Raw genomic sequence first — 72,089 nt, forward strand, 5'->3', positions numbered from 1 at the left:
TACGCATGCGCACTAGACACCTACGTGCGCACGAAGAAAATACGTCGTGCGCGCGTGCGCACGAAGGGGATCCTCCCATTAGGTGTGCCCGCAGCCCAGCAATGACGTCAGACGCTGCTGGGCTGGAGACACGAGTTTAAATTCGCGGCTCCCGGTCAGTGCTATCCAAGCTAGCATTGGGAGCGGACACGTGGAGCCACCAAACGGATGGAGGAAACTCCTAAAACTTTACCGAATAGACCACGTTGCTTCATTTAACAGGTAAGACAAATATGTCTTTACTAGACTAATTGGACATGCCTGCAGTCCTAATTTTAGGGCCATGCATTTTTTACTCTCATTTTTGGGATGGCTATAATGAAGACTTGGTCTCTTCGTTTATTTTTCCTGTTTCAGAGATCAATATAGAGAATTTTCTCGTGTTCAGAAACATATCTTATCCAACTTTTATCTGACAATATATGGTACACGTGGATACCGGGCTGTGTGAACTGGTTTCATTTCTTCATTGTCATATTACTACCAGGTATGTTAGAAATTTGGACTGCGCCATTTGATAAATATAATCCAATGGCTAAGATATATTTTACACATATTTCTCGTGCCTCTGCAGATCCTTTTGGGGACAGAAATGGGGGATCCCTAAATGGGGGCTTTTGCCGCGGTCCGCTGGCTTGACAAGTAAAGGAGGAAGAGATTATCTGTCCTCATTTCAATGTTAATTGATATATCCAATATACGATATTAACGATAAATAATACAAGCAACTTGCCTGATTATATGGGGTAAGACTTTAGTTCTATATATATCTTTATATATTTATTTACATATTTTTTTAATTTTAGTTTCATTTTTTTGTTGAAAAGTATATATACCTTATAGTCCAGTTGCTGTTTTTTTTTTTTTTTTTTTTCTTTGCTCTACAACCCAATCTGCATTCTCCTTGGTAGGAGAATTACACCATTTATGGTGGTGTAGTAGCACTAAATATGTTAATAAATTTGGGGACGGCATTCTTGGAAATGGTTTAGTTGCCCCCCCTTTTTTGACAATCAATTTGTGGATTTACTATTGATATGTAGACTATGTCCTTGTGTTTAAAAAATATTTCTCTGGTGATGGTTTCGCTGCAGTTAGGGCCGTTCTTGTTAGACTGGAGTGAAACCATCACTAGACTAATGTAATTATGATATGTCAAACCATATAGGTGGACATTTCCTATGCCTGTGTTCCGGGCTTACTGTATGTACAAAAATGTTGTATATGTGTATTAAAATAAATTTTCTTATATAATTTCAGTATCTTTGTTTGCTGCAATTGTCCTGAGGAAGCTCTGAAGAGCGAAACATGTAGGAAAGAAACAATGCAGTTTAAATCACATAAGAATGTGGTAATGGATGGAGCTATATAAGCCCACATACCAACTCTTTTTTTATGCACTCTGTCATTTTGTATGTTTAATGGATGTAGTTGTCTATTTTGTTCATAAAATGTCTTTTGTACATCAAATAAAAATTTCAATGATTTTATATATGGTTTAAGTATATTTAGTGCCGTCATAAAAGTCCCGGGGGTTGGTTGCCCTCCAGTCCCTCTTGTTTCTCATCCCCCTTCTTTGTATTATAAAAATTCTGAACTACTCATTTTTAGAACACTTTGTCATCAAACTTCTGAAAATAGTTTTATTTGTTTATAGAATTATCTAAAGTGAAAGAGGCCTAACCTGATACTACAAAGTATTGAGGGATTTGGCAAATCTATATAGATTGATTATATTCGTTTTTTCACTTGCTACAGGAGGATTACAAGGATATTGTTTTTTTTTTTGTTAATGTTTCTTTTTGATAAATTAATTGAGGTAATTCTAAAAAATTATATTTTTTATAAAAACGAAGTTGTTGTGAACTTATGTCATATTCCATTGGGGTTGGATTTCAAACCATGGAATCAGTTAATGATTTCAAATTTTATAGGACAGGCAGTGAAGGACATGTATGCAATTTTAGGTTTAGTAAAGTTTTTGTTTCTTATCATCTCAAGTACTCAGGTATTGTAGAACGTATGAATAGTATTGGGTAAGATGATTCAAGAATAAGGTGTTAACTTTTTGAGTTAATGACAGTCTTTTGAGATTGGCATACTTAGTTTTTTATATTATCTGTTGTATAGAAAGTAATGTGGATGCAAATTTTGCAAACAACAAGAATAGGTATTTCAGAAGTTTGTTCACAAAACATGGCTAGGCCTTTGCTAAATTTTAAAAAGAAATGATGTCTTGAATGAGATTTCTACTTCTAATGAGTATGTTTAGTAATTTATTCCAGTAGCTAAAAGTTATGGTTAAGAATTATAGAGCTGAAGGTACCAAGGATGTCAACAGAGATGTCAACTGGGATATCAGTTGGGAAGATTATTTTGTTATTTTTAAGGTACATTGGGATTATAGTTTTTTTTCAAAAGTATTGGTAAAAATAAAAATAATTGGTAAAAATAAGAATAAAATGGGTAAACACAGAAAGGATTATCATTTTAAAATGGTTTACATTGATTAATGAAAATTATTTAGGAAAACATAATTTTTAAAAGAATTTGATACTTGTTTTCATTTTCTTTTATAGATATATCTTTCGTTTCTAAATGTAAAGAAAACGATTTTATTTTATTTTTTTTATTTAGTTTTTTGAAATTTTTCCATGACAATGCAACAAGCACAACTAAATTTCTATTTGTTACTATTTTTTGTTTTTTCAAAAATTATTATTTTTTGATTATGTTATCAAGGACTATCAATTTTTGGTGAACTTGCATCAAAAGCGACATATTGATCGGTTGATCATTATGTGAGGGGGAGTTAGGATGTGATTCTCATAATAATTTTTTTATGAATTATATGAATAATGATGATAGTAATAAGATAATAGGAAAGACAAAAAGGTATAATTAGAGTATATGAAGAAAAGGATTTCAATGTGTCTAAACAAAGTTATTGTTGAATTTAAAGGGGTTGTAAAGGTAATTTTTTTATTTTCTACATAGGTTCCTTTAAGCTAGTGCATTGTTGGTTCACTTATCTTTTCCTTCGATTTCCCTTCTAAATGTTTTTTTTCTTTGTTTTCTTTGTCTGAATTTCTCACTTCCTGTTCCTCCCCAGTAAGCTGTTCAGTAAGCTGTTCTGGCTGACTAACCACCAGCTCGGATGATGGTGAGAAGTTTACTGAGGAGAAACAGGAAGTGAGATATTCAGACAAAGAAAAAAAACATTTAGAAGGGAAATCAAAGGAAAAGGTAAGTGAACCAACAATGCACTAGCTTAAAGGAACCTATGTAGCAAATAAAAAATTTACCTTTACAACCCCTTTAAATAATTTTGGAATGTTTAAAAAAAACAAAACAATAAATAGAAAAAGTTGCTTGCTGGTCATGGATAGATAGATAAATAAATCGAAAAATAAATAGAATGATAGATAGAATATATAAAATATGACTATCAACTAATGGGAAAGTTTTTATGTATTTTGTTTCAAGTCTGTATTAAGGTTAGAATGAAACAATTTTATAAATTGATTAAGGAAGAAATGAAAAAAAAAAGATGAAAAAAATTATGACAAGTATTTCTAGTCGGAAAATTACTTCTGGTTTATCTGATCCAGTGATTAGCTGTGGTACATCTGGAGCAATTGATTCAAAATGTGTATGAAAGGGCGCCATAAATGAAGTGTGAGTGATTTAGCTAATATTCAAGTTGTGTGAATGTCATTTTGGTACCAGTTGTTCTTTATGACCAGAGTTTATGACTAAAGGTCAGTAGGTCAGTGGTTTCACAGATAAGAATATAAGAATACACATAGAGAGTGTGTCATATAATGGAACAATATACTTGAAAAGAAGATCATTTTTAAAGTAAGATCATAGATTATCCATAAAATATTTATATGATATGTTTAAAGTTATAAGAGTTTCACAAGAAGTTAAATACATTTATAAAGTTGAAAGAAGAAAATATTTAATATTACATGATTTAGATGGAGAAGTGGTTAAAATTAAATATAATAGTTTATACTTTCTCAATGGAATGAAATATTTAAATATTTTTCATAGAAACATCTCAGAATTTTTGAAAATGTTTATGTACAATATCTGACTCACTAAAATGTATTAATGAGTATTGTATTAATGTTTATTGTATTGTTTGTATTGGAAAAAAGAGAATCAGAGACATTTATTATTTAAGATGAATGCACTTATTATTGTTATATTCTTAATATCTAAATTTTAATTGGCTTTATTATACTTTATTCAGAATATAATATTTTTCATACTGTATGAAAGAGAACTTTGAGACAATAATTTCTATGTTATGACTTGCGATAATTGAAGAAGTAAATATTTAAAATCTGTCAGGATTTTGAGGAATATTGTATATTTTATATAAGCTTTTCTTAAGTGTAAATGAAGGTTTGCATAGAGACTTAAATTCTCCCTTCCCCCTTATATCCGGTCATGGTAGACTGTGGAGCTGCGCTTTAAGTGGTAACACATGTCAGCTCTGTTGTAACAACCACTCTCAGCCCTCCCACCTTTGGAAAGGAGGAGTTATCTTTCGGGCGGGAGATTTGAGCCTGTTAATATAGTAGGAAGTTTCAGGAGATGGGCTCTTGGAGAGGCAGCAGCCTAGAGGAAAGACCTCAGAAACATTTCAGCTGCATTCAGCATACAAAGGGTTATTCCGCCATTTTAGTTAGGCCACACAGCAATAACCTTAGACAATTTTTAAAGATACAAATGATATATTGAATAAGAAAGAAAGATACTAAGTAAGATATTATTGTACTATTTTTGTAAGCATCCTTTTGTATTTAAATGTGTACAAATAAATACACATTTTTGAATTACGCTGACTCAGAACCAATTAAGGAAATTTGTCACACAAGAATTGATTGATTTCAACATATATTTAAGACTTTGAAATATCGTAATTATTTCATATTTCATATATTACAATTATTTGTTGAATATCGTGCATTGAGGGGGAATATGTTAGAAGTTTTTGAGGTAATTAATATCTTAAAAGATAAAAGTTTCTGAAAATATATGTAAGTTATATGTTTGGTGGTGAGTGATGGTTTCTGAAGGTCACACAACAGCAGATCATATAGGGAGGAGGCAGTGGCGGAACTACCGCCATAGCGAGCCACGCGGGCGCTATGGGGCCCGCAGCCATTCTAGGGCCCGGTGAGTGGCGTTGCTAAGCGTGTGCGGGCCGCACCGGGTGACACCCGCCAGCGGGGTGACATCCTTGGGTAGCGGCAGCCGCACCACTAACACCTGTGCCTGTGCTCGAGCGCAGGCTGAGGGACACAGCGTCGCAGACCTAAGCCACCTCCCTCCTCTCTGTTTACATCCACAGAGGAGGAGGAGCCTGCGTTCGAGCCTCGAGGAACACACCGCTGTATGGGGAGAATGTCAGCGCTGTTGTGAGGTATGTAAGGGAGGGTAGGGGGGTCTGCACTACTGAGGGGGTTCTACACTGAGGGGGGGTTTGCACTGCTGGGGGGGTCTGCACTACTGAGGGGGGTCTGCACTACTGAGGGGGGCTGCACTGAGGGGGGTCTGCACTACTGAGGGAGGGTCTGTACTGAGGAGGATTCTGCACCACTGAGGGGGAGTCTGCACCACTGAGGGGGAGTCTGCACTACTGAGGGGGAGTCTGCACTACTGAGGGGGAGTCTGCACTACTGAGGGGAGTCTGCACTACTGAGGGGGTTCTACACTGAGGGGGGGTTTGCACTGCTGGGGGGGGCTGCACTACTGAGGGGGAGTCTGCACTACTGAGGGGGAGTCTGCACTACTAAGGGAGGGTCTGCACTACTGAGGGGGTCTTGCACTGAGGGGGAGTCTGCACTACTGAGGGGGGGGTCTGCACTACTGAGGGGGGGGTCTGCACTACTGAGGGGGGGGGTCTGTGCTGAGGGGGAGTCTGCACTACTGAAGGGGGAGTCTGCACTACTGAGGGGGGAGTCTGCACTACTGAGGGGAAGTCTGCACTGCTGAGGGGTCTGCACTACTGAGGGAGGGTCTGCACTACTGAGGGGGGTCTGCACTACTGAGGGCGAGTCTGTACTGAGGGGGTCCTGCACTGAGGGGGTTGTCTGCAAAGCTGGGGGGGTCTGTACTGCTGGGGGGTCCTGCACTGAGGGGGGTCTGTAATGGGGGGTGTGGGTACTAAGGGGGATGTCTGCATTGCTGGGGGGTATCTGTACTGATGGGGGTCTGCACTGAGGTGGGGGGTGTCTGTACTGATGGGGGTCTGTACTGATGGGGGGTGTCTGCACTGAGGAGGGTCTGTAATGGGGGGTGTCTGTACTGCTGGGGGTCTGCACTGAGGTGGGGGGTGTCTGTACTGCTGGGGGGGTCTGCACTGAGGTGGGGGGTGTCTGTACTGATGGGGGGGTCTGTAATGCTCGGGGGGTCTGCACTAAGTGGGGTGTATGTACTAAGGGGGGTGTCTGCACTGCTGGGGGGTCAGTACTACTGAGGGGGTCTGCACTGAGAGGGTTGGGTTTGCACTGCTGGGGGGGGTGTCCTGCACTGCTGGGGGTGTCCTGCACTGAGGGGGGGCCTGTACTGAGGGGGATATGCTTGTGTATCCTTCAGGGGCTGCATACAGTATACTGCATACTTTGTTGGTTGAAATTAATATAAGCTGTTGCCTGGGTACTGTGCTACATGAGTGTGGTAATCTGTTGTTCAATGGCATTAGTTCATTTTTTTGGGGGGGGGGGGGGGCCCATGCAACATTTTGCTATGGGGCCCTGTGATTTCTAGTTACGCCCCTGGGAGGAGGGGATTTGCTGAGTAGGTATCTATTTTTGAGTTACTATGTCAGAACAATGGGTGGAGTTATGCTACTTATCTATAGACTGAACCATATTGGGTATATATGCAAATGTGGGTGTTATTAGGATATGCTGACATAACATCTTGAAACAGTATAAGAATGGTCTAGGGTTATAGGAAAGGAGGATCGTTGGGAAGAGAAAGGATTCTACACTTTGGAGAATGTAGATCAGATGACCCATTCCTCCTTCTGAAGCCATCACCATGCCATATGTTACCAGATGTCAATCTTGTCTTTCTGTAAAATAAACCAACTATTGAACGGACGAAGGATTCTTCAATTTCTACTCCTGAAAGTACATTTGAAATGCCTTGGATGAGAAATACATATCTATGCTATACACACCCTTATATGGAGAAGGGATACTGATTCACATATTACACAAAGACTTTGCTATTCATTAAGAAACGCCCCTGTGAGTGAGTATGTAGAGTTTCTTTTACACTAAATTTGTATTTACTCTCTACATTCACTTTTAACACCAATACAGTGATTAATGCTACACAAAGTGTCAAAAGTGTCTGTCCACTGTAATATCGCAGTCTTATTATAAGTCGCTGATCGCCACCATTACTAGTATAAAAAAAAGAAAAAAATATTCTAGTTTGTATATATACCATAGTTTATAGACATTATAACTTTTGCATAAACCAATCAATATAAGTTTATTGGGATTTTTGTTTACCAAAAATATGCAGAATACACATTGGCCTAAATTTATGAAATCAATTTATTTAAATTTTTTTTAATGGATATGTTTTGAAAAAAACAAACAAAAAAATATATTTTTTTACTTTCTGCTATAAAATTGTCAGTCTTTTTTTTGTTTATAGCACAAAAATAAAAAAATACCCAGTGGTGACCAAATACCACCAAAAGAAAGCTCTATTTGTGGGAAAAAATGACATTCATTTGGGTACAGGGTTGCACGACCGCACAATTGTCAGTTAAAATAACACAGTGCCGTATCGCAAAAAATGGCCTGGTCATGAAGAAGGGTAAATCTTTCCTAGAATCAAGTATTGAAGTTTTATTTACATTTTTGGATGGAGCAAGACAGAGTTTGATCCTAGGTTAGTTCTTTTGCTGTCCAAGGCCAAAGCAGTTCCTCTATTACATTCTGAGACCTAGTTATAAAACATATCACTGCACAAGTGTCTCAAGCATTCACTCAGCCGTCACGCATAATCCCTGTAATTTGTCTAATATTTTTACTTCATATGACCTTTAGTTCCATCTAGTGGCTATAATTTGGTATTTTCCTGAAATACATCAATGCTGTATTATGGCCACTAGATGGAGCTGATCACAGGAAATAAAAGGTATTGGGCCAATTACAAGGATCATTTGTGGCAGTTGTGCGAATGCTTGAGACATTTTCACAGCGATTTATTTATTTCTTTTCAAAAACAGACTTAAAAGAGCCTTCCATATACAGCATATCTATAATGAATTCACTACAGGACCAGTGACACTATAAAATTATATTGAATTTTTTTTAATTCACAATTTTCATTGTAGAAACATGTTTGTGCATCAGCTTGACATAAGTAAATATACAGTAAAGTATCAATTATGATGTATACAGTGTGAGTACGGTAAGCTAAATTACATTCCATAGCCTCTTAATTGAACAGTAAATCATTTCACAGTAAAGGCACAAACATTGTTCTATATCATTACATGACCCGGGAATGCAGTATTGGCACGAGGTATAACAATTACAATGTTTAGAATGAATTCAGTTTATAGCGCACAATAAAATTTTATATCAGCGGGTAAATCGAATCTTATGTATACAGCTGGCTTAGCCATGTAAGTTTTTAATGGTTCTTGTAAATCATCAGCTCCATGTTATAATGCCCGTCAGTACCTCCAGGGCATAGAATGTTATACAGTGGCAGTGCATCCATAAGGGCACAGGGGCACCTCCCCCTCTCTCCAGCCACCCCCATATGGCCAATGCATTTGATGGGCACAGTGGCGACGTTTGGGCACAGGGGCTGTTTGGGGACAGTAGCTGCGTTTTGATGGCACAGTGAGGCTGTAATTGAGGGTTTTTGGATTGGGTTTTTTTTTCTGAATTTTTCAGTTTGCGCCCCCCCAAAAATTCTACCTGCTGACATGTTACTTTAACCACTTGACCTCAAAAGATTTACCCCTCTCTATGACCAGGGAATTTTTTCTAAAAAAATTTTTTTAAAATTTGTTCTTTTTTTTTTTTTCCCCACAAATAGAGCTTTTTTTTCTTTGGTGTTTTTTTTTTCTTTTTTTCAAAATGATCAGTGTTTTTTTTGTTTATAGCGCAAAAAAAAAATCTTTTTTACTTTTTGCTATAAAACATACCCAATAAAAACATTTAAAAAATCTAATTTCTTCATAAATTTAGGTCAATAGGTATTCTGCTACGTATTTGTGGTAGAAATAAATCCTAATAAGCGTATATTGAATGGTTTGCACAAACGTTTTATAGCGTCTACAAACTCTGGGATATTTTTATTTATATATTACTATTAATGGCAGCGATCAGCGGGACTGCGATATTGTGGCAGCCGATCGGACACTAGCTGACATTTTTTTGGGAGTCAGTGACACTAATACAGTGATCAGTGCTAAAAATATGCATTGTTACTGTACTGACACTGGCTGGGAAGGAGTTAACATCAGGGGCGATCAAAGGGTTAAATGTGTGCCTAGCTGGTGTTTGGAAGGTTCTTGTATTAGGGGAAGACATGGTTCATGCTGTGCAGGAACACAGGATCTATGCCTTCCCTCCTGATAGAACAATAATCTGTCTTGTTTACATAGGTGGACTGCCATTATGCCTGTGTACTGAGTGATCAGTGGGTGCCATTGCTGACAAAACACGTTGAAGGGGGCATTCCCAGACACGTCACTTCTGGTGGATGGGAAAGGCCCAGTGCTTTAGCATGGAACAGGTGAGTGTGACAGGAAGTTCAGGAAAAAGGTGAATTGGGGATTGTGCCTCTCTAGACATTTCCGGTCAGGACAAGTACTGTCAGTGAGTAACGTGGTGATGTAGCAGCCTTTTTTGGGGGCATCGGATCAGCCTTGGGGGTGGGTGGAAGTGTCAGTTTCATTCCGGTACACTGTATTGTCCTGGATTGAAGGTGCCCGGGACAGACCTGCAAAATGCGGGACGTGTGGTCACCCTACTGATGGGCACAAGTGGAGGCTCCTTGTTACATTACTATGTACATGCAAGCTGTGCAAGGATTTTACACTGTGTGTGCATTACTATTGCTTTTTATAATAACATGTACGGTAACATTACAGCATGCCAGCGCGTGCTTTCCTGTTTTCTTATACTCTCCAGGATATAAAAGCATATACTGAGCCAAATGGCTTAATACTGATTTCTTCTTTCTTTGGGCATTGATGCCTTCAACACCTTCATCTGGCAGAGAGCATTGAGTTTATGGGCAGAACAGATCCTGCAGTAAAAAATATATGATATATGGTAATAAATAAAATTGTGAACCTTTCCCTTTCCTCTTCTGGACATTCTAAGGTGTTCCCCAGAATTTAACTGCTTTGTGACCGCACATATACTGCGGCAGGGTGGCCTTTCTGCCCCAGATGACGTACCTAGTACATGAGCTGACACTTTGGGGTCTGGGGCACGCACACGCTGCCGGTGACCCATTCCCGCTGTCATCGTACACAGAGAGAGCCCAGCGGACATCGAAGCACCTGCCAATTGTTTAGTACACAGGCAGACCATCATTCTGTCAGCGGGGAAGACATTGATCCTGTGTTTCTGCTAAGCAGGGACACAGACCTTTGCCTTCACTTAGTAGAAGCACTTACCACACGTTAACCACCCACTGACTAGCAACACTTTCTTAACCCTTTGATCGCCCCTGCTGTTAACCCCTTCTTAGCCAGTGTCATTAATACAGTGACAGTGCATTTTTTTTTTAGCACTGATCACTGTATTGGTGTCCCCAAGAGGTGTCAAAAGTGAAAGGCTCCTTTTACACTGAGACAGTTTTCAGGCGTTTTAGCGCTAGAAACAGTGCCTGAAAACTGCCTCCCATGCCGCCTGAGTGCTTTCACACTGGGGCGGAGCGCTTGCAGGATATTACAAAAAAATCCTGCAAGCAGCATCTTTGGGGTGGTTTGGAAGCGCTGTATATAGCGCTCCCAAAACACCCTGCCCATTGAAATGAATGGGCAGCACTTCCGAAGCGCCGTAACACAGTCAGATTTTAACCCCTTCTTCAGCCAATAGCGGGAGTTAAAAACGCCCCACTAGCGGGGGAAAAGCTCCGCTTAGACAGCGCTAAAGCGAGCAGTATTTTAGTGATAACGTAGCCGAATTCCCTGTACACACGCTTTTGGTTGGAAATTCCGACCGTGTGTACGCTCCATTGGACTTTTACTGGCGGAATTCCCGTCAGCAAAAGATTGAGAGAAGGTTCTCAATTTTTTCGGTCGGAAAAAGTTCAGATCGGAAATTCCGATCGTCTGTACAAATTCAGATGCGGAAAATTCCTGCGCATGCTTGGAAACAATTCAACGCATACTTGGAAGCATTGAACCTCAGTTTGTCTCCTTGTCGTAGTGTTGTACGTCACCGCGTTCCTGGTGGTCGAAAGTTTAGAGAACTTTTATATGACGTTGTGTATGCAAGCCGAGCTTGAGCAGAATTCCGTTGGAAAAACCATCCAAGTTTTGAGAAGTGAATAAGGTTATGGAGGACAATATTTTCAATATGGAGCTAAGCTCATGAACACAAGGACATAAGAGGAGGAGGAATGTTCAAAACTAAACTTACAAAGTATTTTACCTAAAGAGTAGTTGATGTCTGAAACAGGCTTCCAGCAGAGGTAGTGTCAGTTAACAATAAGTGAATTTAACCCGCGTACTTTAAAGTCTCACTCTTTGGACAATTTTGGGTACCATCATTTTTCGCCATTTTACTGACACAATTTTAAAAACTTGACATGTAGGATATCTAATTACCCATGATTTCCGATGATACTTCTGCACTCTACGGTGTGGTTGAGCATCATGGGAAGTGTAGTTTCATAACATCTGGGGTGCCAAGGTTCACCATCACTGACCTAGACTTCTGCCCCATATGCACGGTCGGACATTCCGACCACAAAATCCGTCTGATTTTTTTTCAAACGGATGAATGGCTGAAACTTGTCTTGCATACACACGGTCGCACAAAGTGGCGGAAAATCCGATAGTTCGGAACGAGGTGACGTATAAAACGCACAATGGGACTATGTAGAGGCCAGCAGCTAATAGCTTTCCTCTCTAATTTTTTTCTGAGCATGCGTGCCACTTTGTGCGTCGGAATTCTCCACACACGATCGGAAAAAGTCTAATCGGATTTTGTTGTCGCAAAATTTTAGATCCAGCTCTCAAACTTTTTCCGTCGGAAATTCCGACGGAAAAAGTTCGATAGAGCCCACACACGATCAGATTTTCCGACAACATATTGTGATTGGACTTTTTCTGTTGGAATGTCCGACCGCGTGTATGGGGCATAAGGCTCAATTTACATCTATGCGTGTTGCTTTTGAGCGTTTCTGCAGTGGTTTTTACTGTGCTTTCTGCGGTTTTTTGTTTTATTTTGTTTTTAATTAGTTTTTACGTGTTTTTTTTTTTTTTGTTTTGTTTTTTTGTTTGGGGAAAATGTCATTGTTGGGTAGATTTTAAAAAGCAAAACGCAAATCACGGTAAAAAACACACTACATTCTTAGTAGCTTCTCCATTGAAATCTATTGAACCATTCGATCTGAGCTGGATTTTGTCTTCCACCGGTGCTGCGCACCTGTTTTCACCAATCTCTGTTACCTATCTGATATGGACACCAGACTGTTTGTTTTTTTTCGTCTCTGTTCTATGTACTGATAAAATTTAATAAAACTATATTTGGAAAAAAAAAAAAGAAATCTATTGAACCAAAAAACAAAAAAAAAACACAATTTTGCGTTTTAAAAAAAGTCCCAGACTCTTTCCAAAAACGCAGAGACACAAAAATGCATCGATGTGAATGTTTTCCATAGGAACCCATGATAAAAAAAATGTCCTGCATCTTTGCAAAAAGCATTTAAAAAAATGCATTGGCGTAAATGGAGCCTTATGCTGGCCATACAGTATGTAAAAAATCGGCCAAAATTCGGTCATTTGGCCAGTTCTCTTTTTTTGGCTAATTAACCCCTTACCGACCAGCGCATGACAAAGTACGGCCCTTTTTTAAAGAGGGATATCTCGGCAACGGCAGCAGATGCTGCCATAACATGGTATCCATCTCTTCAGACGGCAATTTGGTAATAGATAATGGTGGTCTCTGCGGCGGTTTCGCCGCAAGATCACTGCTATCGGCGACGGGAGAGGTGCCACGCCCCTGCTCTCTCTCTGAGCCGTCGGCAGTGGCCAAGGCGATCGGGTCCTGTCACTTCCTTGGTATGGAGAAGAGTGAGGGGAAGATGGCCCCCACCCGTCTCCATACCATAGCATGGCGGAAGCGACATCAAAACGTCACTTCCACCCATACCTCTTAAAGGCACATTTTTTCAATGTCATTTTTTCAAATGACAAATTTAAAAAAAAAAATGTTTTATTGCATTTAAGTCCAAATATGAAATCTGAGTACTTTTTGACCCCAGATCTCATATTTAACCGCATGCCGACCAGCCGCCACAGTTGTACTGCGGCAGCATGGTTGGGTTGACAAATCGCCGTTATGCTACGTCAGTAGCATAAACAGCCACTAGGGGCGCGCAAGAGCCACATGCTCGCTCCCCGAGCCGATGTGAGTCCCCCCTTCAGTTAGAATACATACAAGGATACATATTAACCCCTCCCCCGCCCCAAAGTGTTAACCCCTTCACTGTCAGTGACATTTTTACAGTAATCAATGCAATTTTAATCACACTGATCGCTGTATTAATGGTCCCAAAAATGTGTCCAAAATTGTCTGACGTGTCCGCCATAATGTCATAGTCCCGATAAAAACCGCTGATCGCCACCATTACTAATAAAAAAAAGGCATAAAACTATCCCCTATTTTGTAGACCTTATAACTTTCGCGCAAACCAATCAATAAAAAGCTTGTTGCGATTTTCTTTTTTTTTTTTTTTTTTTACCAAAAAAATTGTAGAAGAATATGTATCGGCCTAAACTGAGGAAAAAAATTGCTTTTTTATATATTCTTTGGGGATATTTATTATAGCAAAAAGTTTAAAATAATGCTTTTTTTAATTAAAATTGTCGCTCTTTTTTTTGTTTATAGCGCAAAAAATAAAAACCACAGAGGTGATCAAATACCACCAAAAGAAAACTCTATTTGTGGGGGAAAAAAAGGATGTAAATTTTGTTTGGGAGCCACATCACATGACCGCGCAATTGTCAGTTAAAGCGACACCGTGTCGAATTGCAAAAAGTGCTCCTGGTCTTTGACCAGCCAAATGGTCCGGGGCTTAAGTGGTTAAGAGGTCCTGTCATGCTTTTTTCTATTACAAGGGATGTTTACATTCCTTGTAATAGGAATAAAAGTGATCCAAATTCTTTTTTTTCTCCATACTCTGCTGAGATGAACGAAGAATGAATTGGGTTGCGATGGGCAACCATTATGAGAACTGCGCCCAATGGATCTTGTGTCACCGAAATCTAAAGAACAATGATGGTCACTGTATTCACAATCCGGCCATTTCTTGTTAACAGAAAGCAGCCAACTGCTTCTATAGGTCTCTGGAACCAGAATAACGCTGGCCATACACTATACGAAAAATCGGCCGAACACATTTTCGTAAAAACGGGCTTTCGGGCGCGAGAGCAAACGATAGTGCCATCATGTACTGACCGATTTAATCATTCAGTAGATATAAATTCATCAATTTTTTGTTTTTTCTTTACATACCATTTCTAACCTTTCAAATTATCGTTTGTTCAGGAGAAAATTTCCAAACTTGGAATGTTTTTGAGCTGAAAAAACAACGGACAGCGATCGACTCTGTGCCCATTAACCACTTCTCTTTTTCAGACTCGGTGTTTACAAGTTAAAAACACGCTTTTTTGCTAAAAAATGACGTAGAACCCACAAACATTATACATTTGTTTTTCTAACACCCTAGAGCAGAGATCTGCAACAGCTTGAGGTCCGCTAATTGCAGAACTACAAGTCCCATGAGGCATAGTAAGACTCTGACAGCCACAAGCAAAACACCCAGAGGCAGAGGCATGATGGGACTTGTAGTTTTGCAACAGCTGGAGGTCCACTAATTGCATATCCCTGCCCTAGAGAATAAAATGGCGGTCATTGCAATACTTTGTCACACTGTATTTGCGCAGCGGTCTTACAAGCGCACTTTTTTTGGAAAAAAAAAACACTTTTTTTGAATAAAAAAACAAGATAACAGTAAAATTAGCCCATTTTTTTTATATTGTGAAAGATAATGTTACACTGAGTAAATTGATAACCAACATTTCACCCTTAAAAATTGCGCCCGCTCGTGGAATGGCATCAAACTACCCTTAAAAATATCCATAGGCAACGTTTAAAAAATTCTACAGGTTTCATGTTTTGAGTTAGAGAGGAGGGCTGAGGCTAGAATTATTACTCTCTCTACCGATCGCGGTGATATCTCACATGTGTGGTTTGAAACCGTTTTCATATGTGGGCGCTACTCATGTATTCGTTCGATTTGGGACGGGGCGCTTTAAAAAAAATTTATTTTAATTTATTTTTACGCTGTTTTTTTTTTTTTTTTAAAGAGGATTCCTGACTTCTGTAGTCTGGTTTTCTTGGAAATACATCATGTAATCTGCCCATTGGTTGCCGGGGGCTCAGGAGATCTGTGTACGGCCATAGCAACCAGCTGTTGCTAGGGGCGCTGTGCGGGGAGAGGTATAGAGATCCAGTGTGTGATGTGTCCCCCCGGTCAGAGCATTGTGTACTACTCCATACTGTGTACCCATCCTGACTCCTGATTGGGCGATACTAAAGCCCGGGGGGGGGGCACAGATCACTCTATCACCACCCTAGATCTGTTCTACTGTGGGCACCCCTCCCCTCCCCCATCCTGTAGGATGGACTGACCTCTGAATGCACAGCAACAGAATCAAGTTTAGCTAAATAAAGATATTCAGATCATACACAGTATACAGACACAGTATTCATACACAGTATACAGACACAGTATACATATTATACATACACAGTATACATATTATACATACACAGTATACATATTATACATACACAGTATACATACATAGTATACATAATATACATACACGTATACATAGTATACATAATATACATACACAGTATACATACATAGTATACATAATATACATACACAGTATACATAATATACATACATAGTATACACAGTATACATAATATACATACACAGTATACATACATAGTATACACAGTATACATAATATACATACACAGTATACATACATAGTATACACAGTATACATATTATACATACACAGTATACATACATAGTATACATAATATACATACACGTATACATAGTATACATAATATACATACATGTATACATAGTATACATAATATACATACACAGTATACATACATAGTATACACAGTATACATAATATACATACACAGTATACATACATAGTATACATAATATACATACACAGTATACATACATAGTATACAATATTCATTGGTGTTAATGTTTATTATGACTGATGTAGTCGGGATGAACAATCAGATGCCATGTACACACAGCACTCCTCTCACCACTGATCACATATAACCACATCAGACGTCATCTATTGCACATACCTCACTGTCCTCATTATGGAACATCTAGCTTGGATTTTCCATCAACTCATCACCAGCCAATGAGCTGGCATCTGATTGGTTGATTGTCTCTGATCCTGACATTACAAGGCACTGCTGGTAAGAGCCGTTGAGCAGCAGGGCTGGTGGGCGGAGCCTATTTGTCTCCCCTCTGCTGATTGGCCGAGCCTCATCTCTCCTCTATGACATCACAAGTTGTTGACTACATATTCCCAGGAGCCGTTGCTTCTCGTCATTTCTGTTTGAAGCAAGCACTGAGAGCACTTGTGTGCAGTTGCTCCTCCAAGTGATTCGCTTAAAAGCGATTTTTGTGATTAATTTGCATTTTTCAACTGTGATAACAGCAAGACAGATAAATCCATTTATTTTGATTGATTTCTGTTTGTCAACCATTAGTGAGACAAAAATGAGATTTCTGCTCAAAGCATTTATCTTTGCTATTCTCCTGCATCTGGCCACAGGTATGTACTGAGCTTAGGTTTTACTAGAGTTTTACTAGAGTGTGTAGATAAATGCCCCCAGATTTGGAACTAATGCTCCATACACACTATCAGATTTTCTGCTGATTTCTTCCTTCAGATTTACCAAAACCATGTAGTAGAAGGGTCTGCCCTATTGCATACACATTGAAACTCCTAAGGTTTGACCTCATATTATATGATTTTGGTAAATCTGAAGGAAAAAATCAGCAGAAAATCTGATAGTGTGTATGGGGCTTAAGTTTTTAGTTATAGGAGACGCATGGTCTGCCAATTTTTCCTTTCACATGTATTCACCAACATATTCAACTAAAGCCTGATTATTACTGGAAAATATTCTATTCTTGTTTACATGTATTGAGCGCTGCAATTTTTTAAGACCACTTACTGCTATCTCACATATATATTATTATTTATTTTATTATAGCCAAATTTACCACCCCAACTCCTCCCACATCTTTTACACTACATACACAGTAATATATACTGAAACGTGCGGATTGTTCCCCATTGTTGTGCTATTACGTTGGGGAACATTTCACCGGATGGGTCACGAAATATCGCTGTTTTTGCGGAAAAATTTGTCCTATAGGAATAAATTGCGAAACGTTCAAAACTAGATTGGGAGGTGACAAAAGCTGACAACCCCATGATCAGCCAAAACATTATGACCACAACATGATCAGCCAAAACATCATCACCACCCCATGAAAAAAAAAAAAATTAAAATATTTTTTTGAAAAATATAAATAAAAAATCATGATTAGCCAAAACATTATGACCACCCCACGATAAAAAAAATTAAAAAATAATAATTTAAAAAAAAATTTTTTGAAAAAAAATAATAATAAAAAAAGTTTTTGAAAAAAAAATCATTAAAAAAAAGAATTGAAATAAAAAATCATTTTTGAAAAAAAAAAAAAATGTTCAGCCCTTTCAGCTAATGATGGGACTTCAACTTTTTTACTACTATTTGTACTTTTTAAAATATTAAGCTTTTTAATACTTTTCACAGTTACTCCAGCCACTCCAACCATACAACAGTTGCTCAAGACAGATGCAGTTTTTAGTTTTTTTTTTTTAAACTTGCACTTCTCTTTTAACCTTGAAAGCCTGCAGGACTGCAACTGCATGCATTACACATGGTTGCAGGGTGATGTTTGGGGGGGCAGTAAAACCACAGCTCAAATGCCTGTTTTTTTCTGCCGCCTACTGGAAATGTAAATGAGCTTCTACATTGATTGGTGGAATATATTTTTATCAGGTTAGAAAAAAACATTATGGTACCATGATGGGGGAAGAACATGTTCAGGGGGAAATCTCACCTTTCTTATAGTTAGGTGTATTGGGACACCACACAAGCTGTTAGGGCTCATTCACACTAGTGATTAGGGAGCGGTAAAACCCTGGAGTTGAGCCAAGTTTTTACCGCCCCAATTGCTGCCCTTTCCGCTGCATAGGCAGTGGCTGGGAATGTACATATGCTGCAGCCGTGATGCTTTGTGTCATAAATAGGCATGCGCACAGGGGCGTGCCAGGTGTGCCTGCGCACACCCTAATCACCCTATGTGGCATAGATTCCCCCTGTTTGGACCCCTGATATTTCACCAAAGCCCCATAACGGGGCTCCAAAAAAAAAAAAATTGTAAAAAATAAAAACTGTGGTCAGTATGGGAGAGGATGGTGTCGGTAATCTCTACCCTGCCCTACTGACACTGTCCGTATACACACACACACACACACACACACACACACACACACACACACACACACACACACACACACACACGTAAGGGGCCTAAGATATGCATAGCTATTAATGGAGAGGAGTGTAATATGTGAGATCTGCTAATGGCCAGACCAATTTTCAGCTTTTAGCGAAGTCACTCTTTGAATGACAATTGCGCGGGCATACAACACTGTACTCAAATTAAATTTTTATCATTTTTTTTCCCACAAATAGAGGTTTCTTTTGGTGGTATTTGATCACTCCTTTATTTATTTTTTTTAGTTTTTTTTGTTAAAAAAAATTGTGTTTTGAGAAGTTTTACATTGTACAGCAAGCCAAAGTTTAACCCTGTTTTTTCCTTTCTTTAGGTGTAAAGATAACCAGTGTCCAGACCTTCCACAGTTCTCTGGATGCCAAAGTGGGACATCCACTGTTAATCCCATGTGTATTCAACAAGGATGAGCCTCTCCATGGGCACAATCTTGAATTGGAATGGGGTATGACCCCAGAAAACGGTGGAGAATATCGACCTCTGATACGTGTAAGCGACACAATGCCGATGCCAGTTCCACATCCTAATCGAAGGGCTCGGCTGAACCCGATGCGTGTGCCTAGCGGACAGTGCGCCCTGCTGATTGACCCGGCTAAACTAGAAGACAGCGGCACATACAAGATCCGCCTGACTATAGACGGTGAAGAGTACAAAGAGGGCCACGAAGTCAAGGTTCATGTTCGGGAATTCAATAGAGAAACTGGTAAGTTTATCTAAAAGCATGTTCACTTATTACTACCCCATATCTGTGTGTCACGAGTGGTTTCCTATAGATCCAACTGATTGTCTAAGGCAGGCTTTCTCAACCTTTTAACTCTAGAGGAACCCCAAAAAATAGAAAAGTGTGTCAAGGAACCCTTACTTAAAACCAAATCACCAGGGCTCAATAGGAAAAATACTCCTGATATTGGTGGTCAATAGGAAAAATGTCCCCCTTAAAGTGTTGTTTACAATGTCACCCTTAAAGCTAAAAATTTATTTGGTGTCCTGCTGCTGGTTTTGCCAAGTGGTGCTGAACCTTGCATCATCAAATAGGTGGTTCATCAGCCACAGCTCAAGAAACCCCTAGCAACCTATGGAGGAACCCCACAGGGTTCCACAGAACCCTGGTTGAGAATGGCTGGTCTAAGGGGATGCTGTAGAATGTGTGGTCAGCTGAGTGCTTATATTAAAGGGCTGCTATGCCTAAACAGACTCCAGCACATTTCTCAGAAAGGTCCAAAATTTCACTGCTGGGCAAATAATTCTTGTACCAGAGTGAATTGGCAATTAGTGGTGAAAGTCTGACTGCAGAGGTTCATCCTGAGAGTAGTCCTTTAAATAGCAGTGCCCATATTAATAGGCTGGCAAATTCTATTACTGGCTTGTTTTTAAGGGTGCAAGCCTTGTGACAGTTATTTTCATGTTGGCAAGCTTTCAACCAGTGAAGTCCACAAAATTTGGACACTTCATACTTAAATTCCCCCCACATCTCCCAGGAAGATTTAGATTTGTGTACATTGTTTTTGCTTAGTTCTCATGTTTATGTTCCAGATAATGGTTGTAATGTGACTTTTCTTATGTGCTCCCTACAGAATCATCTCCAGAGGAATCTGACCTTTCCAACGATCAACCTAAAAAGGATCATTCACTGCAGGCCAATGATGGTGTGCTCCATACAGAATCATCTCCAGAAGGATTTGGGCTTTCCAACAACCATCCAAAGGAGGGTCATTCATTACATGCCAGTGGTGATGTTCTTCATGCAAAAACACCTCCAAAACAGCCTGGCCTTTCCCCCAGCCATCCAAATGGGGGTCATTCATTACAGGGCCATGGTGGGGTGCCCAATGCAAAATTCCCTCCAAAAGGATCTGGCCCTTTCAGCAGCCATCCAAAGGAGGGTCATTCATTACATGCCAGTGGTGGTGATCTTCATGCAAAAACACCTCCAAAACAGCCTGGCCTTTCCCCCAGCCATCCAAATGGGGGTCATTCATTACAGGGCCATGGTGGGGTGCCCAATGCAAAATTCCCTCCAAAAGGATCTGGCCCTTTCAGCAGCCATCCAAAGGAGGGCCATTCATTACATGCCAGTGGTGGTGATCTTCATGCAAAAACACCTCCAAAACAGCCTGGCCTTTCCCCCAGCCATCCAAATGGGGGTCATTCATTACAGGGCCATGGTGGTGTGCTCAATGCAAAATACCCTCCAAAAGGATCTGGCCCTTTCATCAGCCATCCAAAGGAGGGTCATTCATTACATGCCAATGGTGGTTTGCTTCATGCAAAAACACCTCCAAAACAGTCTGGCCTTTCCCCCAGCCAACCAAATGGGGATCATTCATTACAGGACGATGGTAATCTGCCATTTAACCACAATATAGATCCTACCATAATGCAGATAGCCAAGTTTCTACAAGTTTGGAAGAATAGTGGTGCCCTCCTGTACTTGTCAATAGGAGTCATCGTTTTCCTGCTTCTACTGTTTCCTGGACTAGCACTCTGCTTTGCCGTTATGTACTTTCGGCTGAAGCGCAAAAATCGATTTTCACTGATGGAGCAGGGACGCCCATCAGGAATAGCCGAAGATGATGATTACCCTCCAACTGTGGTGGTACAGTAGAAGAGCAGAGGGGTGCTCTTATAGTTCCTCCAGTTGTAGGGGGATAAGTGAGGGCAGGGTGGAAAGGAGTTAGGGGTTAGGTGAAGAGAGAGTGGGGGAGGGAGTAGGGGTATAAGTGAGGGCAAAGTGGGGGGAATAGGGGGTAAGTGAAGGGGTAGGGGCATAAGAGAGGGGGGGTGTAGGGGGATAAGTGAGGACAGAGTAGGGGGATAAGTGAGGGTGGGGGGGGGGGGGGGAGATAGCTGCACAATGGGTGATTAGATTGTTGGTACACAAAATGTTGTGTACCACATGATGGCGTAGGGCCAATGTGGTCTTTATATTTAAAAGGGGATCAAAGTCTTTACCAAGTAACTATAGACCTGTTAGTTTAAATTCTATAGTCGAGAAGATACTGAAAATTTTAATAAAAGACCACATAGACGAGTTCTTGCTGGAAAAAAATGGTTTAGGCAACCTACAGCATGGATTCGTGAAAGACAAAGGTAGTAAAAAAAATCTGATTTCTTTTTATGAAGAGTTAAGTAAAACCTTGGACAGAGGGGTGGCGGTGGACGTCTTTTAACTAAAATGGCTTTTAGTTTTAGATGTATTTTAGTCAACTAAAATAGTATTCATTTAGTCGATTTAAAATGTTTGTCGACTAAATTAACACTGCTGGGCAGGAAGGTGGTATAAGTGCTCTGTAGACAATTGGTTAAAGGCCTGCATTCTTTCCCAAATGTACATAATATAACTGGGTACTAACAGTTGATCCAGGGAATATCCGATTGCCTCTCGAAGGGATCAGGAAGGAATTTTTTCCCCTGCTGTAGCAAATTGGTTAATGCTTTGCTGGGGTTTTTCGCCTTCCTCTGAATCAACTGTGGGTGTAGGATTATGTATATGGGACTATATGAGATATATATATATATATATATATAAATAAATAAATAAATAAAATTGTATTGGTTAAACTAGATGGACTTGTGTTTTTTTTCAACCTAACTATCCTTCCATCCTCTTCCTCCCCTTTTCCCTTCCCTCCTTCTCCCATTTTCCCTCCCTTCCTCTTTCTTCTCCCCTTATTCCCTTCTTTCTTATCTACTTTTTCCCATCCCCTCCTTCTCCCCTGCTTCCCTTCCTCAAAAAATAAATACTCCCCTCTCCCCCTCCCTCTTCCGAGTCTTTTATGTTTGTGAGGAAGGGAAGAAGAGAATAAACGTCAAAAAATTCCCTCTCCTTCCTTCTCTTCCACTCCCCTTTTTGCCTATCCCTAATTTCACTTCCCTTCACCCTCACCCTTCATTCTTACCCTCCCATTTTTCCCTTTCCTCCCATCTTATTCCTTCTATTCCTATCCACTTTTTCCCCCCCTTCTTTCTTCTCCCCTGCTTCCTTTCCTCAAAAAAAAAAATCCCCCCCTTCTCCTTTATTTCCTGCCCCTTCTTCCACACGTGTTTCCCCCTTCTCCTCCCCTTCTTCCACATGTGTTTCCCCCTTCTCCTCCCCTTCTTCCACATGTCCTTCCCCCCCTCCCCTTCTTCCACATGTCCTTCCTCCCCCCCTCCCCTTCTTCCACATGTCCTTCCTCCCCCCCTCCCCTTCTTCCACATGTCCTTCCTCCCCCCCTTCCCCTTCTTCCACATGTCCTTCCTCCCCCCCCCCTTCCCCTTCTTCCACATGTCCTTCCTCCCCCCCCTCCCCTTCTTCCACATGTCCTTCCCCCCCCCTCCCCTTCTTCCACATGTCCTTCCTCCCCCCTTCCCCTTCTTCCACATGTCCTTCCCCTCCCCCTTCTTCCACATGTCCTTCCCCTCCCCCTTCTTCCACATGTCCTCCCCTTCTCCCACACGTCCCTCATCCTTCTCCTTCCCATCTTTCTTCCCTTCAGCAGAGTGGCGCAGTGGCAGCACACTGGGCTCATTACCCAGAGGTCGATGGATCAAAACCATCCTCTGCTAAGTTGGCTTTTGACAAGCTAATCTGTGTTTTGCTTCTTAGCGTCTGTATGTAGAGTGATCCGTTGGGGTTGATTTACTAAAGGCAAATAGACTGTGCACATTGCAAGTGCAATTGCACTCGTTTTAACCAGAGCTTATTGAATGTGGTGAAGCTTCACTTTGTAAATGTAGCACTGTCCCCATAGGGCAGGCATGTCCAAAGTCCGGCCCGCGGTCCGGTTTTGAACGGCCCGCCTGGTGTGCTGCGGGATCAGGGCTGTCAAATGAGCCGATCCCCGTCACTGTGAGAAGCTCCGTCGGCTTCAAAAGTGAAAGTAAAGTGCAGAGGAGTGTGCTGTGCTCTCTGCTTCCCCCTACAGTGCAGTACCCGGCTGAATAAGGAAATGGAATGGAAAGGTACTGTACTACAAGCTAGATTCGTTTTAAAAAGGCTTTATTTATGTGTATGTGTGTGTGTGTGCATGTGTGTCTGTATGTATGTATGTGTGTGCATGTGTGTCTGTATGTGTGCATGTGTGTCTGTATGTATATGTGTGCATGTCTGTCTGTATGTATGTGCATGTGTGTCTGTATGTATATGTGTGCATGTCTGTCTGTATGTATGTGCATGTGTGTCTGTATGTGTATGTGTGCATGTGTGTCTGTATGTGTGTGTGTGCATGTGTGTCTGTATGTGTGTGTGTGTGTGTGTGCATGTCTGTCTGTATGTGTGTGTGCATGTCTGTATGTATGTATGTGTGTGCATGTCTGTCTGTATGCATGTGTGTGCATGTGTGTCTGTATGCATGTGTGTATGTGTGTGTGTGCATGTGTGTCTGTATGTATGTGTGTCTGTATGTATGTGTGTCTGTGCATGTGTGTGCATGTCTGTATGTATGTGTGTGCATGTGTGTCTATGTGTGTGTGTGTGTGTGCATGTCTGTCTGTATGTATGTGTGTGTGTGTGTATGTGTGTCTGTATGTGCATGTGTGTCTGTGTGCATGTGTGTGTGTGTCTGTGCATGTATGATTGCATGTGTGTGTGTGTCCATGTATGTCTGTATGTATGCGTATGTGCATGTGTGTCTGTATGTATGTGCGTGTATGTCTGTCTGTATGTGTGTGCATGTATGTGTGTCTGTATGTGTGTGCAGCATGTGTGTCTGTATGTATCTGTGTGCATGTATGTGTGTGTGTGTGTGTGTATGTATGTCTGTATGTGCGTGTATGTATGTGCGTGTATGTATGTATGTATGTGCCTGTATGTATGTATGTATGTATGTATGTGTGTGCATGTGTCTGTGTCTGTATGTGTGTATGTGCATGTGTCTGTATGTATGTAAGTATATGCATGTGTCTGTATGTGTATGCATGTGTCTGTATGTGTGTATGTCTGTGTGTATGTGTATGCATGTGTGTTACTTTTAATCCAGACCTCCCCCCCCCCCATTCTTGTACCATCAGAACTGCTTTTGTGGTGCTTGTGTGTGTGATAGCAGCCAGGATTGCTGCTCCTCTGAAAAGCAATCCATATACAGATCGCTTTTCAGAGGCATTTGAAAGGTGGTAAAGAGGCATTATGTTGCCTCCTCACCACCTGTTTTAAGCCCGTAAATGTAGCATCACTATACCGCAACTGTGCAGTCTACACAGTTGCGGGGTAGTTGCAGTGCAGGCCCATTCACCCTGAGCATACCTCCAGCTGCAGCCACAGCATGTGTACACCCCCAGCTGCTCCCTCTGCAGCTAGAGGGGGAGAAGTTGGGGGTGGTAAAAACAGCTTAACCATGTAGTTTTACTGCCCCTCCAATAAGCCCTTGGTTCACATCTGCATGGCTGCATGCTGTGTGTAGGGCAGCCCATGCATTTCAATGGGCTTCCATACCCACAAAAATGCAGGGAAAGAAGTCCCAGAGCTTTTTTTTTTTTTTTTTATTGCGCTGCACCAAAAGCACCCCATGTTTCCAATGTGTGGGGTACCATTAAGACTTAACGGTACCCCTAAAGAACAGAGCATTCGTCTGTGTGTCGGGCAAACGAGCGCAACAAAGGCACGAGAATTTTTGTTGGGCCAGGTATGAGTGCTCGAATGACCGAATTTTAATGGTTCAAAGAATGTCAGGCAAAATGGTCGGCCCTCACACATGTTCACTTCATCGAATCTGGCCCTCTTTGAAAAAAGTTTGGACACCCCTGCCATAGGGCTTGCTGAGTGACTTCATAGGCTGCTTTCTGGTTGCATGCAGCTGGACCCGATGTCCGCCAGTCACCCGCAATCGTCGGATTGCCATTCTGACAGGGGAGAAGATGTCTTCACCCAGTCAGAGCACCCCCCCCCCATAGTTAGCAAGCACCCCCTAATGACACACTTAACCCTTTGATCACCCCTGATGTTACCCTCTTCCCTGTGTCATTAGTACAGTAACAATGCAGATTTTTAGCACTAAGAAAAAGACAAGGAGAGTGACGCCTCTCAATATATATCAAATAATTTATACTTATAAAAACAATATCCACTCACATGGAAGAACATAAAGTTGCATTCAGGCAAATCTCTGGGCTGATGAGGTGGGACTACAAGTTGCAGTCTGTCCCCTTCAGGCTTGGAGGCTGCAGCACTGAACATTGTGTCTTTTTATTTGTCACATATTCTTAGCACTGATTACTGTAATGTCACTGGTCCCCAAAAAAGTGTCAGGAGTCTGATTTGTCCGCCCAATGTCGCAGTCCTGCTAAAAATAGCTATTATTGCTGTTAGTAATGGCGGCAATCAAATAAATATGCCATAAAAACATCCCATAGTTTGGTTTGAGCAAAAGTTATCTAGTTTACAATCAATATTCACTTTTTGGGATTTTTTTTTTTACCAAAAACATGTAGATGAATACATATTGGCCTAAATTGATGAAGAAATTCGATTTTTTTTTTTTTATTTATAGCAAAAGTAATTTAAAAACCGCAGAGGTGATCAAATACCACCAAAAGAAAGCTCTATTTGTGGGAAAAAAGGACATCTTATTTTTTTATTTGGGTACACCATAGAATGATCATGCAATTATAACTTAAAGCAACGCAGTGCCATATCGCAAAAAAAAAATGGCCTGGTCAGGAAGGGGGGGTAAACCTTCCAGAGCTGAAGTGGTTAATTGGAGATTGTCTGTTCCCAGAGTTGTACATCTGTACGTGTATAGCTGTGAACAGCCATTCACTTTTACAGGGGTCTGTACAAAGTACCTGCAGGCTCCCCGGTGAGGTAATATGTCAGAATGTGCATCATACAGCCAGATACGGCTTTGTGCACGATCCTTTAATGCCGTGTACAAACGACCGGACTTTTCGACGGACTAGGTCTGACAGTCTTTCCTATGGACTTTCTGCGGAGTTCTGGTGGACTTTCTGAATGAACGGCCACACACAATCACACCAAAGTCCAACGGATTTGAACGTGATGATGTACGACCAAACTAGAATAAGAAAGGTCATAGCCAGTAGCCAATAGCTGCCCGTTGTTTCTTGTCCGTCGGATTAGCATACACACAAACGTATTTCTCGGTCCGGCGGGAAAATTTAAAACATGTTCTATTTCTGAAGTCCGCCGTATTTTTGCCAAGCAAAGGTCCGATGGAGCCCACAAACGATCGAATTGTCCGACGGACTCGTTCCTTTGGAGCTTTGCTGTCTAAAAGTCTGGTCGTGTGTACACGGCATAAGCATTGCTGCTGATATGAAAGAGTCCTAAAATGTTTGCCATTTTTTTGGCTTCGCCAATTCCACAAAATGGTCAGCAGTTTGCCACTGTTGAATGGTGGTAACTGTATATAGTGGTTTGTGTGGATATCTCCTGTGGGGAAATCATATTGCTCATTTAATGCTGGTGGAAACTGCTTGGTTGCTGTATACCACATTCCTTTCAGATGGACTACCATTATAGTGTTTATAAAATTAACATTGAAAGGCCTTTTTTCCATCGCAATTTCTGACCGTGTGTACAGGGGCTTACACTCCCAGCAATCCTCAGTTTCTTACTAATTTCCTTAGTAGAAGGATGACTTCTCTCTGCTGACAGCAGGTTTCTGGCCTATATTTGCTAATTTACTAGAAGACTGAAGACTTTTGGCTCTTTACATCGACAAGCCCATCCTCCACCTGCCTGCATCAATATTAGAGTGACTACAGGAGAAAAGTGAGGAGGGGATGACAGTGGGCAGTATATACAAGAGTGGAGTATGGAAGGTATGACATGAGCAGTATGTACAGGAGAAAAGTGTAGAGGGTATGACAGTGGGCAGAACATATGGGAGAGAAGTGTGGAGCAGGGCTGGACTGGGACAGAAATGTGGCCATGGACTTCATCCAGATCGGCCCACTTATATTTTGAGTGTCCCATCACCAGCCCCCTTACATCAGAGTGTCCCATCACCAGCCCCCTTACATCAGTGTCCCATCAGCACCCCCTTACATCAGTGTCCCATCAGCAGCCCCTTACATCAGAGTGTCCCATCAGAGTGTCCCATCAGCACCCCCTTACATCAGAGTGTCCCATTACCAGCCCCCTTACATCAGAGTGTCCCATCACCAAGCCCCCTTACATCAGAGTGTCCCATCAGCACCCCCTTACATCAGTGTGTCCCATCAGCACCCCCTTACATCAGTGTGTCCCATCAGCACCCCCTTACATCAGTGTGTCCCATCAGCACCCCCTTACATCAGTGTCCCATCAGTAGCCCCCTTACATCAGAGTGTCCCATCAGCACCCCCTTACATCAGAGTGTCCCATCAGCACCCCCTTACATCAGAGTGTCCCATCAGCACCCCCTTACATCAGAGTGTCCCATCAGCACCCCCTTACATCAGAGTGTCCCATCAGCACCCCCCTTGCATCAGAGTGTCCCATCAGCACCCCCCTTGCATCAGAGTGCCCCATCAGCAGCCCCCTTGCATCAGAGTGTCCCATCAGCAGCCCCCTTGCATCAGAGTGTCCCATCAGCAGCCCCCTTGCATCAGAGTGTCCCATCAGCAGCCCCCTTGCATCAGAGTGTCCCATCAGCAGCCCCCTTGCATCAGAGTGTCCCATCAGCACCCCCTTGTATCAGAGTGTCCCATCAGCACCCCCTTGCATCAGAGTGTCCCATCAGCACCCCCTTGCATCAGAGTGTCCCATCAGCAGCCCCCTTGCATCAGAGTGTCCCATCAGCAGCCCCCTTGCATCAGAGTGTCCCATCAGCAGCCCCCTTGCATCAGAGTGTCCCATCAGCAGCCCCCTTGCATCAGAGTGTCCCATCAGCACCCCCTTGCATCAGTGTGTCCCATCAGCACCCCCTTACATCAGTGTGTCCCATCAGCACCCCCTTACATCAGTGTGTCCCATCAGCACCCCCTTACATCAGTGTGTCCCATCAGCACCCCCTTACATCAGTGTGTCCCATCAGCACCCCCTTACATCAGTGTGTCCCATCAGCACCCCCTTACATCAGTGTGTCCCATCAGCACCCCCTTACATCAGTGTGTCCCATCAGCACCCCCTTACATCAGTGTGTCCCATCAGCACCCCCTTACATCAGTGTGTCCCATCAGCACCCCCTTACATCAGTGTGTCCCATCAGCACCCCCTTACATCAGTGTGTCCCATCAGCACCCCCTTACATCAGTGTGTCCCATCAGCACCCCCTTACATCAGAGTGTCCCATCAGCAGCCCCTTACATTAGAGTGTCCCATTACCAGCCCCCTTACATCAGTGTCCCATCAGTAGCCCCCTTACATCAGTGTCCCATCAGTAGCCCCCTTACATCAGTGTCCCATCAGCACCCCCTTACATCAGAGTGTCCCATCAGCACCCCCTTACATCAGAGTGTCCCATCAGCACCCCCTTACATCAGAGTGTCCCATCAGCACCCCCTTACATCAGTGTGTCCCATCAGCACCCCCTTACATCAGTGTGTCCCATCAGCACCCCCTTACATCAGTGTGTCCCATCAGCACCCCCTTACATCAGAGTGTCCCATCAGCACCCCCTTACATCAGAGTGTCCCATTACCAGCCCCCTTACATCAGTGTCCCATCAGTAGCCCCCTTACATCAGAGTGTCCCATCAGCACCCCCTTACATCAGTGTCCCATCAGCACCCCCTTACATCAGTGTGTCCCATCAGCACCCCCTTACATCAGTGTGTCCCATCAGCACCCCCTTACATCAGAGTGTCCCATCAGCACCCCCTTACATCAGAGTGTCCCATCAGCACCCCCTTACATCAGAGTGTCCCATCAGCACCCCCTTGCATCAGAGTGTCCCATCAGCAGCCCCCTTGCATCAGAGTGTCCCATCAGCAGCCCCCTTGCATCAGAGTGTCCCATCAGCAGCCCCCTTGCATCAGAGTGTCCCATCAGCAGCCCCCTTGCATCAGAGTGTCCCATCAGCAGCCCCCTTGCATCAGAGTGTCCCATCAGCAGCCCCCTTGCATCAGAGTGTCCCATCAGCAGCCCCCCTTGCATCAGAGTGTCCCATCAGCAGCCCCCTTGCATCAGAGTGTCCCATCAGCAGCCCCCTTGCATCAGAGTGTCCCATCAGCAGCCCCCTTGCATCAGAGTGTCCCATCAGCAGCCCCCTTGCATCAGAGTGTCCTATCAGCAGCCCCCTTGCATCAGAGTGTCCCATCAGCAGCCCCCTTGCATCAGAGTGTCCCATCAGCAGCCCCCTTGCATCAGAGTGTCCCATCAGCAGCCCCCTTGCATCAGAGTGTCCCATCAGCAGCCCCCTTGCATCAGAGTGTCCCATCAGCACCCCCTTGCATCAGAGTGTCCCATCAGCACCCCCTTGCATCAGAGTGTCCCATCAGCACCCCCTTGCATCAGAGTGTCCCATCAGCACCCCCTTGCATCAGAGTGTCCCATCAGCACCCCCTTACATCAGATTGTCTCATCAGCACCCCCTTACATCAGAGTGTCTCATCAGCACCCCCTTACATCAGAGTGTCCCATTACCAGCCCCCTTACATCAGTGTCCCATCAGTAGCCCCCTTACATCAGTGTCCCATCAGCACCCCCTTACATCAGAGTGTCCCATCAGCACCCCCTTACATCAGAGTGTCCCATCAGCACCCCCTTACATCAGAGTGTCCCATCAGCACCCCCTTACATCAGTGTGTCCCATCAGCACCCCCTTACATCAGTGTGTCCCATCAGCACCCCCTTACATCAGTGTGTCCCATCAGCACCCCCTTACATCAGAGTGTCCCATCAGCACCCCCTTACATCAGAGTGTCCCATTACCAGCGCCCTTACATCAGTGTCCCATCAGTAGCCCCCTTACATCAGAGTGTCCCATCAGCACCCCCTTACATCAGTGTCCCATCAGCACCCCATTACATCAGTGTGTCCCATCAGCACCCCCTTACATCAGTGTGTCCCATCAGCACCCCCTTACATCAGAGTGTCCCATCAGCACCCCCTTACATCAGAGTGTCCCATCAGCACCCCCTTACATCAGAGTGTCCCATCAGCACCCCCTTGCATCAGAGTGTCCCATCAGCAGCCCCCTTGCATCAGAGTGTCCCATCAGCAGCCCCCTTGCATCAGAGTGTCCCATCAGCAGCCCCCTTGCATCAGAGTGTCCCATCAGCAGCCCCCTTGCATCAGAGTGTCCCATCAGCAGCCCCCTTGCATCAGAGTGTCCCATCAGCAGCCCCCTTGCATCAGAGTGTCCCATCAGCAGCCCCCTTACATCAGAGTGTCCCATCAGCACCCCCTTGCATCAGAGTGTCCCATCAACAGCCCCCTTGCATCAGAGTGTCCCATCAGCAGCCCCCTTGCATCAGAGTGTCCCATCAGCAGCCCCCCTTGCATCAGAGTGTCCCATCAGCAGCCCCCTTGCATCAGAGTGTCCCATCAGCAGCCCCCTTGCATCAGAGTGTCCCATCAGCAGCCCCCTTGCATCAGAGTGTCCCATCAGCAGCCCCCTTGCATCAGAGTGTCCCATCAGCAGCCCCTTGCATCAGAGTGTCCCATCAGCACCCCCTTACATCAGAGTGTCCCATCAGCACCCCCTTACATCAGAGTGTCCCATCAGCACCCCCCTTGCATCAGAGTGTCCCATCAGCACCCCCCTTGCATCAGAGTGTCCCATCAGCAGCCCCCTTGCATCAGAGTGTCCCATCAGCAGCCCCCTTGCATCAGAGTGTCCCATCAGCAGCCCCCTTGCATCAGAGTGTCCCATCAGCAGCCCCCTTGCATCAGAGTGTCCCATCAGCACCCCCTTGTATCAGAGTGTCCCATCAGCACCCCCTTGCATCAGAGTGTCCCATCAGCACCCCCTTGCATCAGAGTGTCCCATCAGCAGCCCCCTTGCATCAGAGTGTCCCATCAGCAGCCCCCTTGCATCAGAGTGTCCCATCAGCAGCCCCCTTGCATCAGAGTGTCCCATCAGCACCCCCTTACATCAGTGTGTCCCATCAGCACCCCCTTACATCAGTGTGTCCCATCAGCACCCCCTTACATCAGTGTGTCCCATCAGCACCCCCTTACATCAGTGTGTCCCATCAGCACCCCCTTACATCAGTGTGTCCCATCAGCACCCCCTTACATCAGTGTGTCCCATCAGCACCCCCTTACATCAGTGTGTCCCATCAGCACCCCCTTACATCAGTGTGTCCCATCAGCACCCCCTTACATCAGTGTGTCCCATCAGCACCCCCTTACATCAGTGTGTCTTACATCAGTGTCCCATCAGTAGCCCCCTTACATCAGTGTCCCATCAGTAGCCCCCTTACATCAGTGTCCCATCAGCACCCCCTTACATCAGTGTGTCCCATCAGCACCCCCTTACATCAGTGTGTCCCATCAGCACCCCCTTACATCAGAGTGTCCCATCAGCACCCCCTTACATCAGAGTGTCCCATCAGCACCCCCTTACATCAGAGTGTCCCATCAGCACCCCCTTACATCAGAGTGTCCCATCAGCACCCCCTTACATCAGTGTGTCCCATCAGCACCCCCTTACATCAGTGTGTCCCATCAGCACCCCCTTACATCAGTGTGTCCCATCAGCACCCCCTTACATCAGAGTGTCCCATCAGCACCCCCTTACATCAGAGTGTCCCATTACCAGCCCCCTTACATCAGTGTCCCATCAGTAGCCCCCTTACATCAGAGTGTCCCATCAGCACCCCCTTACATCAGTGTCCCATCAGCACCCCATTACATCAGTGTGTCCCATCAGCACCCCCTTACATCAGTGTGTCCCATCAGCACCCCCTTACATCAGAGTGTCCCATCAGCACCCCCTTACATCAGAGTGTCCCATCAGCACCCCCTTACATCAGAGTGTCCCATCAGCACCCCCTTGCATCAGAGTGTCCCATCAGCAGCCCCCTTGCATCAGAGTGTCCCATCAGCAGCCCCCTTGCATCAGAGTGTCCCATCAGCAGCCCCCTTGCATCAGAGTGTCCCATCAGCAGCCCCCTTGCATCAGAGTGTCCCATCAGCAGCCCCCTTGCATCAGAGTGTCCCATCAGCAGCCCCCTTACATCAGAGTGTCCCATCAGCACCCCCTTGCATCAGAGTGTCCCATCAACAGCCCCCTTGCATCAGAGTGTCCCATCAGCAGCCCCCTTGCATCAGAGTGTCCCATCAGCAGCCCCCCTTGCATCAGAGTGTCCCATCAGCAGCCCCCTTGCATCAGAGTGTCCCATCAGCAGCCCCCTTGCATCAGAGTGTCCCATCAGCAGCCCCCTTGCATCAGAGTGTCCTATCAGCAGCCCCCTTGCATCAGAGTGTCCCATCAGCAGCCCCTTGCATCAGAGTGTCCCATCAGCACCCCCTTACATCAGAGTGTCCCATCAGCACCCCCTTACATCAGAGTGTCCCATCAGCACCCCCTTACATCAGAGTGTCCCATCAGCACCCCCCTTGCATCAGAGTGTCCCATCAGCAGCCCCCTTGCATCAGAGTGTCCCATCAGCAGCCCCCTTGCATCAGAGTGTCCCATCAGCACCCCCTTGCATCAGAGTGTCCCATCAGCACCCCCTTGCATCAGAGTGTCCCATCAGCAGCCCCCTTGCATCAGAGTGTCCCATCAGCAGCCCCCTTGCATCAGAGTGTCCCATCAGCAGCCCCCTTGCATCAGAGTGTCCCATCAGCACCCCCTTACATCAGAGTGTCCCATCAGCACCCCCTTACATCAGAGTGTCCCATTACCAGCCCCCTTACATCAGTGTCCCATCAGTAGCCCCCTTACATCAGAGTGTCCCATCAGCACCCCCTTACATCAGTGTCCCATCAGCACCCCCTTACATCAGTGTGTCCCATCAGCACCCCCTTACATCAGTGTGTCCCATCAGCACCCCCTTACATCAGAGTGTCCCATCAGCACCCCCTTACATCAGAGTGTCCCATCAGCACCCCCTTACATCAGAGTGTCCCATCAGCACCCCCTTGCATCAGAGTGTCCCATCAGCAGCCCCCTTGCATCAGAGTGTCCCATCAGCAGCCCCCTTGCATCAGAGTGTCCCATCAGCAGCCCCCTTGCATCAGAGTGTCCCATCAGCAGCCCCCTTGCATCAGAGTGTCCCATCAGCAGCCCCCTTGCATCAGAGTGTCCCATCAGCAGCCCCCTTGCATCAGAGTGTCCCATCAGCAGCCCCCTTACATCAGAGTGTCCCATCAGCAGCCCCCTTGCATCAGAGTGTCCCATCAGCAGCCCCCTTGCATCAGAGTGTCCCATCAGCAGCCCCCTTGCATCAGAGTGTCCCATCAGCAGCCCCCTTGCATCAGAGTGTCCCATCAGCACCCCCTTGCATCAGAGTGTCCCATCAGCACCCCCTTGCATCAGAGTGTCCCATCAGCACCCCCTTGCATCAGAGTGTCCCATCAGCACCCCCTTGCATCAGAGTGTCCCATCAGCACCCCCTTGCATCAGAGTGTCCCATCAGCACCCCCTTACATCAGAGTGTCTCATCAGCACCCCCTTACATCAGATTGTCTCATCAGCACCCCCTTACATCAGAGTGTCTCATCAGCACCCCCTTACATCAGAGTGTCTCATCAGCACCCCCTTACATCAGAGTGTCTCATCAGCACCCCCTTACATCAGAGTGTCTCATCAGCACCCCCTTACATCAGAGTGTCTCATCAGCACCCCCTTACATCAGAGTGTCTCATCAGCACCCCCTTACATCAGAGTGTCTCATCAGCACCCCCGTACATCAGAGTGTCTCATCAGCACCCCCTTACATCAGAGTGTCTCATCAGCACCCCCTTACATCAGAGTGTCTCATCAGCACCCCCTTACATCAGAGTGTCTCATCAGCACCCCCTTACATCAGAGTGTCTCATCAGCACCCCCTTACATCAGAGTGTCTCATCAGCACCCCCTTACATCAGAGTGTCTCATCAGCACCCCCTTACATCAGAGTGTCTCATCAGCACCCCCTTACATCAGAGTGGCCCATCAGCAGCCCCCTTACATTAGAGTGGCCCATCAGCAGCCCCCTTACATCAGAGTGGCCCACTGAGCCATCGGCCCACCGGGAAACTCCCAGTATTCCCAATGGCCAGTACATGCCTGGTGTGGAGGGTATGACAGTGGGCAGTATGTATGGGAGATGCGTGTGGAGGGTATGACAGTGGGCAGTATGTACAAGAGAGGAGTGTGGAGGGTATGACAGTGGGCACTATGTACAGGTCAGGAGGAGGATGAAGCAATCTGGGAAGGAAAAATGTAAAGGTTTGTGGAAGGATGTTTAGGGACTGCATAGTGGTTAAGCGGGCCATACATGAATTGGAATTAAGCCAATTAAGCAGAGACCAGCCATAGTCGATCTATGTATGGGCTAGCTGGTTGTACACAAGTCAATCTATTAATCGACTTGAGTACAACCAGCCTGTCAGGTTTTTCCCAGAACAATCAGTGCTGCCAGCTATAGTTAGCAACACTGATCATTGTATTGTGTGGGTAGGGAAGGCCCCCACTGGCAGAACACAATAACACTGCGGAAGTGATTCCCCCATCCACAGGTCAGCAGGTGAGAGGTGTGTGGGGACAGGCTGGGGTGTGAGGTGGTCATGGAGGGATATCAATCAGCGGGTGGGGGGGAGTAACTTGGAGTGATATCTTTTGGAGTAGGGTCTGTCATCTGCAGGTTGGGAAATGGTCATCTGTGATAAAAGTTGAGGGGGTGGCTGGGGAGTGACCTGGTTGGTAGTGTGAGTGTGAAATGGATGATGTGTTTCACGTTTCTTTCACATTTGCGGTAATGCTCTTAAAAGTGATCTGTGGTGAATTGCTTTTCAACAAGTGTTGTTACCGATCCCGGCCTCACTCTTGACTACTCTTCTGCCTGCTGCCTGCCATCTGTGTATGATCTGCCTGCTTTTCTTTGTATCCCGAACAAAGTTGATAGTTGTGGCTGCAATTTTTCTTGGTCTATCTGACCCTAGCTTGGTACCAAGAGATCCATGAATTTTCCACTTCCTTATAAGTGATTTGAACAGTACTAACTGGCATTTTCAAGGCTGCAGATATAGTGCCGGCTGGTGCTCCATCTGACGGGGGGCGGCACTTCGATCGGCACTTACACCATCCAGGTTTTAGCTGCGGCTAAGCCCCCCCCCCTCTCCTTTATGGCACTGCTTCTCCTCTCGGCTAGTCAGGTCTTCAGACTCCCAACCAATGGGGTCGGACTTCTGGACAATGGGGTCTCAGGACTCGCTTCCTGATTGGCCAGGAGGAGAAAAAGGCAGACATTGGTGAATATTCACTAATGTCACAGAACTGAGTCAGCTCAGGGTGTAGTGCTCTGCGCCTCAAGCCCACCCTTTTTTAAAGCCAATTGGAGCCTCAGGCTCTAATCATGTGCTTAAAAAAATATTGAAATCCTATGCATTTGGTGCTCTGCATGTAGATTAGGGGCTGGGCGTATGGATTAGGGTGATGGCACCCTTATGGACAGGCCATCACTGTTCAGATATCTTTTTATATAATTTTTCATCTTTACAAAGATCCACTGACTTGTTATGCAGGTCTTTTGACAGTTCTTTTCTGCTCTCCATGGCTCAGCATCTAGCCCGCTCAGTGCACCCATGTGAGAGCTGACGTACTCATTGACTATTGATAGACAGACGCTAATTGCAATTTAAAAAGCCACAGATGTGGGAAGTTAACCTATAAATGCCATTTTAAACTGTGTCTTACCTTTTTGTGTCTGTACCAAGGCCTAAATATTCCAGGGTATGTAAACTTTTGACCAGGGTGATTTCTGTTATTATGATTTAACCACTTACAGACCACCACACACTGATATACGTCCTAAATTTGAAGAGGAATATCGTTATGGCAGCAGCAGCTAGCTGCTATAACCCAGGCATCCTCTTCTTCGGCCTGCAGTCCGCTTTCTGATAAGAGTGGGCGGGGAGTGTAGAGGTGGGCAGGGGTCTACTGACATCACGACTCCGCCCACTGAGCCCCAGACAACAGACCCACCCACCCACACAATCTGCAGTTTTCCGGGTCTCATAGCAGACAGAGGGGAGACAGCACATCACATTGGCTACCCGCTGGACTGCGCATGCCGCCATATGCGTTCCAACAATGGGGTTATCTGCGCTTGCGCAGAATTTCCTGGCAACACCCCTGAGTCCATGTTCAACTCCCACCATCCAAGTGGACAAAGAGTTACATTATAATTATGTCAAGCGAAGCGAGGCCGTTCCCAAAAAGAGGCAAGCAAAGCGAGCCTGTGAGGGGCCCTGTGGCAGAGTGGTCTTACAACAGTGTTGCAACGCATATGGAGGCGTCGTGCATGCGCACTCCAGCAGGTAGCAAAATGTGATGGGTAGCCGAGTGTGACGTGACACCCCTGTACAAACTATTTAATTGCACTTTCTGTCCATGTGACAATTGGATTTAGAAAATATTGGGTTGTTAGTAATAAAGCTTCAGTGGAGACACCTTTTTCCCATGTTGACTCTTATGTCGCGTACACATGGTCGGATTTTCAGACAGGGAATGCTCGATGGGAGCTTAATTTCCGACAAACAAAATTTGAGATTTGGATCTCAAATTTTCCAACAACAAAATCCGTTGTACACAATTCCGACGCACAAAGTTCCACGCATGCTCGGAATCAAGCAGAAGAGCTGCACTGGCTATTGAACTTCAATTTTCTCGGCTCGTTGTACGTGTTTGTACGTCACCGCGTTCTTGATGTTCGGAATTTCTAAAAAGTTTTATGTGACCGTGTGTATGCAAGACAAGTTTGAGCCAACATCTGTCTGAAAAAATCCATGGATTTTGTTATTGGAACATGCAGTCGTGTGTATGGGGCATAACAGGAGTGACTTTCCCTTCCTAGGGGTAGATTTCCTCTCACTTGCTTTTGTCTCCCTCCGTTTATAGTATGAGTGATTTATAAGTTGGATGTTTATAACTTCCTGTATGCATATTTCCCAATGGGAGATGGGAATGAGGGACACCTATCAGCAAAAGTATGCAGGCATAGGACACACCCCTTGCCACACCCCCTTAACCCTTGCCACACCCCCTTAAAGGAGAATGGTACAAAAAATTCAAAGATTTGTTCAACCCAAAAGTGCTTTTTTACTACTACTATTCCTTTATATTGGCTTTTGGAATTTACAATTGCAGCAATTTAGAAATCAGATGAAAGGTTTAGTGCTGAAAAACGCCTTTTCATAGATAAAAAGTGCATTTTATATACATCTATATGGATCAGACCAAAATGAGGGACAAATGAGGAGGAATGAGAGACAAATGAGGAGGAATGAGGGACATTGCTCCAAATCATGGACAGTCCCTTGAAATCATGGACATTTGGGAGCTATGTGTAAATAAAATACAGTTTTTTAGCATGATCAGTCACATTATCAATGTCAGAATGTCACCATCTCTGCCAGGATATGCACATTTTTATGCACGACTGTGCAATTTTGAATTCTCATTCTTATACACAGTTAAGGATCTTTAGCACCATGTACTGGCTATCTCTTTTCTTATCTGCTTTACTTGAACAAAAAACCCCAAAAACTTTTGTCTTCAGAGCTGAAAGAGGAACTTTGGTCATTTTAATAAAAATTAAGTCAGTACCTACAAATATTGTGGCAAACTTCTGCTATTCTCACCTAGGCAAGAAGAGAAGTGGGAGCAGGTACCTGTCAGAAATGGGTACCCTCTTCTGTGCCTGTCAGAAACGGGTACCCTCGTCTGTGCCTGTCAGAAATGGGTACCCTTATTTGTGCCTGTCAGAAATGGTTACCCTCGTCTGTACCTCTCAGAAATGGGTACCCTCTTCTGTGCCTGTCAGAAATGGGTACCCTATTTTGTACATGTTAGAAATGGGTCTCTCTAGGTATGATATTAAGTTTTTGACAACAAAAAAAAATTTTTTTTATGCTACCATGGAAATTTTATTCAGGTTATAGTCAGATTGTGTCCTAAATCATCATCCCCCATTGCTCCAAATGAGGGACAGTTGGGAGCTATGTCCCTATATCCCTTGTTCTTCCTCATTTGTCCCTCATTTTGGTCTGATCTATATAGATGTATATAAAATGCACTTTTTATCTATAAAAAAGTGTTTTTCGGAGCTAAACCTTTCATCCGATTAATAAAATAGCTACTTTTGTAAATTCCCAAAAAATAAAGGAATAGTAGTGGTAAAAAAGCACTTGTGGGTTTAACCAATCTTCTTCTTTTTTTTTTTTTTTGTACAATTCTCCTTTGAGGGGGCGTGGCAAGGGGTGTGTCCTATGCCTGCATACTTTTGCTGATAGGTATCCCTCATTCCCATCTCAAAAAGTTGGGAGGTATGTCCCCCTGCTCATGTAATCAGCTCAAATCTTCTCCCAAAAGTCAGCACAGAGCTTGAGACTAGGGATGGCCGAACAGTTCGCCCGGTGGTCATTTCGCTGCGAATTTCGGCTGTTCGCGGTCCGCCAGTTCGGCGGACTATTGGCGTCGTTCGCCCGGCGGACTTCCGTGTTTTTACTGTGTAAAGGAACTTTGACCTTATGACACATCCATCATGGGGTACAGGACAGCCAAATGAAACATGACAGCACATGGACACTTGGACATTCCCCCTAACTTATAAATACACCCGATCCGGCGGCCATTTTAGATTCTTTCTTCTGTCACTATAGGGAAAGGTTGCTGTTTGGAGCAGGGACAGATAAAACGCTAGCTATTTGGTACACAAAAGTTCTTTTCAGGACTGGTATAGGTGTTAGGTGTATATAGGTTTGCTGTGCTACTGATTGTTGCAGCAGCCTGAGTGTCTTTTGTCAGTTTAGATAAAGGGACAGAGCGCTGTGTCTGCTGCTATTTTAGGGACAGCCAGATTAGTCATCATCATCATCATTAGCTGTTACTATCCACAAAAGTGCTATTCGAGTAACCAGTAATTGTTCCAGTCTCCTCTGTTTTGCCAGTTTGTATAGGGACAGGAAGGAAGCAGTGTGTCAGGCAGTGAGGGTCAGTTTAAACAGTTGCTGTTACTATTAGTTCCACAAAGGTTCTTTTCAGGACTGGTATCAGTGGTATGGTAATAGGCTTGTACACGTATAATATTCTTTCTTCCAAATATAGAAAGAATATTATACTTGACTGCTGCCCTTCTGCTGCAGTCTGCTAATCATTCACAACTCACTTGTTCCACAAAGCTCTTTATCAGGACTGGTAACTTGGTCTGTGTAGGGTGCTACAGTACATAGGGTTGAGTGAGGTACAGTCTGCCATTCTGTAAGGACCGCTATCGGTCCACAATAGATAGGGTTGAGGTGCACCACTGCTGACCGCTGCCCTATACTGCAGCAGTCCTTCAGCAGTATAGGGACTGACGTACAGTCTGCTAATCAGTCACACACAACCTACTTGGTCCACAAAGGTCCTTATAAGGACTGGTAACTTGGTGAAGGGTGCTACAGTACATAGGGTTGACTGAGGTACAGTCTGCTGCTCTGTAAGGACCGCTATCGGTCCACAATAGATAGGGTTGAGGTGCACCACTGCTGACCGCTGCCCTATACTGCAGCAGTCCTTCAGCAGTATAGGGACTGACGTACAGTCTGCTAATCAGTCACACACAACCTACTTGGTCCACAAAGGTCCTTATAAGGACTGGTAACTTGGTGAAGGGTGCTACAGTACATAGGGTTGAGTGAGGTACAGTCTGCTGTTCTGTAAGGACCGCTATCGGTCCACAATAGATAGGGTTGAGGTGCACCACTGCTGACCGCTGCCCTATACTGCAGCAGTCCTTCAGCAGTATAGGGACTGACGTACAGTCTGCTAATCAGTCACACACAACCTACTTGGTCCACAAAGGTCCTTATAAGGACTGGTAACTTGGTGAAGGGTGCTACAGTACATAGGGTTGAGTGAGGTACAGTCTGCTGTTCTGTAAAGACCGCTATCGGTCCACAATAGATAGGGTTGAGGTGCACCACTGCTGACCGCTGCCCTATACTGCAGCAGTCCTTCAGCGGTATAGGGACTAAGAGTTTTGTCACAGGGTGATTTAAAAAATGACAGGCAGAGGAAGAGGCAAGCCCTTCCGCAGGGGTGGTAGGGGTAGGGCAGGAGCACCAGCCTTGAGCCAAAGTGGGAAGTTGCAGAAGGTGCGTTCAATTACTTTAAAGGACGCACCAGACTTGGTTGAGTGGCTCACTCAGCCTTACTCTTCTGCACCCTCCTCATCCTCTCGATCTGCACCCTCTTCTTCAATCTCTGCTATGTGCACCCCCAAAGACACTACCACCAACAACACCACCACCACCACCACATACCTTCCACTTGAGTCACAGGAATTATTTTCCGATCCATATCAAGAGGACATTTCTGATGCGCAGCCACTCTTGGTATTGCATCAGGAAGAGGAGGTAGCAACAACCACTACTCAGCAGTCTGACGACAGTACCCAGATCAGCCCAAGGAGGAGGTTGGTCCCCGGTGTTGCTGCCTACTCCGAGATCTCTACTTATAGCGGTGGGGAAGGTGACGTTGATGATGACGTGTCTAGTGATGTCACGTGGGTGCCCACAAGAGAGGAAGAGGAGGGGAGTTCAGAGGGAGATATGGACCAGCAGATAGGGAGGAGAAGCAGGAATAACTTACATTGCACAGGAGGGACAAAGCAGACTGCAAATGTATCAGGAGCGAGTCATCGACCATGTACGGTCACATCTGGCGCTCCCAGGACACCGGCACATGGCTCCGCAGTGTGGGCTTTTTTTAACGTGTCCACTGCTGACAATAGCGTTGCCATCTGCAATCTTTGCAGTCAACGCATTAGTAGCGGTAAGCCAAACACTCACCTAGGGACGACCGCCTTAAAAAGGCACATGGGCAGCCATCACCGAGCCGAGTGGGAGCAACGTAACACACAAAGCCACACTGCCGGCTCTCACCGTCCAGCCTCGTCTTCTACTTCTCCTTCTCCTCTCTCATCACAATTGTCCTCCACTCCACCTTCCAACACGCCAAGCTCACATTTTTCTGCAAAAAGGCAGGCTTCCGTGGGCCTAATGTTCGAGCGTAAAAAAATGATGACGCCGGATAACCCTCTTGCCCAACGATTGACGGCTGGCTTGTCAGAACTCATAGCCCGCCAACTACTGCCATATAAACTGGTGGACTCGGAGGCCTTTCGCAAATTTGTGCCCATTGGAACACCACAATGGAAGGTCCCAGGAAGGAAGTATTTCTCAGAGAAGGGCATCCCAGAGCTATATGGCCATGTTCAGCGGCAAGTGAATGTATCTCTGGCACACAGTGTCGGTGCCAAGATACATCTGACCACAGACACGTGGTCTAGCAAACACGGGCAGGGAAGGTATATCACTTTTACTGCCCACTGGGTGACCCTTCTGACGGCCGTCAAGCATGTAACCCGTGGCACCCGTGTAGATTTGGTTTTACCACCACGGATTGCATGCAGGCCTGACTCTTCTTCTCCTCCTCCTCCTACTCCATCCTCCTCCCTCTCCTCCTCAGCTGCCTCCTCCTTTTCCGCTGCTAGCGTCTCTTCCTCTGCACCGCCCAAGCTCCCCAGAACCTATTCCACATGCCAGGTGAGACGTTGCCATGCCGTGCTGCGTCTGTTGTGCCTGGAAGCCAAGAGCCACACTGGCCCGGCACTCCTTTCAGCTTTGCGTTCACAGGCAGATCAGTGGCTAACACCGCTCAATTTGACAGTTAAAGGTAAAGTGGTGTGTGACAAAGGTGCCAATCTGCTTAGCGCATTGAAACAGGGCAAAATCACGCACGTGCCATGCATGGCACACGTCTTAAACTTGGTCGTGCATCGATTCGTTGCCAAATACCCTGGGGTCCAGTACATCTTGCGGCAGGCAAGGAAAATCTCGGCCCATTTCAGAAGATCTTACACGGCCATGGCTCGCCTTGCTGACATTCAGCGGCGACACAATCTGCCGGTCAGACGTCTTATTTTCGATTGCCCGACGCGATGGAACTCAACCTTCTATATGCTTGATAGGCTGCTCCAGCAGAAACGTGCAGTTAACGTCTACCTCTATGAACTCTAGTGGCGGCACAGTGGTGTAGTGGTTAGCACTCTCACCTAGCAGTAAAAAGGGTCACTGCTTCGAATCCCAACCATGACACTACCTGCTTGGAGTTTGCATGTTCTCCCTGTGCCTGCGTGGGTTTCCTCCTGGTACTCCGGTTTCCTCCCACACTCCAAAGACATGCAGGTAGGTTAATTGGCTTCTGTCCAAAATTGGCCCTAGTAAATTAATGGGTACTTTGGATTGTGGGCTCCCTGAGGGTAGGAACCAATGTGAGTGTACAGGGATGGGAGTAGACACTCACTCAGGTTGAACTGGATGGACTGGTGTCTTTATTCAACCTTACTAACTATGAAACTATGAAACTATGTGGCAGAAACGGTTCTGGGGAGCTGGGGTTTTTTTCACCACGCCAGTGGCTGCTCATGCGCGATGCATGCAGACTTCTGCACCCATTTGAGGAGATCACCAAACTGGTCAGTCGCAGCCATGGCGCCATCAGTGACATGGTACCTTATGCCTTCTTTATGGAGCGTGCATTGCGTTGTGTCATTGATCAAGCTGTGGAGGAGCAGGAGCGGGAAGATGAGGAAGTCGCAATGCTGGATGAATTCCCAGGGGGGGCTACTCTATCTGAGACAAGTCAACAACAGGAGTCTGAAGAGGAGTCAGAGGAGGATGGTGCCAGGGCGGATGAGGAGGAGCAAGAAGAGCATGCTTTAAACCTTTCTGGGATCCCTGTTGTGCGTGGATGGGGAGAGGAGAATGAAGAGGGCGACATTATCCTGGATGATGAGCAGGAGCCAGGCCACCACACCGCTTCCACTTTAGTGCAAATGGGGGCCTTCATGCTCCAGTGTTTTAATAGGGACCCCCGTATAAAAAGCATAAGGGTCAAGGACCAGTACTGGGTGGCAACGTACTTAGACCCCCGGTACAAACACAAAATGGCGGAAATGTTACCGCCGTCGCAGAGGGCTGTCAGAATGCAGTACTTCCAGGCCTTGCTTCGAGAAATGCTGCATTCTGCTTTTGCGTGCGCTGGCAGAGGAGCAATTCCCACTCCCAGAGAAGGAGTTGCGGGTACCAATCCAACAGCGCCTGCAAGAAGAGGCCGGTTTGAAGATGTGTTGGTGACTTCGGATATGAGGTCATTCTTTCAGCCGACCCATCGACAGGTGTCATCCGGATCCAGCATCAGGGAACGCCTAGACCATCAGGTGTCCGACTACATTGGGTTAAAGCGGGAGTCCACCGGGACTCCGCGTTTTTTTTTTTTTTAAAAGCCAGCAGCTACAAATACTGCAGCTGCTGACTTTTAAATTAGTGACACTTACCTGTCCAGCGCGCCCGCGATGTTGGCACCCGAAGCCGATCGCTAGGTCGTCTGTCGCTGTCCTGCCGCCGCCATCTTGGGTATGGGAATCAGGAAATGGAGCCTTTCGGCTTCATTTCCCGGTTCCCTACTGCGCATGCGCGAATCGCGCTGCGCAATAAGGACGCTCCCCGCTGCCTCTGGGAGCTGTGTGTTTCCCAGCAGGCAGCGGGGCACTTGCGGGAAGGGGCGGGCACTTGCGGAAAGGGGCGTAAGTTACGCCCCTTTCCGCAGAGAGCTATCCCGGAAGTGGGTGCAGTTACCTGGATTATCCAGGTAACTGCACCCCCCTCCCCCCTGAAAGTTGCCGATTGTGGCACCGGAGGGAGGGAGGGTTCCGATGAGCGGAAGGTCCACTTTAGGGTGGACCTCCGCTTTAACGGCCGATGTGGACGCTCTGAGGAGTGATGAACCCCTGGACTACTGGGTGGGCAGGCTTGACCTCTGGCCAGAGCTTGCCCAATTTGCAATCGAACTGTTGGCTTGCCCCTCATCCAGTGTCCTGTCCGAAATGACGTTCAGCGCAGCAGGGGGGATCGTGACCGATAAGCGTACTCGCCTAGCTCACGACAGTGTTAACTACCTCACATTTCTAAAAATGAATGAGGCATGGATCTCGGAGGAATTCAACACATGTGACCAGTAGACCATGTATATGTCTATAAACAATTTTTTTAATCAAGCACACAGACCTTCTTTCTTCATTTTGCTCACTTCCTTGTCCCAAAAAAGCACACCGTACTATATGCCCCTACCCTCCTCTTTGAAGAGGTTGAGCGGTGTCATATTTCTACTGGGGGTTCTTATTATGAGGGGATCACACCATCCCTGTCCTGTGCTGATTTACTCCTGGGCCTGCTTATTATGAGGGGATCACACCATCCCTGTCCTGTGCTGATTTTCTCCTGGGCCTGCTTATTATGAGGGGATCACACCATCCCTGTGCTGTGCTGACTTACTCCTGGGGGTTCTTATTATGAGGGGATCACACCATCCCTGTCCTGTGCTGATTTACTCCTGGGCCTGCTTATTATGAGGGGATCACACCATCCCTGTGCTGTGCTGATTTTCTCCTGGGCCTGCTTATTATGAGGGGATCACACCATCCCTGTGCTGACTTACTCCTGGGGGTTCTTATTATGAGGGGATCACACCATCCCTGTGCTGTGCTGATTTTCTCCTGGGCCTGCTTATTATGAGGGGATCACACCATCCCTGTGCTGTGCTGACTTACTCCTGGGGGTTCTTATTATGAGGGGATCACACCATCCCTGTGCTGTGCTGACTTACTCCTAGGCCTGCTTATTATGAGGGGATCACACCATCCCTGTGCTGACTTACTCCTGGGGGTTCTTATTATGAGGGGATCACACCATCCCTGTGCTGTGCTGATTTTCTCCTGGGCCTGCTTATTATGAGGGGATCACACCATCCCTGTGCTGTGCTCACTTACTCCTGGGGGTTCTTATTATGAGGGGATCACACCATCCCTGTGCTGTGCTGACTTCCTCCTGGGGCTGCTTACCGTGCTGCTGTCAGTGCTGTATATCACGGTGCTGGTGTGAGTGCTTAATGTCACGCTGCTGATGTCAGTGCTGTATATCACGGTGCCGGTGTGAGTGCTTTTATATATATATTTTTTTTTTTTTAAATCTTTTTATTGATTTTATAACAAACATACAAACATACAACAGTGGATGTGCCTTCACAGCCTTATCCACAACCGGGCCCCGAGGCCCACAGTTACCTAACAACAAATGCTAACGTACTAACAACAACCCAATTCCCCCCCCCCATCCCCCCCCCTCCTCCCCGTCACATCTCGACCGTTTCACGGATTCTAATTTTCCTTAAAGTCCTGTAAATGTGGGAATACCACACGGATCTATCCCATTGTTTTATGGGATGGCATCCCCCTGGACTACACCGTTGAGTTCTAGACCAATAGGATCTCGTCTAATGTGCGACCACAACATCTGGTCTCCGGTTAGTACCTTATCCCACAGTACTGCTAGAATGCAACCATGAATGCCATATTTTGTCAAATTTCCGCAAACACCCCCTACTTTCATATGTGGCTTTATAATAAGGTAGCATTGCATTCACCAAGCCCTTCCATGCTGAGAGGCTCGGAGCCGCTGCTTTTTTCCATGTCAATAAAATGGCTTTCTTAGCGTAAAAAAACAAAATAGTAAGCATTGTTCGCATGGCCCTCGTAGGAACCACTTCGTCCACCAGGCCCAGGAGACACACTTTTATAGTTAACGGTATTGGGACCGATATTAGTTCTGACACACACATGACAACTGCGGTCCAGAATCTCTGCACTAGCGGGCAATGCCAGAAAATGTGATCAGTGTCAGCAGGCGAATGAGAACACCTCCAACACTCCGCTGAGACTGAGGGGAAAATCCTATTCAATCTGGCAGGTGTATAGTAGCTTCTATGAAGAAATTTGAATTGTATCAACCTATCCTGTGCCGATACCAAGCAGCTAGCGGGTGTGAGTGCTTAATGTCACGCTGCTGATGTCAGTGCTCTCTATCACGGTGCTGCTGTCGGTGCTGTATATCATGGTGCTGGTGTGAGTGCTTAATGTCACGCTGCTGATGTCAGTGCTCTCTATCACGGTGCTGCTGTCAGTGCTGTATGTCACGCTTCTGATGTCAGTGCTCTCTATCACGGTGCTGCTGTCAGTGCTGTATATCACGGTGCTGCTGTCAGTACTGTATATCACGGTGCTGATGTCAGTGCTGTATGTCACGCTTCTGATGTCAGTGCTCTCTATCACGGTGCTGCTGTCAGTGCTGTATATCACGGTGCTGGTGTGAGTGATTTATGTCACGCTGCTGATGTCAGTTCTCTCTATCACGGTGTTGCTGTCAATGCTGTATGTCACGGTGCTGGTGTTAATGCTTTATGTCACGCTGCTGATGTCAGTGCTCTCTATCACGGTGCTGTTGTCAGATGACTCTATCACGGTGCAGGTGTCATTGCTGTATGTCACGCTGCTGGTGATCATCTCCTGCACCCTCTTCTTTGCCTACCCTGGTCCCTGACCTTCCCTCTCCTCCATTGCCTTCATGCGCTCCACAGTCCTGAATTGTCAGAACAATTTCCCATATAAAAAAAGAATGCTTGTAGTTATCGATCCCAAATTCACCTCATACATGTGTTATGTCATTGGCCATGTGGTGGGACTATGCTTGCCCAGCTAATAATTATTTTGTGGCTGCAAATTTGACCTAAAGGTTTGCGAAGTTCGCCTCCCATTGAAGTCAATGGGGCCCGCCGCGAACGTTCCGTTTCGCGAACTGTCGGCCGCGTTCGCGAAATGTCCCGTCGGAAGTTCGTCCATCACTACTTGAGACCAAATTATAGACAGTCTGTCATAGAGAATGGGGCATTCCTAGCAATTCCATTGATTAATCTGATGGAGTTTTTTATCTTTGCTTAGAAATTTGCAGGTCTAAAGGGATCCCGGGGAATGAGTGTTTTATTACGACATTGGAGTTAATTTTACTGAAATGGCTTATCATAATAGCAGGGCTCTGTTTTTTTTTTTTTTTATTTATTTATTTATTTATTTATTTTTTTCTATTATTGAAACAAGTCTTTTAGATTATCTGTGTGGTTTTTCAATGACATGGGGCGAGTTCTGCGTTCAAAGACTGTTTAGTTAAATAGAAATCTGAGTCACCCCCTGTATGGTTCATAAAGGGGATATTGTGATCAAGATGTGGACTAAGAATGCAGAGAAGCGATTTCCCTGATGAGCAGTTATGGAAAATCTATCGGTTTTGTGTTATCTCAGTGAGAACTGCTTAGGAGGAATGTGTAGGTGTGTTGTGTTTAGTATATTTTCACTCCACTTTATTTTAACTTTTTTAGAAAACCCTGTTCTTATTCAAATGCAGTTTTATGCATTGACATAGCTCCCAACTGTCCCTGATTTCGAGTCCCTCTTTTCCCCTCATTTGTCCCTCATTTTGCTCTGATCTAGATAGTTGTATATAAAATGCACTTTTTATCGTTCAAAAAGTGTTTCCCAGTGCTAAACCTTTTATCTAATTTCTAATTAGCTGCATTTGTAAATTTTAAAAGCCAATATAACAAAATAATAATGGTTAAAAAAAAAAAAAAAAAGCCCTTGTGGATTTAACCACTTGCTTACTGGGCACTTAAACACCCTTCCTGCCCAGACCAATTTTCAGCTTTCGGTGCTTTCACACTTTGAATGACAATTACTCAGTCATGCAACACTGTACCCAAATGAATTTTTTGTCCTTTTTTTCCCACAAATAGAGCTTTCTTTTGGTGGTATTTGATGATCTCTGGGGTTTTTATTTTTTGCGCTATAAATTAAAAAAGACAGAAAATTTTGAAAAAAAACGCATGTTTCTGTCACAGAATTATGCAAATTATTATTTTTTCTTCATAAATTTTGGCCACAATTTATACTGCTACATATCTTTGGTAAAAATAACCCAAATTAGTGGATATTATTTGGTCTTTGTGAAAGTTAGAGAGTCTACAAGGTGTGGTGCGAATCGCACAAAATTGATCACATCTGATGTACCGATGGCCTATCTCGCTTCTTGTGACCCGAACAAGCCAGGAAAGTACAAATACCCCCCAAATGACCCCTTTTTGGAAAGTAGACATTCCAAGGTATTTAGTAAGAGGCATGGTGAGCTTTTTGATGTTGTCATTTTTTTCCCACAATTCTTTGCAAAATTAAGATTTTTCATTTTTTTAATTTTTCTCCACAAAATTGTTTGTAATAGGATATTTCTCTCACATGGCATGTGTATACCACAAATTACACCCCCAAAAAATTCTGCTGCTACTCCTGAGTATTACAATACCACATGTGTGGGACTTTTTCACAGCCTGGCCACATAAAGAGGCCCAACATGCAGGGAGTGCCATCACGTGTTCTAGGAGCATAAATTACACATCTAACTTGTTGACTACTTATTACACTTTTGAAGCATCAGGACAATGACACGTGGCACTGATGACAGATGGCACTGATACGTGGCACTGATGACAGATGGCACTAATATGTGGCACTGATGACAGATGGCAATAATATGTGGCACTAATACGTGGCACTAATACATGGCACTGATGACAGATGGCACTAATACGTGGCACCGATGACAGATGGCACTAATACGTGGCACCGATGACGCGTGACACTGATGACAGATGGCACTGATAAGTGGCATTGATACACGTGACACTGACAACAGATGGCACGTGACACTGACAGGTGGCACTGATGACAGATGGCACTTATACGTGGCACTGATGACAGATGGCACTGGGGACAAATGGCACTGACAACAGGTGGCACTGGGGACAGATAGCACTAACAGGTGGCACTGGGGCAGGATGGCACTTTTTTTACTTATTTTTTTTTACACTGAAGGCCGCTGCAGCTATTCATCTCTCTCCTTTCACACTCTGTCTGTGTGAGGAGGGAGAGCGGCGCTGAGAGATAATCTCATATGTTTACATATGAGATCATCTCCCATTGGACACGCCGATCGCGCTGTAAATGGCCACTGTGATTGGCCGTTTACAGCGATCTGTGTTTGCCTGTCCCCGGGGGACATAGCAAACACAGAACTTCCCCGATGCGCGCCCGCGGCGCGCATTGCGGAAGTAAACATTAGGACGTCCAGTGACGGCCACCCGGATGAAAGCGCCTGCTCTACAGCTCTCATTCGGCTATAGGGCGGGCGCGAGGTGGTTAATTAACCTTTTTTTGGTTAATTCCCCTTTAGGGGGTGTGGCAGGGGGCCTGTCCTCTGCCTACATACATTGCTAGTAGGTGTCCCTCATTCCCATCTCAAAGTGTTGGGAGGTATGCATTGACATTAGGGATGGGCGAACGGTTCGGCCCGAGCATAAGTTCAGGCTGAACCTTGGACATTCGGCAAACAATGAGCAAATTCGAAAGCCGCGGAACACCATTAAAGTCTATGGGACACCAACATGAAAAACCAAAAGTGTTCATTTTAAAGGCTTATATGCAAGTTATTGCCATAAAACGTGTTTGGGGGACCCGGGTCCTGCCCCAGGGGACATGTATCAATGCAAACAAATGTTTTAAAAATGGCAGTTTTTTCAGGAGCAGTGATTTTAATGATGCTTAAAGTGAAACAATAAAAATGAACTAGTCCTTTAAATATAGTGCCTGGGGGCTGTCAATAGTATGTCTGTAAAGTGGTGCATCTTTCCCATGTTTAGAACAGTACCACAGCAAAATTACATTTCTAAAGGAAAAAAGTAATTTAAAGCTGCTTATGAACTGTTATGAATTGTCAAGTCTCGGCAATATAGATAAAGCTCTTTGAAAAAACTGGCATGCCCCCCCCCCCAGTCCATTACTTTGGGTCTAGTATGAATATTAAGGGGAACCCCGAACCAATTTTTTTTTACTAATTGCGTGGGAGAGTCCCCTCCTCCTTTTTCCTGCAGCCTGCCAGGTTGTGTGCTTGGATAAAGGTCTAGTATGGATTTTGGGGGGGGGGCTACGCCATTCTTTTTAAAATTATGGTGCGGGGTTCCCCTTAATATCGATACCAGACCTGAAGGACCTGGTATGGATCTTGGGGAGACCCCCACACAATTGTTAAAAAAAAATTGGGTTTTAGGTTCCCTTTAATATTCATGCCAGACCCAAAGGGCCTGGTAATGGACTGGGGGGGGGGGGGGGGCCCATGGCATTTTTTTCAATGAGTTTTATCTATATTGCTGAGATCCGACAATTCATTACAGCCGCAATCAATTTTAAATGACTTTTTTTCCTTTTAGAAATGTCATTTTGCTGTGGTACCATTCCTGTAGCGCAGTTTTCCCATGTTTAGAATACTATAGACACCCCCCAGGCACGATACTTAAAGGAATATTTCATTATTATTGTTTCACTTTAAGCATTATTAAAATCACTGCCCCACGAAAAAAACTGCAGTTTTTAAAACTTTTTTTGCATTGATACATGCCCCCTGGGGCAGGACCCGGGTCCCGAAACACTTATGACAATAACTTGCATATAAACCTTTAAAATGAGCATGTTCGCCTCATCCTTAATTGACATGTCTTCATAGGCCCAGTCTGTCTTAGACTATGTCTGACTTGTCACCACCCACAGGCAGCATAACTCTTCAATAAAATAAGTTAGATCCAACACAATTATACTTCAGCTATTTGGATTACAGAGACTATCTTTCTAGTCTTTTGAAGTGTAGCAAGACGATGACATAACCAAGCCTTCGCCTTATCTGTCTCTGTAAATACTAACACTGACTGATGGAACATGGAAGACACTGGGAGGGTCTAGCCAGGACTTAATTAACACTAAATAGGAGGAGAGGACAGAGGGGGAAACCAAATCACATAGTAAACAAGTTGTAGTCACCTAAAAGTGCCACTAGATGTCAGCGAACTACTGAACAATAATAATCTGATATAGTTTAACCAATTCAGCTACGGACGGTTTACCCCTCTTCCTGACCAGGCCATTTTTGCGATACAGTACAGTAAATTATAAGGGGATTGCGATATTGCGGCGGACAAATTGGACACCAAACTGATACTTTTTGGGGACCAGTGACACTACTACCGTGATTAGTGCTTAAAAATATGCACTGTCACTGTACTAATGACACTAGCAGGGGAGCGGTTAACTTCAGGGGCGATCAAAGGGTTATATGTGTGCCTAGGTTGTGCTTACTCACTGTGGAGGAGGTGCTTTGACTGGGGGAAGCCAAAGATCCATGTTCCTGCTTTGCAGAAACACAGGATCAATACCTTCCCCTCTGACAGAACGGCGCTCTGCCTTCTTTGCATAGGCAGATCTGCCTTCTGCCCGTGTTCTGTGTAATCGGCAGGCGCCAGCGGATATTGTGTCTGCGCTACCGCTGGGCTCCTGCTATGTTTAATCATAGTGGAAACGGGTTGCCAGCGGCGCATGCCCCAGACCCGGAATAGCAGATCAGGTATTAGGTGCATAATCTGGCACAGAGCAGCTGCCCTGCCACAGTAAATGTATGGTGGGTGGTCTACAAGTGGTTAAACGAGAGGTACCGTTGAAGCTTGTTTGGCTGTACTTTTCCTGTGGATCAAAGGAGTGACGTTCCTTCTGCAATCCTGTGACCAGGATTGTCAGGAAATAGCAGGCTGAGGCCTGCTGTTTGCTGATGTCGGGGCAAGTCCAGGCTGGGGCAAGATCACAACAAAGTGGTTGGGAACCACCCACAACCAAGGCTCAAAAAGTAATTTGCTGGGACACAGTGACACTTGACAGAGAGCAGGAGTGTGTGAGGGGAAGGAACTGAGGTGCCAGAGTGAAGGGAGAGACCAGGGCTGGACTGGGACAAAAATTTGTCTCTGGACTTCATCCAGACCAGCCCACTTTAATTTTGCAAACACGCACAAAAACAGTATATTGACTGTACGCAATTGCGCAACAAAAGCCCCCCTTACATCAGAGTCCCTAGAGAGCCCCCGTTACATCAGGGACCCCATAGAGCCCCTCCTTACATCAGGGTCCCCAGACAGCCCCCCCACTTACATCAGAGTCCTCAGAGAGCCTCCACCTTACATCAGGGTCCCCAGAGAGCCTCCACCTTACATCAGGGTCCCCAGAGAGCCTACCCCTTACATCAGGGTCCCCAGAGAGCCTCCCCCTTACATCAGGGTCCCCAGAGAGCCTCCCCCTAACATCAAGGTCCCCAGAGAGCCTCCCCCTTACATCAGGGTCCCCAGAGAGGGGGCAGGCAGTGAGACTGACTGTCACTAAAACTGGCCCACAGAGCCATCAGCCCACCGGGAAACTCCCAGTAGTCCCGATGGCCAGTACATGCCTGGGAGAGACACACTCTGACCCCAGCGACTGTGTGCCCCAACAGAAGAGGAGCGATATCCTGAAACCCAAAAAAAAGAGTCTGTGAGGATAATAAGGAGACCGATCTGAGGAGAGAGAGGAGAGAGTGAGTGTGGTGAAGTGGAGACTATCCTTTACTGGCAGCAGCAGTGTCTATGAGATAACCCATTGCGTTTTTGGCCATTATAATTAGGGATGAGCCGAACACCCCCCGGTTCGGTTCGCACCAGAACTTTCGAACGGACCCCACGTTCGTTACGAACGTTAGAACCCCATTGAAGTCTATGGGACTCGAACGTTCGAAATGGAAAGTGCTAATTTTAACGGCTAATATGCAGGATACTGTCCTAAAAAGGGTTTGGGGACCTGGCTCCTGCCCCAGGGGACATGGGTCAATGCCTAAAATGTTTTTAAAAATGGCCGTTTTGGCGGGAGCACTGATTTTACTGACGATTAAAGTGAAAAAAAAAGTGAAATATTCCTTTAAATATGGTGCCTGGGGGGTGTCTGTAGTATGCCTGTGAAGTGCCACGTGTTTCCCGTGTTTAGAACAGTCCCTGCACAAAATGACATTAAACGGAAATAACACCATTTAAAACTGCTTGCGGTTTTAATGTTATATCTGGTTCCTGCAATATGGTTGAAAATCATTCAGAAAAATGGCATGGGTAGCCCTCCCTGCCCATTACCAGCCTATTTGGGTCTTGTACGCATATTAAGGGGAACCCCGTACCCATATTAAAAAAAGGAAATGCGTGTGGCCCCCAGGCCCTATATACTCAGAACATCAGTATACAGGCGGTGCAAACAAGACAGGGACTGTTTAGGTTTGTTGTGTTAAGTTGAATCTGTTTGTAATTTTCAACTGGTACATTTTTAAAGTGTAGCTCCAGTCAAAAAAACTATTTTTAAGCTTTTTGGAAAACATAGGGAAGGGTTATCACCCCTGTATAATTTGTTTTGTCGTCCATCTTTTTTCATCTCACTTGCTGCTGTCTCCTTGCGTTTGCAAGTAGGAGATGTTTGTAAGTTGGATGTTTGAAAGTAGGGGCCTGCCCTATATGCTCTGCAGAAATGGCGGAACAAGGTGTTGGTTTTGCCACAACATTGTAAGCCCTGAAAGTGACTCTTGGTGGGCGCTGGAGCGCCCTGCTGTGAACGATTATATCAAGAATTGTAATTACATGCCATTGTTGAACAGTGGTAGAAAAATTGACCTTTGGTGGTTGTGGTGCTGGTGCCACAACACTATAAGTCCTCACCGTTACTCTGGGTGGGCACAGGAAGGGGCCCTCCTGTGAAATATTATATCAATAATTGTAATTACATGTCCCTGTTAAACAGGGGCAGAAAAATTTGGTCTTAGGCACTGGTGCTGGTGCCACCACACTGCAACCTCTGCCATATACTCTAGTTTTATTGCAGGAATTAGCCCTGCTGCAAAACATTGCATCAAAAATTGTACTTAAACGCCCCTGTTAAACAGGGGCAGAAAAATTGGGCTGCTGGCATCACCCAGAACCAAAAATGTTCTTCCAACATATCAGCGGAGGAGGAAGAGGATAGACAATCAACATAACAGGACAGTCACTCAGCATCAGCATAGGCAGTCTTGAAGGGATGTGGTATTTCAAAAAAAAATTATTCGGTTACATCAGCTTCAGGTGCTTGGTAGCTGTGGGTGATCCAAGACTGATTCATCTTGATGAAGGTCAGTCGATCAACTGATTCAGTGGACAGGCGCACCCTGTGATCGGTAACAAAGCCACCAGCAGCACTGAAGGTGCGTTCCGAAAGAACGCTGGATGCAGGACAGGCCAGTAGCTCAATTGCATACTGTGCAAGCTCTGGCCAGTGATCCATCCTCAAGACCCAGTAAGCCAGAGGATTTTCGGTGGGAAAGGTGTCCAAGTCTGACCTTGCCCCTAGGTATTCCTGCACCATGTAAATTAGACGCTGGCGATGGGTGCTGGAACCAATCATACCTTGGGGCTGCGGACTAAAAAATTGTCTGAAAGCATCAGTCAGACGGCCGCCTTCTCCACCGCTCCTTATGACCGATGCCTCAGCAACACGTTGTCCAGGACCAGGAGTTTGTAACCTCCCAGTCTCTGGGAACGCGTTGCACAGACCTTTCTGCAAGGCCTCCCGGAGATGTCTCATCCTCTGCTCCCTCTGCGATGGCAAGATAAGGTCGGCAACCTTACCCTTGTACCGTGGATCAAGGAGAGTGGCCAGCCAGTAATGGTCCCTCTCCTTGATCCGAAGAATACGAGGATCCTTCCGCAGGCTTTGCAGGATCAGGGAGGCCATGCAGCGTAGGTTAGCTGAGGCATTCGGTCCGGAGTCCTCTGGGTCACTAAGGACAACATGATCCGCAGCTACCTCCTCCCAGCCACGTACAAGTCCACGTGTTTCTTGGGACTGTAAATCATCCCTATAAGACTGCTGCTGCTGCTGCTGCTGCTGCTGATGCTGATGCTGAGTGCCAGCCTCCACCTCCATGCTGACACAATCATCCTCCTCCTCCTCTTCCTCCTCCTCATCCTCTTCCTGTGTGATGGGTGGCACAGCAGGAACACTGTCTGGATAAAGGGGGCCTTGAGAGGCAAGGAAGTCCTCCTCTTCCTGCCTCTGTTCTGCCTCAAGTGCCCTGTCCATTATTCCACGCAGCGTATACTCCAAGAGGTGGACAAGAGGTACAGTGTCACTGATGCATGCACTGTCACTGCTCACCATCCTTGTGGCCTCCTCAAACGGTGACAGGACAGTGCATGCATCCCTGATCATGCCCCACTGGCGTGGTGAGAAAAAACCAAGCTCCCCTGACCCTGTCCTGGTGCCGTAGTCGCACAGGTACTCATTGATGGCCCTCTGCTGCGTGTGCAGCCGCTGCAGCATGGCCAATGTTGAGTTCCATCTGGTGGGCATGTCACATATAAGGCGGTTCTTGGGCAGGTTCAACTCCTTTTGGAGCTCAGCCAGCCGAGCACAGGCATTAAATGATCGGCGGAAATGCACACAGACTTTCCTGGCCTGCTTCAGGACATCCTGTAAGCCGGGGTACCTGCCCAAGAACCGCTGCACCACCAGGTTAAGGACGTGAGCTACACAGGGCACATGGGTCAGTTGTCCCTGTCGGAGGGCGGAGAGGAGGTTGGTGCCATTGTCGCAAACCACCATTCCTGGCTTAAGCTGGCGTGGCGTCAACCACCTCTCGGCCTGCCCCTGCAGAGCTGACAAAACATCCGCCCCAGTGTGGCTCCTGTCCCCCAAACAAACCAGCGCAAGCACGGCATGGCATTGTTTTGCCTGCGTACTTGCGTAGCCCCTGGAACGCCTACGGAGCACCGCTGGTTCTGAGGACAGAGCACTGGAAGAGGTCATGGAGGAAGAAGAAGAGGAGGGGGTGGAGGAGAGAGGTGTGTCACAACCAATAGTAGCATTTTGGAGGCGTGGTGGCGGAACAACCTCCAACACTACTGCACCTTGTCCTGCATCCTTCCCAGCAGCCAGAAGAGTGACCCAATGGGCCGTGAAAGACAGGTAACGTCCCTGTCCATGCCTGCTGGACCATGAGTCAGCGGTAATATGCACCTTACCGCTGACCGCCCTGTCCAGTGAGGCAAGGACATTGCATTCCACATGCCGGTAGAGAGCCGGAATCGCCTTCCGTGAGAAAAAGTGGTGTTTGGGGACCTGCCACTGAGGAACCGCACATTGTACAAACTCACGGAAGGGGGCCGAGTCTACCAACTGAAAAGGCAGCAGTTGAAGTGCTAGCAATTTAGTCAAGCTAGCATTCAACCGCTGGGCATGTGGATGGCTGGGAGTAAACTTCTTCCGCCGGTCCAGCAGCTGGGGCAGGGACATTTGCCTGCTATAATCGGACGTGGGTGTACCACTAGCAGAGTTCCCGGAAGCACTTGGCTGTGACACACCTAATTCTACACCTTCATTCCTCTCAGAGCAGGTTTCAGAGAGGACTGAAGGTCTAGTGGGGTTGGAGATGCCAGCTGATGAGGAGCAAGGAGAGGTCCGCTTTGTTCTTTGGTGTGGGTCTTTGAGGTATGCTTGCCAACGAGCTGCATGGCAGGTCAACATATGTCTGGTCAAGCATGTGGTGCCCAAGCAGCTGATGTTTTGGCCACATGAGATACGCTTGAGACATATGTTGCAAATAGCAGCGGTGCGATCTGATGCACTCGTCTCAAAAAAGGCCCACACCAAAGAACTTTTAGAATAACGCGCAGAGGAAGCGCTCTGCACAGGCGGAGCTCTGCGGTGTGATTCAGTCGGTGTGCTGCCCCTAAGCTGGCCCCCGGAGGGCATCCTGCCTCGTTGGACATGTGCCTCCTCCTCCTCCTCCTCCTCCCTCCTTCCAGGCACCCACGTGGAGTCAGTGCCCTCATCATCCCCTCCCTCTTCATCGCTGTAGCAAACCTGGCAGTATGCTGCAGCTTGTGGAACATGACTGCCAGATTGCTGTCCTTCTTGAGCATCCCCTCTCTCTGCGCTCACGCTACTGCCTTCCTCTAGCTGAGTGTCATCATCAGAGCCCACCAAACACTGGGCATCCTCCTGGAGCATGTACCCAACACTGTGCTCAAAGAGTTCAGGAGACTCCTCAGGAGGACGTGGTGGGTCTAGGGAAGGAGTCACTGATGATGACATTGAGAGGAGGGAAGACGATGCGTTGGCAGCTGCTTTGCTACTACCCTGAGACTGGGTGGGAGAGGATGAGGAGGATGAAGAGGGCTTGGTCATCCACTCTACCAAGTCATTGGCATGTTGCGGTTCAACATGTCCAGCTGCCGAAAAGAAGGACAAGCATGTCCCATGGCCACGTGCTGATGACAATGCACCGCGTCCACGACCAGCACTGTTGTCTCTAGACACAGAGCCTGCTTGCCCTCTTTTATCGGCTCGCGCCTGTCTGCCTCTCCTTGCTGGCCTTCCAGACATGGTAATGGCCTGAAGGGAGTTGGGTAAAACAGCAGTTGGGTAGTTTATATTGTGCTGGAGGCACACAACACCCACTAACTCCTGCAGATGCCTTTTTTATAGAACACCAGAGATAAAGGGGTATATACAGATGTATACTGTGCTGTGCTGGAGGCACACACAACTTACAATAACTCCTGCAGATGGCAATTGGGCTCAAATAGAGAACAGCTATGTAGGTGGATTATAGCGGTATGTACTGGGTACAGAGCACGCAGACAGCATGCACTCCTGACACTACTGACTGCAAGCTCTATTATTAAAGATAGATCACTAGCTATATAGGTGAGGTGAATATAGTGGTGTATACTGCGGTCAGGGCACAGACAATAACCACTACACAACAGCAAGATAGGAAATCAGCCAAAAACGATCGGTGTGTACTGTGTTGAAGGTACACAGAACACCCACTGCTTCAGATGCCAACACACTACACGAGGCCGCCTCAATGGCGGCCTTATATAGTGTGGGGCGTGCACTACACAGCCTGAGCTATGATTGGCCACAGGCATCCTGCCTGTGGCCAATCATGGCTCTCCTCGCTGCTGGCGCTGCGATTGGCCAAGCATGCGGGGTCACAGTGCATGCTTGGCCAATCATGAGCCAGCAATGCACTGCGCCATCGCAGTGCATTGTGGGCCGTGAGCGCCACGCGAATTTTGACGCGAACGGACCAAGTGTTCAGATTTCGCCGAACGGACGAACAGCCAATGTTCGAGTCGAACACGAAGCTCATCCCTAATTATAATATTTGGCCCACCTTATCTGGTAAGAGGCAATGTTATTATCACTAATTGGTGGTGAATGTCAGCCTTTTAGGGTAGTTATCCCTGCGCTGCCACTATTATGAGATAGATCGAGGAACTGCTGCGTTCACCGAGATGGATCAAACCAAATCCACTTAGTTATAACGTGAGGGTAGGTTGGTGTCGCGCTGTTCTGGTTTAAGGTATTACACGGGAGGGGATAGTTCCCTATATTTCTCACTCAACAAATATGAGTGGGAGAGGTATTTCTCACTCAATGATATGGGGGAGGGGTATTATCCCTTAACACAATATGAAACTCTTCCCCTCTAGCTAGAAGTGCATATAATATAGTTATATTTATATAAATTATCAGACACTGAAATAAACCCAGGCAATTAAAAAAATTAAAAGATTACTTTTTTTTTTAAATTAGTAAACGCATTACAGGGATGCCTGCACCTAGACCCCCACACAAGAAATATAATACTTGTTTGACCAGAAAGGTAAGGTCAGTGTAATCGTGGTACACCAATACGAACAATATAGTCAGAATTATTATCAGAAAAGTAAACGCACTGCAGAGCCAGCTATGGTCAGCTGACTAAACATGCACCAGAATGGAAATATAAGCTTAGCTCTGTCACCTTCAGCAGACCCAGCAAGCAAAAAAGTGATATGTGCTAATAAAACCAGGGTAAATAAATAACAACTACATGTCTCTTGGTGCAATGTATAAAACTTAATTTAAAATAAAAGTGAAATCAGGTGACCAAAATAGATTAATAAACATGCTTATCATAAGATAGAATAAACATGATGTGAGAAAAAATGATAAAATTATAAAATCTGTTTCTAAACGAAAAATAAATACCCTACAGAGCCTCTATATCAGGTATATAAGGTTTAACTCGTTGAGAAGTGCTAAGTGCAATAAATTAATAAACGTGAATTTCATAAGGTAGACCAAAACATAGTGTGGGAAAAAAAATGATAAAAGCAAATACCCTACAGAGCCACTAGATAAGTATGTTAAGCTTTTTTAAAAAACACACAATTCCAAAAGTGCTAAGTGCAATAAAGGTTAGGTACCGATACGCTAAAGAGACTCTAGAGCAACATATGTGAAAGCAAAAGTGCATAAGTATCAAAATAATAAACACACTACAGAGCCAAGTTCATATGTGCAGTGAGCTGCACATGGCAGCAAGCTGCTGAATCTACTTTAGCAAATTAGTCCAAAACACAGGTGATGGGAGGGAACAGTGAGGGCACTTCAACAGTATATATATATATATATATATATATAGTTCCTCAAGGTGCTTGTATTTTTGTTGTAACTGTGCAATCTGATTGGAGAAACACTGCTTCCCAGTGAATTCCTTTTTTCGTGACCATACACTCAGGTGGGCAGTGGCCCCTTAACTTATGGTAAGGCAAAAAACGCCTTAAGCTGGAGGTCTCTTTAACCACTTTCAGACCGGACCATTTTGCTGGTCAATGACCAGAGGTCTTTTTACAATTTGGCCCTGCGCTGCTTTAACTGGTAATTGCGCGGTCATGCAATGTTGTACCCAAACAAAATTTGCGTCCTTTTCTTCCCACAAATAGAGCTTTCTTTTAAAGGTATTTGACTGACTCTGCGATTTTTATTTTTTGCGATATAAACGTAAAAAGACCACAAATTTTGAAAAAAAAATGATATTTTCTACTTTTTGTTATTAGAAAAATCCAATAAACTCAATTTTAGTCATACATTTAGGCCAAAATGTATTCAGCCACATGTCTTTGGTAAAAAAAAGTCAATAACTGTATATTTATTGGTTTGCGCAAAAGTTGTCACATCTACAAACTAAGGTACGTTTTCTGGAATTTACGCAGCTTTTAGTTTATGACTGCCTATCTCATTTCTTGAGGTGCTAAAATGGCAGGGCAGTACAAAACCCCCCCAAATGACCCCATTTTGGAAAGTAGATACCCTAAGGAAATTGATAAGAGGCATGTTGAGCCCATTGAATATTTTATTTTTTTGCCTCAAGCGATTGAATAATGACAAATATTTTTTTTTTTACACAAAGTTGTCACTAAATGATATATTTCTCACACATGCCATGGTTATATGTGGAATTGTACCCCAAAATACATACTGCTGCTTCTCCTGAGTACGGGGATACCACATGTGGTCGACTTTTTGGAAGCCTAGCCGCGTACGGGGCCCCGAAAGCCAAGCACCGCCTTCAGGATTTCTAAGGGTATACATTTTTAATTTCACTCCTCACTACCTATCACAGTTTTGAAGGCCATAAAATGCCAAGATGGCACAAAACCCCCACACATGATCCCATTTTAGAAAGTAGACACCCCAAGCTATTTGCTGAGAGGCATGTTGAGTCCATGGAATATTTTATATTTGGCACAAGTTGCGGGAAAATTACAAACTTTTATTTTTTTTTATTTTTTTTTCACAAAGTTGTCACTAAATGATAAATTGCTCACACATGCTATGGGCATATGTGAAATGACACCCCAAAATAAGTTCTGCTGCTTCTCCTGAGTACGGGGATACCACATATGTGGGACTTTTTGGGAGCCTAGCCACGTATGGGGCCCCGAAAACCAAGCACCGCCCTCAGGCTTTCTAAGGACGTACATTTTTGACTTCACTCCTCACTACCTATTACAGTTTTGAAGGCCATAAAATGCCAAGATGGCACAAACCCCCCCCAAATGACCCCATTTTGGAAAGTAGACACCCCTAAATTTAGGGGTACACTAGTGAGACTCACAGGTAAAAAAGCACCTAGGCTGTCAGCGACTGTATCAAAACGCTACAAGAAAAACTGTTAGCGATCGCAGGGATCAGGCCTGACTCTTCAAACGCTGCAGTTATGTGTGTTGTGTTTTGTAAGTGACAGTGATCGATCGATACTGCACTGGTCTGGGCTTGGCGGAGGGGCTAAACGCAGGTATCTGGGCTGATCCCGCTAACAATGCGTTTTGGGAAACCTAAACTACTGGCGACGCTAATATAGATCTGATCAGATACTATATTACTAAGGGAGGTGTATACTTTGTGCGTGGGTGTTAGCGGTACTGGCACTAACCTGACGCTGCCTGGGGCAACGCAGACCTTATCTGACCCTCAAACTTATATCACCCGCCGGGTGATCAGGGGATTAAACCTTTATTAGGTAATAAATGGCGGGTGCCCTGAAACTATAAAAAAATAACTAACCAACCAGCGTCACCTGTAACAGTTATATGGTGATCACTCGTGAAAGGGTTAACTAGGGGGCAATCAGGGGGCTTTATGCAGTAGTATATGGGGGTCCCTGGCGCTATAAAAAGCTGCGGTGAACCTAAATACCTACCTGCCTAACTAGCGTCACCTGTGACACTAATACTAATACAGCGATCAGAAAAACGATTGCTTATTAGGCTGGGTTCACACTGGAGCGATGCGGGAACGCCACGAATCCGCGGCGGGTTCCCGCATCGCATGCCTCCCGGCGGCAGTTCACACTGCCCTATGCGAACTGCTGGGAGTGTCAGTGAAATGTTAATGACACCCCTAGATCAGTTCGCATATCGCAGTGCGATCTGCAAACTCGGATCGCATGGTGTGAACACCCATGCGATCCGATTCTGCTGCGGACCAAAAAAAGGGTCCCGTGCGAATTTGCGGCGGGTGCGATGCGAATTCAGCCATACTATCTGTATGGCTGAACTCGAATCGCACAGAGATCGAATGTGATTTGCACTGCAGTGCGGTGCGAATCACATCCGTTCTCATAAACCGCTGCAATGTGAACCCAGCCTTAGTGACACTGGCGATGGGGGGGTTAGGGGGGGTACCCTAGAGCTAAAGGGGGCTAACCCTAACTGCCCTAACAGTTATTAAAGTCACAAATGACACCAATGCAAAAAAAAAAAAAATGCAATTGGTGTCACTGTGACTGGGGGGGCAGGGGTGATTGGGGGGGTGATCGGGGGGTGAAGGGGGGTGAGAGTGTGCCTGGCATGTTCTACTGTGTAGTGTCGTGTTGGTGCAACTCACCGATCCTCTCTCCTCGGTGCCGGAACGAAAAATACCGACACGGAGGAGAGATTACATCACTTCCTCTGCCTGTGTTTACATTACAGGAGAGGAAGTGATGTCACGCCTCACTTCCATTCGTCAGGAGCGATCGAGAGGGGGTGGTCATGAACGAATGGCCGCCCCCTCGTCCCGGATCGCTTTTGAACGGATACCGACCGCCGCTGGCACCGGGGGGGCCCGATCGGGCCCCCCACCCGCGGGAAGGCAGGGACGTACAGGAACGCCCATATGCCTGCCCGTGCCATTCTGTCGACGTATATCGTCGTGCGGCGGTCGGCAAGTGGTTAAGGTTCTTCCCACCAGGTTAAAACTTTTCCTTTCCAATGTGTTTGGAGCTCCAGGGGACCATAGTAAATTAATACAAGAGGGGTCCCATAGTTTAGTAATTTTGAATGATAACCAGTTTATTAAAGAAAATTACACAAGGTAATTCATAAAATATCAGTGTAAAAACGAGTAGCGAACTCGTATCTCTATGCAGCAGCAGTGGGCGTCCTTGCTGTCCCTACGCGTGGCATCACATCACGTGACTTCATCAGGGAAGGACTGATGAAGTCCCCTGATGAAGTCACGTGCTTTTCTTAAAGATGTGACTTTTCATTCCCTGATGAACTGTTTTATATATATTTTTTTTTTTTTATATTTTTATGCTTGATGGAGATACACTATATTGTAAAACGTATTGTGATGCCTGCCTTTACACGCAGATGAACTTTAAAGGCATCCCAGTCTTAGTCCATATTGTTCAATATTGAGTTTCAACTCTTCTGGGACAGCTGTCCACAAGGTTTAGGAATGTCTATAGGACATTCTTCCAGAGACACATTTGTGAGGTCAGGCACTGATGTTGGAAGAGAAGGCCTGGACTGCAGTCTCCACGCTAATTAATCCCAAAGGTGTTCTATCAGGTTGAGGTCAGGACTCTGTGTAGCCAGTCAAGTTCCTACACGCCAAACTCACTCATCCTTTTATGGACCTTGCTTTGTGTACTGATGCACAGACATGTTGAAACAGGAAGGGGCCATCCCCAAACTGTTCCCACACTTTGCACTGTTTGCCACCCCCCAAAAAACATATACCACCGGTCGCCACTGATGCCTTAATAGTTCCCTTCATTGAAACTAAGGGGCCAACCTAATCCCTGAAAAGCAACCCCACAACATAATCACTTCACCTGATCACCTCCATGCCACTCTGCATTGATACAGTAATTCATGCACAAGGACCCCCGACCAAGTATTGAGTGCACACTATAGTGTACATGGACATACTTTCAGTAAGCCAACATTTCTGTATTAAAAATCCTTTTTTTTATATTGATAATTTTATGTAATATTCTAATTTTCTGAGATACTGAAGTTTGGGTTTTCACTAGCTGTAAGCCATAACCATCAAAATTAAGAAAATAATAATTGGCTACTTCGGGTCTGGTATGGATTTGCAGGGGAACCCCATGCCAAAATAGCAAAAAAAACAGCATGGGGACCCTCAAAAATCCATACCCATCGACAATCTGTTGTCCATCACGCCGCCAGCCGACTCGAAAAATAAAAAATCTGCTCCGCCTTCTGAGACCGCCTCCCGCTGAATGCCTCCTCTGCCATTTGACAGTTCTTTTTTTTTTGTATTTAAATCTTTTATTTTATTTAAGAGAAAAATATTCCACAATAATACAGCAATAATAATAATCACAAAACAATAATGTCCTGAGCAGAGGGTTATAATCAAACTGTTTACTACGTTTCCTTCTCTAAGTCCTCTTGACTCTTTCCCTCTGGTCCTATATTTAACGTACTTTGGCGCCATATTTGGGCTCCCTCGAACATGGCTGTATTTTGAAACTGCTCAAAAAATATTATTCACCAACACCCCCCTCCCACAAAAGAGGAAAAAAAAACCCACAAGAAGAAAGCACAATCTCTCTCCTGTCCCCAGGGGCCCACATCCAGTTACATGCACCCCCCCCCCCCCCAGTCCCAAGGTCCAGATATCCGAAGGAGGTGATTCCCTCAACCCTCTTGGTCCTCAGCGATAAGAGTCTCCCCCTCCTCTGAGTTGATAGAGAGGTTCCAGTGAGACCGTATCTCCCTATATTTCTCTAGTTTTTGCCTTCCTGTCCACACCAGGTTTCCTAATAGATTCAGCTCTTCCACCTTCCTGAGCCACATACCCACCGAAGGTGGTTGTGTCTTTTTCCATTTAAGCGGGATACAGGATCTTGCTGCATTCAAAAGATGACACAGAATAGAATTTTTATATGTTTTGACTGGTATTTTAAGGTCATGTAATAGAAAAAAAGGTTGGATCCTCCGGAACCTCATAGTCACAACATTTTTGAATGATCCTTCGGACCTCCCTCCAGTAGCCCCTAATTCCTTGACATGACCAAAAAATATGTAATAGTGTCAAACATTCCTTTCGACAATGCCAACATCTATCAGAGGTACCTGGGCCGGGGGTTCAATACCATTGAGAAAGAATCTTAGTTTGTTTCCCGTATTTTTATATATAATATATACCGAAGATTCAAAAATAGAATTTATTTCATTGCGCTGCTCCTCAGTAAAGGTTCTATCCAGATCCAGCTCTCACTTTTGAAAAAACTGTAGCTGAAAATACCCCCCCGAGGAGCCATCAACAGAGCATACATCCTCAAGTTTGTATGGTAGAGAGGTCCTATTTCCATACAGTATTCTTCGAATGGAAGTATATTCTGATTATAGCTATCCGGAGTATTTAAAGAGTATAAAAAAAAAATGTTTAAGCTGGGCTGCTCACCAAAGTCCAAATGAAAACGACCATTTCCAGCTGTCAACACCTGATATGTAGGCCAATCTCCTGATGTCATAAAGTGACACACTTGATATATCCCCTGTTTCATCAGAGCTTTGAAAGTTCCCTGGCATAGACCCGGGACAAATTGTGGGTTCCCCAGAATGAGGAATAATGGAGATTCTATTGATGAAAGTCTACCCCTGGGAAAAAAAAGCCCAGAACATTATATGCAGTGTGGGTCCAATCATTGGATGTTTTTTAATATAGGGTGAAAGCTCCCTATAGCATCAAGGTGTTCTATGTAGCAAAACATTTCTCTGTTCCTGCTCCAGGTGTGGCCAGATTTTTAGGTCTCCATGTCGGCACCAATCAATCAAACGTCCTAAATGTGTACTGCCTGATATTATTTGTACATATCTGGTACTGCCAGTCCACCATATTGTTAGGGAAGTGTTAACAGAAATCTATTAATCTTCAGTTTTTTAAGTGCCCAAATAAATTCAGTGAATAATGTATGCATCTTTTTAAAATACTGTAAAGATATATTGATAGGTAAAGCTTGGAGCAGGTACAGAAGCTTTGGTAAAATGTTCATTTTTATGATGCTACACATCCTGAACCAGGAATTGTCCGCACTTTACACGCACATTTGAGCTCAATTTTCAACCACTCTTATGTAAAGTCTACCAGAATCATAGTCCCCAGATATTTCAACGCGTGATCCGTCCATTTAAACCTATAGCTAGATTTTAATGATTTTATCAGAGTTTTAGGGAAAAGTAAATCTTAAAATATGACAAAAATCCATATTTCTCTATTTCCTGAAAGAGATTGAGGAGGGATATAATTTGGTTTATAAGTGAAAAAAAACATCATCTGCTGAGATCTTATGTTGGGCTCTACCTACTTTCACTCTCTGTATATCTGGATTTGCCCAAATCTTACATAGGAAAGGTTCTAACAAAATCGCAAAAAGAATAGGTGACAAGGGACACCCTTGTTTGGTCTCAGTAACCATGAATGGGTGGGATAGAATTCCGTTTACCTTAACCTGTGCGGATGGGAAAGTACCGTATTTATTGACGTATTACACACTTTCCGGGGGCAAATCAGGGGTGCGTGTTATACGCCAGCAGCGTACCTCGGAGGAGGATGAGCGCAGCCGTAATTCACCGAGCCATCATCTCCTCTCCACTCGGCTCCTCGGCTTTCGCTCAGCTCCATGTTAAACACACAGAGTTTTGCCTCTGCTACCGGCATTGGACCATTGTTCTGCTTATCTCAGGAGCTGGTCCAATGCTGATGGCGGAGGCGGGACTGTGTGTGTGACGAGAAAGCTGAGTGGAAAGGAGATGACGGCTCAGTGATTTCCTGATTCAGGCTGCTTTTATGAGAGGCTGCAAATTAGTTTAAAAAAACTGAATTAATCAGGCTGTATTGATTCATTGATCAGGCTGTATTGAGGACATTAATCATGCTGCAGATGGGCACTGACCCTTAATTTGCTTCCAAGTTGTTTATTTAAAAAATATTCTTTCCTGAAACTTCCCTCTTAAAATTAGGGTGTGTGTTATATGCCGATAAATACGGCATATACTGCTGATCCATCGTAACATTGTCAGGGGAGGGCTGGCAGCCTTAGGCCTGGGGGGCAAGTCTAGTCAAGTGGCCCATAGAACCAGTGGTGGCAAAGTGATGGACCGGGAAAACAGTCTCTAATGTTTTTCATGATCACAAAGGTGGGGGGGGGGGGGGCGCAAGGAGTACAATGTGGCCCTCCAGGGCCTGTGGGGGACTTGTACTACCATGGCCTCCAGGAACTAAACTGCAAGCAAGTCCTTGTATGAATCCCTCATAGCTGAGGACCTGACCCCCACCCCGCAACTAGTGACAAACTACAAGTCCCAGCATTAACCCCTGAGATCTAAGGATGTGTCACATTAGGTCTCACGGGTTCATGCTGTGCCCTGTAGTCCTTCACTAATGGGGGGTGACACATCCTCAGCTCTGAGGGGTTTAAGCTGGGACAGTTTTTTTTTGTTTTTACTCAATCCAGCAAGTTGAACAAAAAAAATAAAAAACCGACAGCTCTTGTTGGAGCCACTGAGCATCAGCAAAAGTGATCTTGGCATTGATCACTTTTCAGCGGAGTGGCAGTACCTGCTGCAAGTGTGTACAAGGCTTTGGGCTCACACTAGTGTGCTGCAGTTTGCCCACAGTGCTTATGTACACAGTTTTCCTTAGCCGCAGTCCCATAGGCTTCTTTTAGGCTGTGCGTTTTTGCTGCAGTTTTTTTTATAGCGCACCAAAGATGCAGCCATTTTTGTGCACTTTCAGAAAATGCAGCAAAAATGAGCAAACTAATAGAAGTCTATGGTACATGCAGGAAGACAGTGAGATCACTAACACTGCAGCAGACCAGTGTGAGCCCACTACATAATACATAGGACCAGGTACTGCACAAGGCTGCAGAAAGAAACCACCTTATCTGCAGAGAGAAGGTGGTCACAGCTCACTCACTTGGAAGGAAGGACCCAGCAGGCAGAAGGCTCACTGGCTGGGCTATCAGCTTCCTCTGCGTCCCATACAGAACACAGTTTGAACGTTCCCGCCCACCCACATGTCCTATTCAGGGACTCGGCACACAGGCTGCCCGGAGTGTGGGCGGGCACAGTGAGAGAGGGGGCTGGAGGAGGCAGAGCGGATCCACCCTCTTCCATTCGGCTGTGCTCAGTTTGAATGGAATCAATGGACAGTTGGACACAGACTGTCAGCTCAGGAGCAGGGAACAGCACTGTGACACGATAGATGTCAGCTCACAGCGCTAACGTTCCTGCATGCTTCTGGGCTGTTATCCAGCCCTGCCAACCTCCCTCCGGAGTCACCAAAGCAGTAACACACGGCCAACTGCACATGCTCAGTTGGCAGCATATCAGCCTTTTTACGGGGAATCAGAGCAGCCTGGGGGGAAATTGCATCCCTGCCCCCAGCCCAGCCCGCCCCTGCATATTGTCTCTCAACTCCACATGTCGTAGTACTGAAAATATAAACTTTGAATTTACTCTGTCAAAGGCTTTCTCTGTGCCTGTTCCTAAAAACACGCATGGGATCTTGGATGTATTAGCTAAATTAATTAAATTCAGAGCCTTTATAGTGTTGTCCCGTGCCTCCCTCCCCGGGACAAACCCTACCTGATCCAAATGCATCAAAGAGGGCAGATATTTTTGTATGCGTGTCGCAATAATTTTAGTGAAAAGTTTCAAATCTGTGTTTAGGAGAGAGATTGGCTTATAACTCCTGCATTGCGTGGAGTCTTTGCCTTCTTGTGGTATTACGGTAATGTGGGCTTTCAAAGTTTCTATATGAAAGGTAGAAGTTAGATCGCCCAATTTATTAATTGTTATGAGGTAAGGCCCCAGAGTAGCCATTAGTTATTTCTAACAGTACACAGTGAAGCCATCTGGGCCCGGTGCTTTACTAGGCTTTGAGTCCACTGCTATCTGTAATTCCTCTAACGTAATAGGTTGGTCCAGTTCTTTCTGTATCGCGCTTGTTAAGCCAGGCATACATGATAATATATAACATCTATTGTTAACTAATCAGGTGAGTCCTGTTGCAGATTATAGAGTGAAGAATAAAAATCTGCTAATTTCTGGTCTATTTATTTAGGCAAGGTGTGTTTTCTTCCCTCCGCTCCCATAATCACTGGTGCATAGGTCATTGATTGTTGCTCCCGTAGTGTTCGAGCCAATAGTTTACCACATTTATTATCAGATTCATAAAATTGTTTACGACCCCTCTGCATGGATTTTTGAGCTTTATAAAGCAGCAAATCCTGTAAGCTGTCTACATGCCATCAAAAGATCTCTTTCTATCTCTGAGATATGTTAATCTTAGCCCCATGTTTGATCAGGACACCCGAATCACTGCTTTATGAGCCTCCCATATCCCCCCCCCCCCCCCCCCCGGGGCACATTCCACATTGTCATTGGTCTGGGAAACCATGCCACCTCCCTTCTGATGTCCTCCATAACCTCCTGATCCTGTAAAAGGCCTTCGTTAAGTTTCCACGTTGTCGGGTTGCGGTGGGTAGAGTCGAAAAAATGATATATTTTATAAATATTGGCGCATGGTCCAACCAGGTAATTGATCCAATTGTTGTTTTAGTTACTGAGTGTAGTTGATTGTGGGGGATAAAAAAAAGTAAATGCGAGAGTATGACTTATGTACTGGGGAGTAGAAAGAATAATCTCTCTCCCCAGGATGAAAAAAGGCGCCATACGTCTACTAATCTTGTTCCGTGAAGTGATTGAAGGATTCGTTTCTGTAAGCCAAAAGCCACTGACAATGATCCTATTGATGTATCCTCTCTAGGAACCAGCAAGACATTAAGATCTCCCCCACAATCAACTGACCCTATGAGAATTCCATCAGTTTACTTATAGTATTTCTGAAGAATACATCTTGTATATTTGGGGCATAGGAGGCCAGGGTCACGCTAATCCCTCCTGTTGTCCCTTTCAAAAATACGTATTGGCCCCCTACATCTATATGGCACTCTATACATATCCATGGTACTTTACTCAAAATGAAAATGGATACCCCTCTAGACTTGGAAACAGGATTAGTGGCATGGTAAACTACCGGAAAAAAAAAAAACGTAGGGAGGCTACCCTCTCTGAAATGGGTTCCTTGGAGAAATTTAATGTCGACCCGCTGTTTCAACTCCTGGAGGATTCGTCTTTTTTTCAGGAGTATTTAGTCCCCTAGTATTAAGGGACATTAGAGAGGTTATCCATTTCCTATATTCCACCCCTGGGTCCTCCGCATCAAGAATAAACTCGGGAGCAGAGGGTGGGGGCACGACCCGTGGGTGGAAGTCGGGGACCCATTTGGAGAAAAGAAAAACCCCAAAACTAACTGTGTCCCTCTGGGGTGAGTGCTGGCCTATAGCCCCCAAGGGTCACTTAAGCAATTTGCTTTAAACACACTCGCCTTCTAAATCTTGGCTTTATGAGTGCTAACCTATTTAGGGGAAGTAGCCCAAGAAGGGCCGGCCTGGGGAGTGCTCCCGGTAATCCCTGACGGCTCCTGTACATATCAAAATAACATAACACAAGCTTAATTCACACCCTTCTCAAATTATTATTGTACACTCAGGGATTTGTGTCTTTACATACACACACACACACACACACACACACACACACATCCCTGTTACTGCTCTCGCAATCACGTGTGGCCAGCAGGGATCATGCCCGCCGGCCATGCGCATCGAGTTCTCAGCCATGCAGCGGCTATCACCCTTAAAGCTACAGATGTACCCATACAGTGATTCGCAGGAACTAATCACTTTGCCCAAAGTATATAGGTGTAAGCCAGTCGGCAAGTGGTTAAATGGTGGTTAATGTGTTTGCATAGATATGTCTCATAGGGCAGTACCCAGACCCCCATACCCCTTTTATGGCCAATTACTTGCCTATAAGCCTTCAAAATGGGTACTTTATATTTTTCCTTTTTGACTCCCATAGACTTCAATGAGTTTCGGGCGCTCTTTTGCGGACCGAACAGGGGGGTGTTCGGCCCATGTCTAGTGAAATGTCGCAGCAGAGGATGATCAGCCAAACCAAAAAATGTATTTTGTTAGACGTCATATAATCTGATAACTTCCTTTTGCTTTCCCAGCTATATTTGAGGACTACAGAACCCCTCCCCTTCACATTTGAAGAAGAGGAGATGGAGCACTGTAGTCCTGTCCTAGGTAATAACACAGCTTTCCCACAATGCAGTACGGTGAGTGAGCATTGTCACCATAGAAAAGATGACGTCACTTCTGCCCAATAGTCTTAATTACATTTTTTTTTTAAATGTATTGCATTTAAAGTGTAAATGTGAGATCTGGGGACTTTTTGAATCCAGATCTCACATTAAAGAAGTACTTTTTTCTATTACAAGGGAAAATGTTTACATTCCTTGTAATGTGAATAAAAGTGATCCAAATGTAATTTTTTTATTTTTATTTAGTTAACTTTTTATTTTTTAAGTGCCCCGTCCCACCATACTCGCATGTGGAAGTGAATGCATAAGTAAGTCGTGCCCGTATATGTAAACGTTGTTAAAACCACACGTGTGGTATCGCCGCAA

At 45.2% G+C, this 72,089-nt stretch overlaps 1 protein-coding gene across 1 annotated transcript; it reads left to right on the top strand.

The window, feature by feature from the left end:
* The first annotated feature begins 19,041 nt into the window (after positions 1-19,041).
* Positions 19,042-21,592, top strand: LOC143932969 (uncharacterized). Its single transcript, XM_077455895.1, has 2 exons — positions 19,042-19,690; positions 20,562-21,592. Exons 1-2 carry the CDS (start codon positions 19,435-19,437, stop codon positions 21,590-21,592), a joined length of 1,287 nt encoding a protein of 428 aa, XP_077312021.1. The 5' UTR covers positions 19,042-19,434.
* Positions 21,593-72,089: the final 50,497 nt, after the last annotated feature.

This window comes from Lithobates pipiens, unplaced genomic scaffold, assembly GCF_037356315.1.
Source record: "Lithobates pipiens isolate NorthernLeopardFrog02 unplaced genomic scaffold, aLitPip1_a1.2 Scaffold_27, whole genome shotgun sequence".
Lineage (NCBI taxonomy): Eukaryota > Metazoa > Chordata > Amphibia > Anura > Ranidae > Lithobates > Lithobates pipiens.

Excerpts from the sequence above, each read along its gene's own strand:
- LOC143932969 (XM_077455895.1), top strand. The coding sequence starts at position 19,435 with ATGACCCCAGAAAACGGTGGAGAATATCGACCTCTGATACGTGTAAGC. Across the intron at positions 19,691-20,561 it reads GGAATTCAATAGAGAAACTG|AATCATCTCCAGAGGAATCT; the intron begins GTAAGTTTATCT and ends TGCTCCCTACAG.